General features: G+C 44.2%; 2 protein-coding genes across 2 annotated transcripts; both read left to right on the top strand.

Moving 5' to 3' along the window:
• The first annotated feature begins 29,982 nt into the window (after nt 1–29,982).
• LOC120666148 (putative E3 ubiquitin-protein ligase SINA-like 6) lies at nt 29,983–33,335 on the top strand. The gene is made up of 2 exons (XM_039945935.1): nt 29,983–30,485; nt 32,360–33,335. The coding sequence occupies exons 1-2, from the start codon at nt 30,165–30,167 to the stop codon at nt 33,017–33,019; spliced, it is 981 nt and encodes a 326-aa protein (XP_039801869.1). The 5' UTR covers nt 29,983–30,164; the 3' UTR covers nt 33,020–33,335.
• Nucleotides 33,336–43,596: 10,261 nt separating this feature from the next.
• On the top strand, nt 43,597–48,437 carry LOC120667883. Its single transcript, XM_039947873.1, has 4 exons — nt 43,597–44,152; nt 44,270–44,411; nt 47,652–47,712; nt 47,808–48,437. Exons 1-4 carry the CDS (start codon nt 43,597–43,599, stop codon nt 48,435–48,437), a joined length of 1,389 nt encoding a protein of 462 aa, XP_039803807.1.
• The last annotated feature ends 23,652 nt before the right edge of the window (nt 48,438–72,089 follow it).

Below are 72,089 nucleotides of genomic sequence, written 5' to 3'. Positions count from 1 at the left end.
TCACCCCGCGATCCTCGTCGTGACACTCGCCCGCGTGTCCAACGGCCCGCACGCCGAGATCCCGGCGCCCTCCTTTAAACACCCCCGACCCCCTCCTGCACTACATCCTCCCCTTTCTCGCCGCCCGAACCCTAGCCACACCTCCCGCTCTTCCTCGCCGGCGCAGAAGCCCTGCGCCACCACGGAACCGCCACTCCGCCGCACCCCGAGCCTCCACGACCCCCGCAATAGATCCGCCTAAGCCCTAGGGGACTCCTCGAGCCCTCCTTCCCCGGCCTAGGCCCCTGCCGCGCCGGAATTTCGCCTTGCTCCGCCGCGGGTGAGTTACGTCCGCCACCTCGTTTTCTCGCCGCCGTTGAGCACCGGATCCCGTTGACCCCTCTACCGGCCTCGCAGACCCGCCAGGAGTCGACTTGTGGGTTCCAGACGCCTGGAGTAGCCCTGCATCGACCTCGCCTCCGAGCTTCGTCGTACGCCACAACCGGACCAACGCCGTCGACCCCTCTGCGCCGCATCTCCGCCCGTTTCCAAACCCGGTGAGTATCGCCCTAACCTCCTGATCCTCTTACGCTAGATTGGTCGGGCCGTAGACCACTGGAACCCCTCGAGCACCTTGCGCCGGTGAGCGTCGTCGCCCAGAGCCGCCGCTGTCACTGTTCGCGCCACCACAGACCCGCTCGTGCCCAGATCTTGTCCCAGGTGGACTACGCATGTTGCGGAGTACCCTCTATACCCAAACGCGAGTTGATTTAGCCCCCGGAGCACCAGAAACGCGGACTCCGGCAAGTCGGAGTTGAGCGCCACCGCGGGAAAGGACGCCGGCGTTTCAGCGCCGCCGACCCGTGCGCCCGAGCAATCTTGTCCATTAGATCCGGAATCAGCGGCCACGATTAGATCTAACTTACCCCTTCGCGCTGAGCCACCGGATCTTGATCCAACAGCCGAGAGTCACCCATACTGGTTCGGTCGGGTGTTTTTTCTAAAGAGTCCCTGTCTTTCATCGAAATCAACCCGCGGTCCAGAAGCTTTCAAAAATAATTCCAAACCGCCCCTGTTTTTTCTGTTTAGGCCCCTAAGCTTTTTAGATATAGAACCCGCCGTCCACCTCTGGCTTTTTCACGCGTTAGCCCCTGGATCTTTTCGGTTTTTGCACAAAGGTCTCTGGTTTCTTGCGCAGAAGCCCCTAGAACTTAGTTTTTCTTACAGTTAAGCCCCTAAATCCTGTTTTAGGCCTAGTTTTCGCGTTCTAGCTCCGTTTTAGGCGTTCTTTATGTCCACGCGATCATTGTAACGCATAGAACAGTTCTAGCTTAGTTTTGTTCGTTGTTTTTATGTACTGTTGTAATGTTTCTTAGTATATGCCATTGTTTGCATGTATATTTATGTTGTGTATTGTTTTTGGCCATGTGTTCGTGAGTAGACGTTGATCCATCTGAGGAGCCCCAGTACCAGTACTCGGAGCAGCCATCTTCAGATCAGTTTGAGCAGCAGCAGGAGCAGTTTGAGGAAGGCAAGTATAACATGAACAACATCTATCACCTTTAAATACAATTTCATACTGCATTTTAATACTTTGGGTTGCATTTTGGTTAGTTGTGCTAGGTGCTGCGCTATAACACACTTGGTCTTTTTTAATTAATTTGATTAATGGTATATGCAACTTAATTCTGGGAGTGGCCCATTTGAGTGGCTCACGTCTCGTTATAAAATGGTTTTGTTAGAAACATGGTTTAGGGGGCCAGCACGGTGCTTAGTGCTTGGTTGGCCACTCTCCATAAGGACCAGTTCATAGAGCGACAACCTGGGACAACAGCGCTACCACAAGACTGGAATGGGACGGTCTTGGCTTACTAATTAGGTCTTTTTGGTTTGGAGTAACTTACCTGCGGGGCAAAGGGTGGTAAGCTTCAATGGTCTCTGCTCCTTCGGCTTGGTCTGTGTTTGGTCAGTGCACCTGTGCTTGTACCCTAGTGAGGTGGGCCCCATTGTCGCCGATCCAACTCTTCGCGGTTACGCCTTACCAACGAGATTCTTTGTAACGGCCTCATAGTGTGCTTGCTAGCCATCTCACCTAAGGAAGTGTGATGAACAACTAGCGTAGCTCACAACTTGTGGGTAAAGATGTGCAACCTCTGCAGAGTGTAAAACTGGTATACTAGCCGTGCTCACGGTCATGAGCGGCCCAGATCCTCCTTTTGATTAGTGGGGTTATCTTCCTTTGGTTAGGAGGGTTTCCCCGGGTGCCTTGGTTGGTTTGGTTCTCAGTAGTATCATAATTAATTCTGATTAATTACTATGTAATTGGGTTATGGTAATTCATCAACTTGTAGTAAATAGCTGTAATAAAACTTTGCCAAGACTTAAAAGATAATGCAGTTATGTCAGCCAACCTTAGAACCTCATAGTTTGTGTTATACTTGTTGAGTACAAGTTGTGTACTCACTCTTGCCTACTCTACTCTTTTTCCTCTTGGGGATACTCTACTGCTGCTCAGTTCCTGCCGACACGAGGGAGTTCACTCAAAGCTACCAGGAGTACAAGGACTTCTAGGCGTTCGTCTCCCAGTCGACGTCCCTGTGGCGCCCTGCTCAGCTTCCGAAGAGAGTTATCGTATATGTTTTACGCTTCCGCATGCTCTGTATCAGACATGTTGTCATTAATGTAATAAATAACATTCGTACTCGCTTTAATATAACTTTTTATGTGATATGTGCTGTGATATATTATTCATTCTGTTGTATATACGTGTGACTTGATCCTAGCACGTATATGATTGCTCGGTTTATGTCCTTTTATAAACCGGGTGTTACAGAGTGGTATCAGAGCTATATCGACTGTAGGACGAAAGCCTAGATAGAACTGGACGAGTTTTAGGTCTTCTTTTCTCTAGCCTTGTCTGCTGAAACTATTTTGCTATTATACCCCTTGAATTCTAAGATTTTTTACTCGTCTTGCCTTGATTTCTCTCTATAGAATAGTTTTCGTCGATTCTAGCCTGAAGTAAGTCGACTGACCATCATAAGTGTAAGCTAAATGACCCCTTTATAATAGCACAATAGAACGTTCTGCGACGCGTTGTGTGTAAACTCGACTAAAGTATGAACTTTTGAATGCTTGTTATTATGCTACATGTTTGATTTGGATCTTTGGTTTATTGCATAGCTTAGTAGTTAAAATTTGTCTAATGAAAATCAGTTTTAAGTTAAAGATTAATTAATTAATAAAATGAGTTAGAACGTTGGGGTTAAAACTGTCCACTCCATGCTGTCTACTTTATCATGCCTAAGTCTTCCTTGCTGAAAGATATCATATCCGTCTGAAATTATTTCTGCAATATCTTTGCTCATACATCTTTTGTTCAAATCAGATGGTGAACACAAGGAGCACCGGTTCTGGTTCTGGCCAGTAGCAGGGGCAGAACAACCAGGGAACCGGGATGCCGATGCCTCCACCCTTGACTCCGGAGCAGTTCTTCCAGCTCCAGATGCAGATGCAGCAGGTCCACGCTCAGCCGCTGTCTCTGCCTCCACCACAACAGCCCCGCGACAGGCGTGCGGAGTTTTTGAGGGGTCACCCGCCGACATTCTCCCACACGTCGGACCCACTTCAGGCAGACGACTGGCTCCGTGCAGTGGAGCGACAGCTGGACATCGCCCAGTGCGATGATCGGGAGCGTGTCTTGTATGCAGCAGGACAGCTGCGAGGTGCAGCTTTGGACTGGTGGGAGTCCCACCGAGTTTAGGACCGCGACGCTTTCACCTGGATCCAGTTCCGGGAGCAGTTTTGCTACCACAACGTCCCCGCGGGCGTTATGAAGACGAAGAAGAAGGAGTTCCTTGCACTTAAGCAGGTAAACTCAGATATAATCTTTCAGCATTTCCTTTTGAGCTAGTATTCCCCTTGTTCTATCTTTCTGAAGCATGAGCTAATCATTCGTCATACATCTGTCCTTTTCACTTCAGGGAACTATGACGGTCACGGAGTATCGTGATCGCTTCCTTCAGCTCGCTCGCTATGCCCCTGCCGAGGTCGCGGATGACCGCGACAAGCAGGAGCACTTCATGGAGGGACTGGAGGACTACATCCAGTACACGCTGCTCAACCTCCGCTTTGACGACTTCAACCATCTAGTTGACAGCGCGCTCAACATGGAGCGCAAGCACTGGGAGATGGAGGACAAGAAGAGGAAGATCGTTCCTGTTGCTTCCGGCAGCAACACTCGTCCTCGCCTCCAGCCACCCCAGCAGTACCAGCAGTAGCAGTACCGGCCGCCTCAGCAGTACCAGCAGCAGCCGCAGCAGTACCCACCTCGACAGCAGTCGCAGGCAGGTCAGGGTCAGAGGTTACCGGCACCTCCGGCTTGTGCTGCTCCACCAGCTCCGCCAGCACCTCATGCTCCACGGCAGGCAGCTCCTCCTGCCGGACAGCAGGCTCAAGGACCCCTTCGCACCTGCTATCACTGCGGCCAGTCGGGGCACTACGCCAACACTTGCCCCCGGAAGGCGCAGGCCGGACAGCAGGGGCGCCCAGCTCAGCCTAGGGCGCCACTTCAGGGGAGAGTGAACCACGTTACGGCCGAGTCAGTGGTCGAGGCTCCTATCGTGGTTATTGGTACATTCATGGTCAACTCTCATCCAGCTACAGTGCTTTTCTATACCGGTGCTACTCATTCTTTCATTTCCAAGTCATTTGCCTAGCAGCATCGTATACCAATTTCTTGTATGAGGACAGCTATGGTAGTTACCTCACCTGGGGGCCAGATACACACATGTTCTATATGCTCTAGAGTTAGTATGGTCATAAGGGGGTAGAATTCCGCACTGGTTTGATCGTCATTGATTCCTCGGGGATAGATGTGATTTTGGGCATGGAGACCCTTACCAGATGGGGAGTCCGTATTGATTGTGCTCAGCGGACAGTTCACTTGTCAGCATCTGATGGCCAAGAGGTGACAATCAGTGCTTCAGAGCCCTCGGGATTTCTTCATCAGATGGAGGCTAGACCCACGGATGGTATTCGCGTGGTGTCTGAATTCCCGGATGTCTTTCCGGATGATTTGCTAGGTATGCCGCCTGAACGCGACATTGAGTTTTCTATTGATCTCTTGCCTGGCACAGCTCCTATTGCAAAGTGGCCCTACCGCATGGCACCTATAGAGCATGAGGAAGTCAAGAAGACTATTGATGAGTTGCTAGCCAAGGGCTATATCCGTCGCAGCTTCTCTCCTTGGGCTTTTCCATTGTTGCTAGTAGATAAGAAGGATGGCTCAAAGAGAATGTGTGTCGATTATCGGGAGCTGAATGCAGTTACCATCAAGAACAAGCATCCACTGCCCCGTATTAAGGATCTCTTTGATCTGCTTCGAGGTGCTCGTGTATTCTCGAAGATTGATCTGTGTTCGGGTTATTTTTAGCTGAGGATCCGTCCTGAGGATATTCCGAAGACGGCATTCACCTGCAAGTACGGGCTGTATGAGTACACAGTCATTTCTTTCGGCTTGACTAATGCCCCGGCTTTCTTCATGTACTTGATGAACATGGTTTTCATGGATTATCTGGATGTCTTTCTTCATGCACTCAATCCATTTAAGTGAAAATCCTTTCAACCGAAGTGTCTGACTAGGAAACTCCATCTCACCTTGTCATAAGGTCTCTCAAAATCTGTTTTAACTATGACCACACTAAGATTTTTCTAATGTAATTTGTGTATTATTTCATGAAGGATAACTACTTCCTCTAAAATCACTACTGGAATCGACGTGTTTCCCTAGGGCCAAAACCCTAGGGAAATGGTCGAAAAACCCTAAGGAAAAGATTTCCCTGCGAAAATTGGTAAGGAAAGACTTCTAGGGATATTTTCGACGGGAAATAGGAAGTGCCCTATGGTTTGGACAAAAACCCTAGGGAATGTTTCCCTAGGAAACTTTAAACTCTAGGAAAACTGTCTTGAAAAGATAAAAAAAATGGTGCCCCCCCCCGGCCCGAGCACTGCTGCTTCCGGGCCATGGTGCCGCCCTGTCGACGCGCACGCCGCTGTCGCTGCCCGGCCACCGCATGCCCTTGCTTTGACATCACCTCCGGCCACCGAGTGCGGCCGCAGCCCGGTCGCTGCGCCCGGACATCGTGTGATACTGCTTCGCCCGTCACAGCCCCGACATCACCTCCGCCCGCCAAGCCCCGCCGCAGCCCGGCCGCTGCGTGCGGCTGCTCCGCCCGCTGCAGCCCCGATGCCGCGCGCCCTAGCTCCGCCCGCCGCAGCATGGCCGTCGCGCGCACCCCCGGCAACCGAGCACCGCCACAACCCGGCCGCGGCGCACGGCTACTCCGCCCGCCGCCGCCCAGATGCCGCCCGCCGCAGCATGGCCATCGCGCGCACCACCAGCCACCGAGCGCCGCCACAGCCCGGTCGCTGCGCGCGGCTGCTCCGCCAACCGCAGCCCAGATGCTACCCGTCGCAGCTTGGCCGTCGCTCACCGCCGCGCGCCCCGGCTCCACCCGCCGCAGCATGGCCGTCGCACGCACCACCGGCCGTCGAGCGCCGCCACAGCCCGGCCGCTGCACGCGGCTGCTTCACCCGCCGCAGCCCGGATGCCGCCAGCCGCAGTTTGGCCGTCGCGCGCCCCAGCTCCGCCCGCCGCAACATGGCTGTCGCGCGCACCACCGACCGCCGAGAGCCGCCGCAGCCTGGCCACTGCGCGCGGCTGCTCCGCCCGCCACAGATTGGCCGTCGCGCGCCACCGTAGCCCGGCCGCCGCGAGCCCCGGCTCCGCCGGCCGCGCATTGCTGCACCGTCCGGAGCATGCCGCCACAGCCCGGCCGCTGCGAGCGCCGACTCCGCTGGCCGCGCGCCGTCATGCACTGCTGCATCGCCCACCGCAGGCCCCGGCTTCGCCCGTCGCGCTCCCCTTGCTCGCCGGTTCCAAGCTCTGGTGTCGTGCTCCCTCAGCTCTGCCGGCCGCCGCGCGTCGGAGCTACGCCGAGCTCCGCCAGGCCGTCGAACTCCGCCAGGCCGCCAAACTCCCCCTGCTCTCAGGCCTCAAAGGAGTAGTGAGTGGACAGAGATGATGATAAGGGAGGAGTGAGGTGAGAGGATAAAAGAGAGATAGGATGATGGGGACGAGATTGAACTGAAATAGCACGGGGTGGATTTGTTTCCCTACGATATGGGTTGATTCCTTGGGAAAAATTCCATGTTTCCCTAGGAAACAAGTTAAATTCCTAGGGAAACCGATAGTTCCCTAGGATTGTTGAAGAAACTCTAGGGAAACACTCTTTCCCTAGGAAGCCGTCAATAACCCTAGGGAACACGGGATTTCCAGTAGTGAATATTTCGACCTTGAATAAAAGTTGTTTGTGTAGGGCTGATTAAATGGTCTGCGACTGAATTTAAATGACTTATCGCTACTTTTGTTATGATTTTGAAACTCACGTTAAGCAGGCAAATCGGTCTGTATTTTTGAATTTTATTAGCTTCTTTTGTCTTTGGCAATAGGGTTATGACGCCAAAACTTAGGCCGAATAGGAGAAGGTCGCCATTATGTAGATCATGAAACATGAGCATCAGGTCACCGTTAATGACATCCAAAAAATGCTGATAAAATTCGCCAGGAAGCCATCTGGGCCCGAGGCTTTGTTATGTTCCATATCGAAAATTACATCCCGAATCCCCTTTTCAGTTAATGGAGCCGTAAAGAATTCATTTTCAGAATTGCTAACTTGAGGGATATCATCCGTCCTATTGCATAAGGTGAAATGATTATCCTCAGGAGGGCAAAATAATTCTTTTATAGAATTGTGTGATATAGCCTTTTAGATTATGTTGTCCTTCAATCTCGGTCCCTTCGTGTTCTAGGGAAAAAATACGCATTCTTTCGATGTTTACCATTGGCTATCATCTGAAAGTGTCTTGTATTATTATCCCCCATGAGAACATCAGTAGTTTTTGCACTCTGATAGAACTTGAGTTCCTCTTCTCGTAAGAGCTTAATCAAGTCATCTCGTGCCTTTTCTAGTTTCTCCCTTTCCCCATCTGTGAGTAATCTTGTTTCAGCCAAGGTATCTAGGTTTGTCACCACTGTTTGGAGTGTCTCCTTTTGTGCTTTATAAACCCCGTGATGGTGACGAGCCCATCCCCGCATGTGTTTTCTTAATGCCCCCAACTCTTTGTTCCAGCGTTGCACTAAGTTTTGTCCAGATACTGGTTTATTCCAAATCTTTGTGACTCATTCCCTGAACTCCTCGTGGGATAGCCAACTAAGTTCCATTTTGAAGTGTTTTGTAATCCCCGTACAGGATGGGAGGCCTGTGTCCAATAAAAGTGGGGTATGATCTGAGATGTCTCTATCTAGTGCATGCACTGTTATCGAGTTTTCTGTATGTCGGATCCGTTAGAGAATTTGCCAAGGTAAATTGTCTCCCTGTCAAATCAATCTCCCGAAGATCAAAACTATCGATGACAGCATTGAACAGGAAAGGAAATCAAGGATTGAAATTATTTCTGTTCTTTGTTCGAAATTTGTGATCTCAGGATAACAACCTAGATCTGCATGGCAATAATTTCCACAAATTAGATATAACATACCAAATAAATCATGTACCGTGATTGGCAGGTACACCTAATATTTCCATCTATAAGTCGGCCCCGGTCCCACAATGCTATCTATAAATATGAGACAAAGGGGTACCCTCTGTAACCCTAATTTCAGTCTAATCGCGAGATTAACAAAACACCAATCAATTAGAGCACTGGAGGGGCTAGAAGCGCGATTTCCCCATCTACTTCGTGACAGGCACAAGGAAGAGGGACAAGGAGTTGCTGCTCGTCATCAACTTCATCAACAGAGGGAGATCTAAGTCTCTCTAATTAGTGAAGATCAAATCTACATCAGCTACTGCTACGACTATGGAGGCAATAATGGGATCTAAAGGCTATGGTCAGTTTAATCTAAGATTTCCGCATTAAGTTGATGATTAGTGATCATTATTAGACTAAGCTAAGATTCTGGTCATGGATAATTAAATCTAACAATTAGTATCAGAGCCTCTTAGTTCTGTCATGATCCTAATCCAGAGCCAAATAAGTTTTATCCTCTGATTAGTGTCAATCTAGATCTGTTCGTGCTTAATCATGGATAAATAGTTCTAAAACATATCTAATCTTGCATGCGTTATGTGCAAATCAGTACAATGCAATTTGTAGATTGGATCTACTAAAACTTGTTCACGTGCAAATGAATTGTTGGACCTGTTAAGCTTAACTCATGTGCTATGATGCTAAAACAGATCATTGTTTATGTGAATTAATGTGCCTCTGCAGTGAACGTTTCATGCAAGTTCATGTGCAATTAGCCCCAACCTAATTCAATTTAAGACTAATTGTTAATCTATTCATGTAATTAAGGCCAAATTAGATCTAATTTTGGCTTATTAATGCATCAGTTAGCAAATCAGAGCCAAAATTAGATGAAGTTCATGATTAAGTTAAGTAATTATGCAATTAGGGTTTCGGTTACTAAGTTTTCCCTAAAGAAATTAAGTCTATGTTCATGCAATTAGTCACTTGAAGCAATTAGAAGAAGGGGAAAAGCAAATTAGAAGAAGGGGAAAAGCAAATCTCAGATTGCATAATGAAAACCCCAAATCTTAAGAACCCTAACCCTAAAATTGAAGAAATCCTCACCGTGGCCATGAGTTGCGGCTTGTTGCCATGATTTAGCACCACAGCAGGACCTGCCGACGGTGCCGCGCGCGACTTGGTCGCACGCGACGCTGGCGGGATGACCCATAGTGGTGCAAGAAAAGGCAGCGGGCTAGAGCATTACAAGGCGGGTTCTCGGGACTCGAAAGCGGCACGGTGGCAGACGCAGCGTGGGGCGCCTGCGGCAGCCGCGGCGCACGCCGGGCCGGCGCAACCCACCGCGCATGACGCGGGGAGCGGCAGCGCGTGGTGCCCAGGCGGCGCGCGCACCTGCTGTTGTCGGTCAAAACCCACCGGCGAGTAGCGACATGCAACACGAAGAGCCGGGAGGTCATCGGGGCGCTGGCAGGCACTGCTCCCTCATCAACGGCCCGCAATTCCAGCACACGCCGCGGCTTCTAAAGACGCAGGGCGTGCCACCTGACCTATACCCGATCAGGAATGTGCGAACGTGCTTGCGACGATTTGCCTGCATACACAAACACGTGGAAACATAAGTCCGAGCCATGGCCGGCTCCCTGGGACGACTCTTGCATCGGCTTTAAAGAGCCGATCAAGTCCTGGTGTCAGATCAGATCTATATTTATCCGGATATTGATAAATAAAGCAAATGACTATAAAGCTGCTTCAATTAAATCTAGCTAATGAGTGTAAAAGCTTCACTGCTAGATCGGAACATCATACACGTAATTGGGCCTAATGAGTGTAATAAATAACTAAACCTTAACTAGAATAGAGGCCTAAGAACAAGCTAAAGCCGATTCCCGGATCAATTACCTATTAAGACTAAGGCAAAGCATCTAATACATCACCGGATCATCCAACCCGTTTGCAAGGCCTAACCTAGCAGATGTTACGCCAATTCTTAAGGATAAGAACAAACCATAACAGATTAGATCTACTAGGTAGAAAAGAAGCAGGATGCCAACTCTATGTGACTAATTCCATGCAACAAGAATTAGTATAAGATTAAAACATGATTGCGCAGAGATGACATGATATTCGTAGATGATAAGCAATGAAAGCACGATGAATCTACTAAATTCATGCTACGAACATCAGGATAAATAGCATTACTCGCCATAAAAAACGCTTCAGTACGAGTAATACCAAGGTAAAAGCAAGAACAACACTGCCCTGATCGCAAGAAGCGATCAGGGCAGCATGGCGCTTACTTGGATGAAAACCCTAGGATTAGGGGTGGCGGTGCGCCGAGAGTTGTTGTTTGCGAAACGTGATGCCATAAGGTACGTATTTATAGTCCGGAGACTTGGAAAACAATCTAAACTAATGTGTCCATATCGGACTCTATCTCTAACTCAATCTGAATTAAATCTAAGGATACATGGCCCACATGGCCCAAATGCTCACGCAGGAGCCGATTCATAAGCTTCCTTCAATTTCTTCATTAAGCCCAACTCACTTGCGGCCCATTAATTAACCTATTAATTTATGGCGATAACACCTGCGGCGGCGCCTAGGGCCCACGACTCTGTGGCCCGGCTGCGCAGCTGGAGCGCGCGTGGCTTCCGCCCGCAAGGTACGTTGCGACGGCGGGCCAAACCTGCGGCGCCCCGGGTGCACCTGGCTGGTGGCGCGGTGTTGCGGCCGGCGTGCCAACACGGCAGGCGGCAGTGCCTGTGGGCCGCACACGTGTGGCGGCCGCGGGACCCTGCATGAGGCAGGTGCCCTGCGCACCGACGAGCGGCACCGGCGGCCGACCCCGAGGCTGCACATGGCCTGCGCGCATGAGAAGCATCAGGCGGTGCTGGACTAGAGCGGCCACCCGGCTCGCTGCATGAGGGGCGGCACTCCTGCGCATGGGCCACGTGAGTTGCGGCGGCAGCTGTAGGAGGAAAAGAGAAGGGTAAACAGTGAAGCATTTAGGGTTTCCAACAAGCCTCCTCCCTTATATATGAAGTCAGATGAATTTTCAGCCGCCGGATTTGATAGACAGCCCAGATCGCTTCACATTAGGGTTTGTGGGCAGATAGGCCAAATGGGCTGAGCCCAAATGCGCTGAGCGCGCGTTTGGGCCGTTTTTTGCGAGTTTTAGCCCATTTTTATATTTTAAAGCCTTTTACTTTACTGTTTTAAGTTTGATCATCTTGCTGATTATGTTTAAAGGCTTTATTATTTTTCTATTACACTTATGATTACCAGCCTTATGTTTATTTAATGCCCATGAGTATTTATTTCATATTTGAGATATCTATTATTTATAATTTTGCAAATAATTTTATTGCTTAATTTATCTATGATAGATATTTCTCAATTATGAATAGTGTTATTTCCCATAAGTTTGATTTTATTAGATTATTTTAAGAATAATAGTGGGAAATTATCACTAATAATGAGTTCAATTTTGGCTACTAATGAGTCTTGTTTTTCAGCACAATTAATTCATAATGTTAGATGTGCTTGTTAAATGAGAAAGAATCTTAAGATTAATGAGCCTTATCCTTCTAAGTGCAATAAAGTTTAAATTTCAGTGCAATTAAGTTTAATAATATTTTATGCACCGATTATATATTGTAAAGTTTAAGGTTTTATGAGGCTTATATTTACAGTGAAATTTGATCTCTTCATGATTTATGTGTTATTTCACTATTTAAGTTTGAGTTTAAAATTCCAGAATAAGTGTATTTGCCTTAATGTTTCCATTATGCTTTATTGATGAACATTGCATTAGTTCGCATTGTTTAAGCTGAAATATTATATGTTTTCCACCATGTACAATTAAGATGCTCTTTAATCAAATGGAACCATCGAGAAGTTTGATTAGAGTACACTTGTAATTAATTCTGACCATTGTTGTTTTAATTATGAGTTAATGATAAGTTTCGTTTGTTTTCCCCATCGGTGATGCAAATTAAAACTTATGGCATGATTTTAATCAGACCATCGTAGGGTTAATCTTGTGCCTTTTATGTGCATCTTATTGTATAAGATTACTGAGACATCATTCTATAATTTTTCAGTGAGTTATAAGGACTTACTAAGTTCCATTGAGCTCTTTAATGGCACCAACTTTCCTAAGTGAAATAAAGAGGTGTGTGCCGTTCTCAAAGTTCTGGACTTTGATTACGCACTTTATGAGGATAAACCTGTTAATCCTTAGTACTGAGAATCATAATGGGCAATTAAGGGAGTACAACTCCAAGTTGGAGAAATGGCAAAAATCCAACGAATTTGCAAAATTAGTTATAAAACATTCGATCTCAGATACCATAAGGGGAGCATTTCCTTATATGAAGGATGATAGGGAACTAAGTGTGAAGGAGTTTATGAACTCCATTGTGGAAAGTTCTAAAGTTAATTATTCCAATTTTCTCATAATTAAGTTGTCTACCTCACGTTATGATGGGCACAATGGACTAATTATACACATTAAGAGCATGTACAATATGGCTGCTAAGTTGAAAGCACTTGGCAGGTTCACCTCTGATGATCTGCTAGTGCAATATCTTATGGATTCTCGATTACAGAATTATAATAAGCGTGCTTGAAATATGGATACTCCAGTAAGATATAAGTTCTGTGAGTCACTTCATAAGTGCAAAACAAGGGTAATAAAGTTGTCTCATAAGCTCTTTTAAGTTAAAATTTCCCCTAAATTTTGGTGGATTGAGTAAGATGCATTCCCAGCAGGTCATTAAGTCTGACCCATAAGATCAGGGGAGTTCAAGGGGAGCAAAGTCTAATGATGATGATGAAGACGAAGATGTTAATTGCTTCGCATTAGTTTTATATATTTAGCCATATTTGTTTTGAGTAATAAGTAGTTCTGAACATTTGCTAAGTTTTGAGATAATAAGTATATTATCATTGTTGATTTTGCTATCTTGTCAAAGAATTATTTTATATATTACTTGCATATTGTGTAATGCTTCAATAAAGTTGTTGATGAGACCTTGTCGAAATTGTGATATTATTAGTTAAATCACATTTCGAAGGGGAGAATTGGAATTTCTCATCAAGTATAAGAGATACTCCAGTTGTAATGTCTCATAAGAATGAGAGATACTCCAGTCATTAGATGTAAGACAATAAAGAGCTATAACTTATCATCATATTTTATTTGCCCATAAAGATTGATATTCAAGTGGCTGAATTAGAAAATCAACTCATATAAAGGGTGAATATGATGGAGAATGCTCTAAAAAAAGCCATTGTGACAGGAGAATTACTCCATAATTGCCAATCATCTCAAATAAAGTTAAGTGTGACCTTATTCGTTATTCTGGCCATCGCTGATTAATGGATACATGTTCACAAAGTTTTGTTTCTCTAGTTCATTTTAGCCATCGCTATTTGACTAGTTCAATGAAGCTCGAGACTTTTGAAGTATGGCTTATATTTATCATTTCTGGCCATCGCTGTTTGGTAAATATTTGACCATAAGCTTTGCTGCTCCTGTTCATTTCTAGCCATCGCTGGTGTGGGCTTGATCAGTAAAGGAAAGTTGTACAGTGGTATACTAAAGATTAAGAATTTAAGTCATAAGTTATGAAGAGCCACCATTTATGGATATCCTAATAAGTCTGAGGGATACCCTTACTACCCCTATAGTTGTCTCAACTGTTGTGTTCCTAAAAGAATGCAAATATTAGTAGTTTTAATTATTGTGTTCTTAAAAGAATGCAAAGATTAGTGGGATTCAGTGGGAGCTCGCAAAGGAGGAAGAGATGATTTGAAGAGATGTGGGCGTAGTTTTCCGCATCAATGATTCAAGTAAGAGATTCTCGTAATGTTTAATTCATGCCATCAGTTAAGTAAACCTCCATCTCAAACTACCATATATTTTGTTGAGGATTCTTGTAAGTTGATTAACCACAACATCAAGATATGGTGTATAATAACGGTTGATGTTGACATAAAAGAAAGAACCTCTGTCGTTTTGAAGGTCACTATAAAGGAGGCCATAAATTGAATCTATGAGCTTTAGTATAAATTTGTGATGGAGTCAAATTAGTATCTTGCCATGATCATGATTCCAAAAGAGAATTAAAATACTAAGCTTATAGCTTACCATGATTAAATGTTCATGGATAAAGGTATGTACTGAGACTAAGGTGGAAAAGTTACTATCCTAATACTTAAGGGGATGATGCTCTACTAAGTAAAGTGGCGATTAGAATATACTACTAAAGTTGAGAGCTTTTCTATCATCATTAAATTAAATTTAAAGTAATCTTGGTGAAAGCCTCTTATGTTTTGGGCACTAATGTACACTAAGATTGGACCAAAGAAGTATTAGGATTACCACTAGAGACGTAAGTTGTCTAAAGTGGTAAATGTGAATAATGTTAAGATACGCTGTTCTATTTTGCATAATGAAGCAAATTATGTCTAATATCCTAAGAATAAAGTTAAGATAAAGTAAAGGAAGACGTTCCTTATGCTTCAGCTATCTAAAGCTTATGCATGAGTCTTTAAGTGATTGACTTCGCATTTGTGAGCCGGAAAACTTTATGTCTTTACTATTATCCAAGAGAGGTCCACTAGATATGTACAAGACACTTAAACATGCTTGTTTATTATAAACTATTCAGTTAAGAGTTCTGTATGTATGAATGTATGGATGTAAAAGTGCACATTAGATTATGTCCTTCATTCTTGCAGAAAAGAGCAATAAAATTGAGAGCTCTAAGAAAACTTGGCATAATAAAACCTGAGATTGTATAAGGCATGTTTTAACTTATCAAGCTTAAGAATTATATTCCAGTGTTAAGTTTAAGGACAGCAAATTTGTACTGCTATGTTTGCAGTATTTATTTGAGTAACAACATAATTATTGATGATGTCTAGACTATTGATGATTAAGTATTATGTTGTGCAAGAAATGTCCCAGGATCAAGTTATTAAAGTTAAAGAAATAAGTTTGAGTTTATGCTAGCAAATATTATTCAAGACTTGTCACTCATCCCATTTAAATTTTCGCGAAATTAAGTATGGGATTTGTGAACGGTCTTGGACCTGATTTTGGATACATGATCATTCCCAAATAAGGATACATGATCATTCCCAAATAAGTTATAAGCGTTCTATCGAGGTATTGTAGTGAACTGTGGGTAATGGAGTCTCGGTAGTGAATTAAATACTACTGACGACGCATTGGTCCAGTCTTACTGTTGTACTGAGTGTGAACATAAGTTTAAAGCGAACATAAGTTGTTAATCGTTTGATCAAGTGGGAGAATGTTGGAAATTTGTGATCTCAGGATAACAACCTAGATCTGCATGGCAATAATTTCCACAAATTAGATATAACATACCAAATAAATCATGTACCGTGATTGGCAGGTACACATAATGTTTACATCTATAAGTCGGCCCCAGTCCCACAGTGCTATCTATAAATATGAGACAAAGGGGTACCCTCTGTAACCCTAATTTCAGTCTAATCGCGAGATTAACAAAACACCAATCAATTAGAGCACTGGAGGGGCTGGAAGCACGATTTCCCTATCTACTTCGTGGCAGGCACAAGGAAGAGGGACAAGGAGTTGCTGCTCGTCATCAACTTCATCAACAGAGGGAGATCTAAGTCTCTCTAATTAATAAAGATCAAATCTACATCAGCTACTGCTACGACTACGGAGGCAATAATGGGATCTAAAGGCTATGGTCAGTTTAATCTAAGATTTCCACATTAAGTTGATGATTAGTGATCATGATTAGACTAAGCTAAGATTCTGGTCATGGATAATTAAATCTAATATTCTTTTCTCCACTATGTCGTAAAATGTTAAAATCACCCCCAATTAAAGTTGGCCATGGATTCTGTTGGCATGTACAAACGAGTTCCGACAGAAAGGAAGACTTAAAGTCATCTTGTGCCAGACCATAGACTGCCATTAGGATCCATTTGAAGTCATCATCTTTTTTGCAGAGATGGAATTTAATAAAAAATTCTCCTTCCACAATTAGTGATAGATCAAGAGCTGTTGAGTTGATTCTCAACAATATCCCACCTGAACGCCCTCTAGGAGGGAGACAGTGCCAGATGAAGTCCGCACCCCTGGATAGGCGATTAAGATTCAATCTAGACATGTCTTGTTTGCCAGGTTCCATGACAGCAACAAAATCTAGTTTGTGATCCCTGATAGATTCTGAAATGTATTTGTATTTAGCCAAATCTGAAAGACCTCTGCTATTCCAAAATATACCTTTCATGAGGGAACACGTTTATTAAGTTTCTGTTGTCGTTTACGATTTTTATCTTTTTTCGATGATGATTTGAATTTACAACCAGACTCCTTGTGGTCACAAATTTTTGTGAGTCCAAATCATCCAGATCCGCATCCATGGCATCCTTGACTAATCGAGATAAAAGGCCACAGTCATTAATTACACCCAACGGTGATCATGCATTTTGTTTTGAAATGATCATGAATAGTTTTCTTTTCATTTTAGAATAATTTCTCATCAAAAGTTATGATGGAGGCAACGGCGGAGCCAGATGGGTGCTGGGGGTGCTCCAGACCCCCCCCCCCCCCCGACTCCTATACAATCCATGGAGCCCCTCAAAGCACACCCCCCCCCCACACACACACATTTTAACCATGAATCAAGAGGATGATGAGAAAAATGAGGAAGAAGAATAAGAAAAAAAAAAGAGGGGAAGAAGAAGAGGAGGAAGATGAGCCCCCCCTCCCCCCAAATTCAAATTCTAGATTCGCCATTGGATGGAGGCTCATTAAATTCTAAGGGTTGGACTTCACATACTTGATTCGATGTACGAACTAGCTCACACAAGGTCATAGACCCTAACACACTTGACAAGTTGCATGCAAGCAGACCTGATTCATGCAATTAATAGGCTCGGATGCATTTTCCACCAACTTTCTTTGATATATCAGTGCATTTTCCACTTGAACCTAATATCGACCTACCTGTGTTTGAAGAGTGCAAAGAACTATCTTACGTGCGACTACGATGCCATTGAAGCTATCTTTTCTATATTTACGTGCCATTTAAACTATGTAATATTTAGAGTGATATGAAGTATTTTTATTAATTATATGCCTCCACTTCGACTTATTGATTGTATGTGCTAGTAGAACTATATATATATATATATATATATATATATATATATATATATATATATATATATATATATATATATACATAACTCCACTAAAGTACTATTTTTGTATTTACTTAGATCCATTGGATGGACACTTATCTAATTGCATCAGGGTATAATTATATTTATCCATTAAAGTATTATTAGATAGATTTTATATTAATTATATCAATATCTAATTGCAGCTTAAAACTGCATCATTATTTATTTTAAAAAAATCTACATCATCACACGATCAACTGCACCCGGCGGTAAAGATCCCGAACACCGCTCGGTGTGGGCTGGGCCCGGCGGTGAAGAGCCTCGTCCCCGCCGGGTCGGAGCTGGAAGCCTCGTCCCCCCCCCCCAAAATAAGCCCGCGCACGCCCTGCTGCCTCTCCCAAAATTCTGTTCGCCCGCCAGCGCCTCCGAGGAGGTCTCGCTCCGGCCGCCGGCCCTGCTTGCGGTGGCCACCGTCCCGTGCAGAGGTGTCGCCCCCGCCCCGAGCACCTGACGCACCGCCATCCCTGAGCCCCCGCGCCGACCCCTGCCGCACGCGCCGCCGTGCCCGAGTCCCGACGCCTCCCTCGACGCCAGCGCCGCCCCCGCGAGGCTCTGCTGCGCCGCCTTTGCGAGGAGCTATCCTGCCGCCGTGGCGAGGAGGTCCGGCCTCCTACTCGCTCCTCCGCTCCTTGACGTGCCTGCATCTATCAAGGTAATCCTTAGGTACCCCCCCTCCCCCACCCCCACAATCTCGGTGGCCTGGACATCGATTTGTGCTAGGGTCCTTTAATTGATCTAGGATTGCACCATCTTTCTTCAATCAAATTGGTTCAGGATCAGGAGACGGTTCCCTAATTCATCAGTTTTGGCTATTTCGATGCTCTTCCTATACATATAATTTTTACTGAAGAAATAGAATGAGGACCACTGAAATAGTTTGTCTATAAATTGTTTATGCATAATCCATTCGGTCCTTGACTCGTGGTCGTCGCCCCGGCCATCGCCCCGGCCATAGATGTAGCTCCTGTGTTGTCTCCCAATAACCTTGAATAGAGCTTCGGCAGCAGCTCTTGCAATCCTTTTCTCATGTGCAGATTCCTGACGAGAGTCTTGAGTAAAAGAGTATACCTGTATAGTCTTTTTGTGCAGATAATAAATGCACAGGGAGCCACTGCTATCCCAAGAGTCCGCCGCGCTGCTCCCTCTGCTACCTTCCCTCCCCTATCTAACTCTCACAAGTCACAACAGCTGCTGTTTCTCTGAGTTAGTACATGCACTGGGAAAATCAGTGGCGGTGAATGACTTGCTACCTGCTATTGCTGCTTATGATTCTCAATTATGAATGAATTGTTACAGTCAAGAACTTAATGTTGAGTCATGAGCAGCTACTTCAAGTTATCTGCATGGAGCTCTTGTGGTACCGTTTTGCTTTACAGGCATCTCTGAATTGTTGAGGGCCTGAGAAGATAGGCTGTTTCTCCATGCATGATCTGGTCGCTAGCTCGAGGATGTTGGTGGATAAGTGTGTTATAGGATACTCTGCAAGAAAATGCAATTCTTTTGTTTTTCTTGACTTGCATACACCCAGTCCTCTAGTAATGAGCACCTTAAGCCTTCATCTCCTAATTGTAATATGATGAAAAAATGGTTTGGTTGAGCAAAGCTATCCGTGGCACCAAATGTATCAAATGGACTCTTTGGAACCCCATAAATGTTTAAGAAAGAGTTCGTGCTTCCAGGCCAACATGTGTTAATCTAGTTTGTTACTGTGATAGTGATGCTGCTTCCAGGCCAAATGTATCAAATAGTTTGCTGCTGCTGAAATGATAGTGATGCTGATTTTACTTCTTTCCTGTGAGATCTGTTTGTTACTGTTTGTTAGAAGAGATCACTGTTTCTTGAGACTAAGAAACCACACAAATTGATAGTATGTGCAAGTTTGTCCTAAACTGATGGATGGGAACCTGCCACAAATGCATGGGACAGGGAGGGCAGCAAGGCCAACAACAGCTCTGAAATATCACAGTATTAGGTTTAGACACGAAGCACAATATTAATTTCTCTATTTCTGTGGTACTAATTAGAACAGAAATACATTATGGACAATTTTTTGGAACCCTGTGTTGCCTTCTTTTTTTGTTCGTGGGGTGTCATTGTTTTTTTTTGGGGGGACGAACATGTTGACTTGGTGCTGTGCCATTGTGTTGATCTTTGAAAGGATATTATGATATGTTTTTAACAGAAACTTGGTAATGTTTTTGGTGAGGTCAACACAATCACGCTCAAATTATTTCTACTTATCCTTTCTATGATTTGCCATACAAAAATGGAATTTATGGAATTTGAGCAAACCAAGCTTCTTTACTCATATGCATGCATAATAGGGTGATTTTCATGATTCAAGTCTCATCGTGGGAAACAAAGCAGAGATTAATGCGGAGAAGGATGGAGGGGCCTGTGGTAATGGTGAGGGTGAAGAAGGGGATGGAAGCCCTTCTGCATACTTAAACCTCAGTGGCAATGATGAGGTAATTCATTATCGCATATATGTGAGCTCTTCTAATTGGATCAATTGTAGGAAATAACTGTTTAATATATATGCAGGTGGCAGCTCAGAATGAGGAAGAGACCACTGTGTTAGTTGCATGTAGGCCCAAACGAGGTCGGAACAAGATGCCCAAGGGTCGATCTCTTATTACCAAGCTCGATGAATCAGGTGAGCTCGTTGCTCCTGTCAAGGTAATGGAGCTAAGTACACATAATCTAGGTGTAATGCATAGATCGTATCGTTCTTATCAAAGATTACAATATATTTGGTGTATGGACTTCGTTCTTATCAAACATTACAATATATTTGGTGTGTGGACTCTTGGTTTTAATCTCGATGTATTGACTCTTCATTTTAATTTTGATGTATGGACTCTTTTGTTTAATCATGATGTATGGACTTCCGTTTAATCTTGATGTACAAGCTGTTTAGTTGAATTCTACTGCTTTAATTATATATGCTGTAAAGGTTGTGCAATATTAATATATAAATATTTTTTTATGGGAAAAAGGTCTTCATCGCTGATTCAAGAAACAAACCGGTGGTGATGAGCACCCATCACCAACGGTTGACGGACTCATCACCAACGGTTTTTGAACCGGCAGTGATGTGTCTCCCATCACCGCTGGTTCCAGAACCCGCGGTGATGGCCTCTCCCATCACCATCGACTTAAATCCAACGCCCCCCAAACCGGCGGTGATAGCCATTTTGAACCGGCGGAGATGGGGGGTGCTGGAGTAGTGATAAAACAAGTCGATGCCGACTGTCCCGACTCCTTTTGTGAAGGTGAAGGCGAGGTAGGTTTAGTTTGTTGTTCGATCTCACCCACTGTCCGACCACCCACACAGCGAGTATATAGGTTATTTAGCTGGGCTCAGCCCGTTACATGCCTGCGGCTCACAGGCCGGCTTACGGCTCGATGCGAGGTAAGGTCCAGTAGGACGATAAGCCCCAACAGGGCGGCTGTGGCATCCCTCCCTGCTTGAGTTGCAGCGTGTCCTCAAGCTGCAATATCATCAGTGTCCACGAACAGAGATGCTGAAGTAGTACTCAGAGGTAACGTGTGCATATTCTCCCAAGACGACCATGACGTTGGAGAAGTACCCCACTGCACACAAGCATAAGGAATGGTAGAGCTTCCTACTTTACGAAAACCAATATGTGATACCTGATGTGTTGTAGATGTAGAAGTTCCCTCAAGAACAGCCAATTCAGAATCTGGCAGGGGTTGGATATCAGGAGGTAGGGCCTTCTTAAGTTGGGAGACGTGGAAGACAGGGTGGATCTTACTAGACGATGGTAGCTGTAGTTTATATGCCACAGGTCCAATGCGTTGCAGCACTTCATACGGCCCAAAGTGCTTGAAACTGAGTTTATGAACCAAGCGGCGCTGAACCGACTGTTGCACATAGGGCTGAAGTTTAACAAAGACCCAATCACCAACCTGAAACTCACGTTCTTGCCTGTGTTTATCCTCCTGGTGCTTCATGCGCTGTTGGGCACGCTGGAGATTCTGTTGAATCACTTGTTGCATGGCAGAACGTTCGTTCAGCCACTGTTGTAAGTCTGGGACAGTGCAAGCATCACTGGGCACAATGCCAAAATGAATTGGTGGGTAGCCATATAATACTTCAAATGGTGTTTTGCCCAGAGCCGAGTGGTAGGCTGTGTTGTACCAAAATTTGGCTACAGGTAGCCATGTGGCCCACTTAGAAGGACAGGACTGAACTAGGCACCTGAGATAAGTCTCCAAGCACTGGTTGAATTTCTCAGTCTGACCATCGGTTTGCGGATGATATGCTGAGCTCATATTGAGGGTTGTATCAGTCAACTTAAAGAGCTCCTGCCATAGGGCACTAGTGAATACACGATCCCTGTCAGAGATAATCATTTTTGGCATGCCATGTAACTTGTAAACATTGGCCATATAAACCTGAGCCACTGATAATGATGTGTAAGGGTGAGAGAGAGGGATAAAGTGACCATATTTACTGAATTTGTCAATGACCACCAATATAGTATCAAATGATTTGGATTTTGGTAGGCCTTCAATAAAATCCAAGCAAACAGTGTGCCAAGCCTGTGGTGGGACTGGCAGAGGTTGTAACAAACCAGGAAGCTTGCAGTGTTCAGGTTTGGCTTGGGAGCATATTTGACAAGAGCTGACATAATTCTTGATGTCTTGTTTCATACCTGGCCAAGCAAACAAGGCTTTAACTTTCTGGTAAGTGGCAGTTATACCAGAATGTCCTCCTAAACCACTGGAATGCAGAGCGAGCAAGATAGCTTGTTGAGCTTCTTTGTGGTTGCCTAGCCAGATTCATCCCTTGTGTTTGATGACTCCATCAACCAGTGTATATCCCCTATCATTAGCTCCTATCAGACTGAGTTCAGAGAGAAGATCTTTACTCTGCTGGTCCTGTTGGTATCCTTCAATTATAATTTCCAACCACTTAGGTGTGCTAACAGATATAGCATGGAGGTCATCTGGTGGGGGTTGCCTAGACAAGGCATCAGCAGCTTTATTCTCAAGGCCTTTCTTATAATGAATTTTATATTGCAAACCCAGCAACTTGATGAAGGCTTTCTGTTGCATCCCCTCATGAATTCTCTACTCTGTGAGGTGTATCAAGCTTCTCTGATCAGTCAGAATTGTGAACTCTTTGTGTTGGAGATAAGGCTTCCACCTAGACACAGCCATAATAAGAGCAAGACACTCTTTTTCATATGTGGACAATTGTTGGGCTTTAGTTCCCAAGGCTTTGCTCAGATAAGCAATAGGGTGATGATCCTGCATAAGAACAGCACCTATTCCAGTAGCACAAGCATCAGTTTCCACCTGAAATTCCTTGCTGAAATCTGGGAGGGCTAACACTGGTGCTGTCATTAGGGCTGTCTTCAAGGTTTGAAAACACAACTGATGTTGAGAGGTCCACACAAAAGGCACTTGTTTCTTCAATAAGTCTGTCAATGGTCTGCTGTACACAGCATAGTTCTTGATGAATTTTCTATAATATCCAGAGAGACCCAGAAATCCCCTTAATTGCTTGATGTCTGATGGTGTTGGCCAGGACTTGATGGCTTGCAATTTTTCTGGATCAGTGGAGACACCTTGGCTGCTGATAATGTGGCCTAAGTATTCCAAACTCTGTTTGGCAAATGTGCATTTGGATTGCTTGAGAAGAAGACCATGCTCTTTTAATCTCTCGAGTACCAGAGTGAGGTGATGAACATGTTCTTCCAATGTAGGGCTATATACCAATATGTCATCGACAAACACCAACACAAATTTCCTTAACATATCACCAAAGATATTGTTCATGACAGTTTGGAAGGTGGCGGGCGCATTGGTTAAGCCAAATGGCATCACCTTAAACTCCCAATGTCCATGGTGTGTTTTAAAAGCTGTTTTAGCTTCATCAGCTGGGGATACTCTGATTTGATGGTAACCAGAGCGCATGTCTAACTTGGAAAACCATGCAGATCCTTGCAACTCATCCAACAGCTCATCTACTATAGGTAGGGGGTACTTGTTTTTGACAGTCAAAGCATTGAGCTGACGGTAATCCACACAAAACCGCCATGTACCATCTTTCTTTTTGACAAGCAGCACCGGGGAAGAGAAGGGACTAGTGCTGGGTTGAATGATGCCATTAAATAGCATTTCCTTGACCTGCCTTTCTATTTCATCCTTCTGTGCTGGAGAGTATCTATAAGGCTTGATGTTAACTGGCTTAGCTCCTAGCAGCAATTCAATGTGATGATCAAATTCCCTACTTGGGGGCAATGTGGTTGGTGGTTGAAATAGCTCAGAGTGCTTATCCACAAGCTGTTGGACCACTGCTGGGGTGGTTTGAGAAGAAGCCTCATGCTGAACAGGAGATAGTTGGACCAGATGATGAATACCTCCTCTGCGCAGCAGCCCCTTGAGTTTGGTGGCCTTCAGTTTTGGACACACTGAAGTGCAATCTTTAATGCCAGTCAGTGTGATCCCTCTCCCTTGGTGTGTGAACCTCATTTTCTTACGCTTCCAATCTACCCACATAGGACTGAATTGTTCTAGCCAATCCATCCCTAAGATCATGTCATAGTGAGGTAGAGACAAAACTCTAGCTGATGTGGGGAAAGTATGTCCCTGAGTGTACCAGGTCACAGCAGGAACCAGAGAGTCACTAGACAGAGTGCCACCATTGGCTGTAGTCACTTGGACAAGGGGAGCATCATGGACTGAATACTGGAGTCTTTCTGCTACTGCAGTGCTCAAGAAAGTTTTGGAACTGCCTGAGTCCACCAAAATGAGAATTGTTTGATTGTTAACCAGGCCTTGTAGTTTTAGAGTTCTCTTGCCTTGAATACCCTCAGTAGCAGCAAAAGAAAGTGTCAGGAGTTCCTCATCACTAGAACCAATTTCCTTATCTTCTTCTGAATCCTCATTATCAGTTACAGCCTCCAGAAATTCCTCCAGAATGTGTAAGGGAACGTGGTCAGGGCAACGGTGTTGCTTACCCCATTTTTCATCACACTTCATGCATAAGCCCAATTTGCGTCGCTGAGCACGCAGAGCAGCCAATTTGTCATCTCTCTTGGGTTTATGTTCAGGTGATGATGCCTGTTTGACCTCAGCAGGGCTGGTACCCAAAATTCCAATTGTAGAGGTAGGTTGAGATTTGCCGGGATATTTACTGAATTCCCTTGATGGCTTGCTATAAAACCTTCTGTTGGAAGCATCCAGTACTTCAACCTGCAGGAGGGCAAGAGACATGGCCGCATCAACAGTTCTAGGTTTGTGCAACTGGATGGCAGATTTAATGTCAGGTTTCAAACCATCTATGAACCTTATAACAAAGAAAATATCATCGTATTTACCATTATGAACTAAGATTCTGTGCATAGCCTGATTAAACCTATCATAATAATCCTGCAGATCCCCTGTTTGTTTGAGGCTCATAAAGTCCCTCATGTAGTTCTGATAAAGATCTCTACTAAACTTAGTATCAACAGCTACTGTAAGTTCTACCCAGCTTTCTATATCATGTTGAGCCTCATATGTTTGTAACCAGAGTTCTGCATTTCCTTTAAAGTGTAAAGTGGCAAAACTGGCCCAAAGGTGTGAAGGAACATGATACATGGAAAAATAATTTTCACACTTCTCCTTCCAAACCCTAGGGTGACTACCATCAAACTTAGGAAAATCAAGTTTAGGCAGTTTGTAATCTCTGTTGTGAGAGAAATGATCACTGTCTCTCCTATGGCTAGATTCAGGAAAATCCAAAGTACGGGAAACATGGTGGGGTTGATGCTCACCCTTGAACAGGGCGTGATGGAGAGAAGAATTCCTCCCATCATTACCCTGGTACTGTGTAACGACGCGGTGGCCATGGGCCCGCCCCTCTTCCTCGCGCAGCGGGGCATGAGGCGAGGCAGGTGATGTAGCAGCCTCCAAAGCCTCGATGCACAACATAAGATCCTTCATGGTGGTACCCAGATCGGCGGTGATGGCGTCTGTTGTCATCCTTGTGGTGAGAGTTGGTGGTCGCTGCGTGCGTTGTTTAGGTTGGGGAGGTGGTGGCTGGCTAGATGAATTGGGCGCAGAGGTGGCGGCGGCGGTGGTGGTGGTCTGAGGGGCAGGCGCCAGGACCGATTCTAGTAGGTGGAGCGGCGGAAGTTGGGATGGCTCTGATGCCAGTTGCTACGGGCCTGATAATAGCGAGATGGGATTTGCCGGCGAAGCGCGCGGCGATGAGCACGGCGGTGCCGTCTCGGATAGGAAGAAGGCAGAGGAACAGTAGGGTTTAGTTTGTTGTTCGATCTCGCCCACCGCCCGACCACCCACACAGCGAGTATATAGGTTATTTAGCTGGGCTCAGCCCGTTACATGCCTGCGGCTCACAGGCCGGCTTACGGCTCGACGCGAGGTAAGGTCCAGTAGGACGATAAGGCCCAACAGGGCGGCTGTGGCACGGCCCCGGCGGGCCACGGCCACGGCAGGGTGCCCGGGCCGTCCTTCTCTCCTTCCAGATCCCGGCGGCGCTCGAACTCCGCGGCGGCGAGGCGATGGCGGCGCGGCGCGGCAGCGGCAGGGCTCCTCTCCCACGCGCGCTCGCCGACTCCTCCCTCCCGCGGCGGGGCTCCGGCGGGCGGCGCGGCCTCGACAGCAGGTGCGAACCAGAGGTCGCGCGGCGGTGGAGGTGAGCGGAGGCGCGACGGTGGGAGGCGGGCCCCGCGCCATGGTGGCCGGTAGCGCACGCCCACTATCGCGCTACATTTGGCAGGCACGGGACGGTAGCAGGAGTTTTCCCGTCCCCCGCTGCAGCGCCTTTTTCCTCTAAATGCTCCTCAAGGGAGCTATTCAGGATCCCGTTGTGGACAGCCTTAGGGCATTAAGGCCCAAAAGAGGGAATGAAGAGATCCGCGACCGGAGAGAGAACATATGTGCTCACTTCAGCTTTACCCACTAGTTGCAGCTGCGGCTACACCGCCCAAACCGATCGGCTGTTGCGGCCCAGTGAGCGCGGTGCTATTTTCCCACCCAGCAGTTTCAGTAGCTGCAGCTGCCAGACACCTACTATCTTCTGCCAGCTGTACCGAGCACCCCTGACGCTTTTGCATCCTCGCAATGGCCAAGCTAGGAGCTCGAGTCACCGGTGTAAGGATCACCGGGGTGTCCGACCCTAGAGGGGGAGGGGGTGAATAGGGTCGCTAATCGCTTTTTATCCTAGGGCTCAAACTACTTGCATAAGATAAACCTAACACGTCCTACATATGCTAGTTATGACTAAGATTTATCTATGCTACTCTCTACTTACCCCTAAAAGACTTGCAACCTAGCCAATCCTAATCAAACTAACTAGAAAAGTAAAGGTACGCAAGATAGAGTAAATGCGGAAACGTAATGCGGTAAGTAAAGAGGTAAGTGCAAGAGGGATGCAAACTCCCGAGTAGACATGGTCATGTAACGTGGTTCGGCACAAACGCCTACGTCCACGGGACACCGAGGCTCTTCCGATCACGTCTTGCACTACGCCACCAAGGCGATGCCGGCAAGCAAAGGCAAGTGCCCACAAGACACTAAGTCTCGTGCACCGCCACCGTCTCTCTCGGTCACCCGGCCGAAATCCACTACGGAGCTTCTCCACCAAGGAGGGGGCCTCCTCTTCCCCCGCACAAAGTGTCGTTGCCACTCCACACCAAGTCGGAGGGTCACACGACAGATCACAAGTTGCTTGCCGCAGCAAGGCTTTCTCTCAAGCTAGTTCTCTCAAGAACTAAGCCTAAACAAGAACTAAGCACTCTCACAAGTGTGCTTAAGCCTATATGATGTACAATTAAGCTCTATGGTGGTTGGAGGTGTTCTTCAACACTTGTATGCTTCAATGGTCTCCAGCAACCTCAAATGACCAGGCCTTGGGGGTATATATAGGCAGCCCAAGCAAATATAGCCGTTGGAGAAAAGCTGCCAGAAAAACACTTAACGCCGGTTAATCCGACGTACCTCCAAAGCCATCACCGGTTCAACCGGTGTATGTAAACTGCCCACTTGAAAACAAGCCGTTGGCAATCAACCGGTGTATCGTCGGTTTAACCGATACAATGTATCGTCAGTTTAACCGGTGAGTGTAACTCCTTAACGTTCCATGAAAAATCACCTCTCGGGACAACTGAACCGATGAGATTGACCGGTGTATCATCGGTTCAACCGGTGTATGTATTTTCCTCGGTCTTCATCTGTCAATGCACCGACGTATGCAATTTCTTTAGCGTCGGTTAATCCGGTGTAAAACCCTAGCCCGCAGACCTTCTCTGTGATTGCACCGGTGAGTTCATTTTGCCCTACGTCGGTTTAACCGATGATAGCAAAATGCCTCAATCCTTGTCCCTTGGATCGAAGAGCTTTCAGGGCGCTACCCTGAGACCCGAGAGGGCCGGCCCTTCGGGCCTTGCTACGCCTATCTTCTCTTTGTCATCACTTGAACCTAAAAGCCTGAGAATGGTTATCTTAACACATATATTAGTCTAAGTGTTGTGTTGTCTATATCAATCACCAAAATATTATATTGAAATATGGTATGAGAGGCCATTTTCGCTACAGCCGGCGAGGTGTGAGGCGAGAGTCGGCTGAGAACTGGGTAAATCGGTCGCTTATGTTAAGGAGTTGCCATTTGTGATGAATTTTTGTAGGGTAAGCTACTGACACGGCGGCGGCTGCAGCTAGAGGTGGTAATAGATCATAAAATTTGATTTACATAATCTAAAAGTCGGATTCTAAACATGTCAGATTCAATTTTATTTAGTTTAAAGTAAAAATTTATAAGGATCCAGTTGGATTGTGAAAAAGATCACTAGGATTATAATTTGTTACCACCCCTAGCTGCAACGCATGAACTCGAGGCGGCGGTTGCGTGGCGTTGCACGAACTGTTCCGACCTATTTCCCTCGGTGCTAAGCTGTTCCTCAAATTTGTGGATTTCGCTCATCATCGCACTAGAGCAAACAACAGACTTGTAGGCAGGCCAACAAAATCTTAATAGTCGAATAATTTTTTATCTATTTCTAAAGCATGTAACGGTTCAACCAAAGGTTTTAGTTTGGTCGAACATGTATCACCGACGGTAGACTTGAAGTATATAAAATGAGAACCAAATAACAATACTATATTTACCTAAACGGACTCAAATACAATAATAATAAGAAGAATATGAAAACACAATGAAATCCAGATCGAACAATAATATTTGCAATATGAAAACACAATGAAATCCTATTATTAGTATAGAAAAAACAGCTCAAACAATAATCATCAGTTACTTATATCCCAAAACGGTCAAGCGAATCTAAAAACAGATCATGGTCACACAAAAAACTAACAGAGAAAGGAACCGAAAAACAACCAATGATGTATATGTATAGAAATTGGAATCTGAAATGAACCAACTGCATCAATTGTAAAAATATAAAAAAAATAAAAAAGCTTGGGCAGCTGTGGGCTGACCGATCACTTCAGGCACTGGTTGCGTGTATCTCCGTTGCCGAGCCTCAGCAGATGCATGTTCGAGTTGTTTGATTTTCCGGACAACAGCTCAGATCAGGTTCTGCTCATGCAACCGTAGGTCTGGAGTCTCGAGCCAGGCCCGCTGGTAATGTAGGAATTGAACATCTCTGATGTAGCACAAGGCAATGTGTATCTCTGATTTAACATCTCATATGTGGAAAATTAAAATCGGGCAACCAAATAACTGCTCGGATGGAACGGGATGCATGCACGTCTCTATTCCATTCTCTCATGGGCTCACAGATCACTCAGAAATAATTTTTTTTGTGCAGTGTTCCGAAAACATTTTCCTTTTTTGAAATAAAGAATATTTAAAGCATTGTTTAGTTCGCGAAATTTTTTGATTTCGGCACTGTAGCACTTTTGTTGTTATTTGACAATTAATATTTAATTATAAACTAATTAGATTTAAAATATTTGTCTTCTCGTTTACCGTTAAATTGTGTAATTAGTTATTTTTTAACTACATTTAATATTCCATGCATGTGTTCGAATATTCAATGTAATGCCTAAGGAAAATTTTTTGAACTAAACATGACCTTACTTTCGGAACGACTTCTGTCAAATTGAATCATTATCATTTTGTTAAGACTTTTGAGTGAAAACGGCAGAGTACTTTGGAGGGACAACCAAACCAAAGGTAATTCCCCGGATTTCAGCCCACCTCCGCCCAGGCCAACCGCGGTCGCCGGCTCGCCGCCCCACCCGCCGTCCCACCGTCTGCCGCCGTCTGCTCCCACCTGTAGTTCACGACCCCCCTCCCCCCTTCTACCACAGCAGTTCCTTAGAAATCCATGGCCAAGTTCTCCTTCGACGACGCCGACGACGAGCCTCCCGCCGCCGCCGCCGCTTCCGGGAGCTTGAAGAGGAAGCGCGAGGACGGCCCAGACGAGGCCGGCGGCGGCGGGGGACCCCCGAAGGCCCGAATTTTTGCCGACCGGGGCGGAGGGCCGGAGGGAGGCGCGGTGGTGAGGGCGGAGAGGGCCGAAGGGAGCGGCCGGAAGGCGGTGGAAACTGTCGTTGACGGGGAGGCCGATGGGATTAGTGTGCGGATCGACCCTGATGTGCTTGATTGCTCCATCTGCTTCGAGCCCCTCCGACCGCCCCTCTACCAGGTAGTTAACTCCCCTTCGAGAATCGCCCATGCTGCTTGATTTTCCTTGTGATAATTGGATTGACCTGCTGTTGTAGTGACACGCGGTTTTGCCTAGGCTTGAATGCATCAGTCACTTATTCCTCTTTCTTGGTTTCATCGACTTAATTGATATAAGAGACCATTTTCTAGATGTAGCAGAGGTCTGATGGTAAATGTGAATCAATAAAGTTATTTATTACGTTCAGCTGTCAAAGCTTTTGATAAGCCATTAAGCCATCAATTTTAAGGACACGTTTTTTGTGTACTGCACATGTTGCAGTGTTTGTAACTAACCATACTCTTTGACCTATTCTCTATAGATTATTTTGTTGTCAGAATGGAACTCATTGTCACAATCCAAATAAAGATCTTATTCTACCAGGTGTCTTAAATTCCTAATTTTCTTAAGTAAAACATCTGGACATCTTTTTTGAGCTTCATAGAGAAAAGAATTGACTGTATAATGAATCAATGGCTGTGAATTATGTTTCCAAGCATGTCTATCCTTTACTGATATGCTAATTATCAGAGCACAGTAATAGGCTGTAAAACTGTAATATGGTAATCATACTTGTTTTCTGAAAGAAGTTTGGTTCAAACTGTAAGAACAAAGAAGCAACACTTTGTTACAAAACTGAGGATATTGAATGGGGGCAACGACATATGAATGCAGTGAAGATGACCTACCAGGGTGCATGCAGCACTCTTCAATAAAATTTTCATTCATATCCTCCATGTACTTTCTAGTATCAACCGTGACATAAAGTCAAGTAAACAGAGTACTTAATTCTGGCTATGATTTTTCAAAATTTCTGAAAAGCTGATACTTATCAGTTTCAGACAGTTTGACTTGACACTTTTAATACAAAAAAGGGGCAAGCCACTGCACCTCTCACCATGTGGATGATTAAAATCCCTATGTCCTTCCATATATATTATCATTAATATTACTCAAGAAAACTATGGCACACGAAGGTGTACTGATTTGAATAGTATGTCTTCCATAAATAGACAAACATTTTTTATCCACATATCTTAATACTAAGATATTGAACTGACCACTGCTTAGTAACAGAACTGGATACAGATAAATGCCCACAAACTTTTGAGCTTCTAATTAATCATGGTCAGTGCTGACAAGGGAAATAAACTTAACAATATGCTACAACTATGAGCTATACAGTTAACAATTGACCCTTTTGCTACACAAGATTGAAGGTTATCAAGATCTAATATCTTCTGTGCCTGGGCTAAAGTTTCCTTGCTGTTCTCATCTAGCAGGGAGGGATACTTTGTGTGCTTCAGATTTGTGTCCAACCATGCTGCACTTGCCACCAATCAACGCATACTAGTTCTGTTGCAAATTATCTGTTGTTTTTCTTGGGACATGCATTACAAGTGTCTCATTACAAAGAGAATGCAAATTATCTGTTGTTAAAACCCAGTTAGTGTTGCAGTGGATATGCCCCTTAAGAAATGGTTCATAAATATGTCAGAATCTTTTCCTTTCTATTAATTCATAATAAAGAACTGAAGTTAAATCGATTCATATATAATAATATATTCCCAGTTGTATTTTTCTCAGACACAAACTCCTGGACAATCTGCAATTGTATTTTTCTTTCCACTCTTCCATTTCCCATTTTGGTTTCACCAAACGCTGTTAAATTGACTCATATATAATATATTCAAATGAGCAATATGATCTGATTGTCTACATCTACAAGTGTCTATTTGTAACTATAAGTTGGTCCATGCTGTATGTATTCTCATAATAAAGTAGACCATTTATATAACAAGAGTCGTACTCTCAAGATACCATTAAATGATAGCAGCTTGTTCTGTATTTTCCAGTGCCAAAATGGCCATGTAGCATGCTTTTCCTGCTGGTCGAGGCTCACCAACAAGTGTCACATTTGTTCTAATGAAGCTAACTTCACACGAAACATTGCACTGGAGAAGGTTGTTGAGTCAGTCAAGTCCGCCTGCTCATATGCCAAATGGGGCTGTAGCAAGTTGGTCAGTTATTCACTTAGAAATGCTCATGAAGAATCTTGCCTCTTTGCTCCTTCAAAGTGTCCCATTCCTGGTTGTGGGTATAGAGGATTCACCGGATGGTGGTCAGGACATTTCCATACAAACCATAATAATGATAGCCTACGGTTCTCATATGGCCAGTGCTTGGAAGTGAGTTTGGAAATATCAGTTCCTTTTCTAGTTCTTCTATCCGAGGATGATCACCTATTCCTTCTCAACAAGAACGTGATGCCCTACGGACATGCGCTTTCAGTTGGTTGCCTTCGGTCTGGCAGTCTGAACTGGAATTTCTTCTATGAAATGAAAGCAACTTGTGAGGGAAACACTGAAAACAGCCTGCAATTGAAGGCTTCTGTCACGAACACAAGGGATTGGTGTGGCCTCCACCCTACAGAAGCTTTCCTTTTGGTTCCTTATGCCTTCTGCAAATCTGGCAAACTAACACTATTCATCTCTATTGAGAGAGGGGGTTGCTGAGGTGAATTTGTGAAAGTTTCATTTGTTGTACAATGTAAAAAAGGGGGCTAGCAGTGTAAATTTGTCTTAGAAACTAATTTTCAGTGAGGCATCCCTTGCCTATATGGTTTGCTAAACCCCTACTGTGCACATGTAATTCAGAAGCTGCAGTTGACATCTGCAAATATACGTGTATACTTCCATGTACTAAGGCCTGTAATGAAGATACCTGATGTAGGAACTGAATTATATTGCAAGTTGCATTCTTGTGTAAATCCTGAATTCCTGATGTAGATGCAACGATGCCGTCCCTTCTTTTGCTAGGCCTGGCAATCGGATGTGGATGTGTGTGTATTGACGTGCTTAGATGCAAAGAATGAACGGTGCCATCTAGACATGCATGATGCTGAGTTTATTTGGTTATTATGTTTTGGTATGCTCCTCTTGTTTCAGCTCGTTTAATCAATCAATTTTCAAATTTTTATGTAGCACCTTATGTTGGTGCTCATTTTGGACAGTACAATTCTGCCTTACGAGACTAGTGACTGCGTATCATATATTAGTGGTCTGAATGTTCTGAACGGACTGATTTTAGTACCCCCCCCCCCTTCCCCTTCAATATCATGTCCTGAATGTTCTGATATTTCCTACACCCCTGCTACTATGGATGCAAAATTGCAATAGAATCTTGCTGGATGGAAACGAATGGTCTTTGATTCTTGAATGATCATATCGTGTTTCATTGTTGGTACTCGAATGATTCATCATTGTATAACAACTAACAAGCTAGAAGTTGCTGTTTTCTGGTCACCATGTCACGGAAGAAAGCAAAAGATGTTCCTAACATTTCAGCGAGTCATAATGTATTTATTTGCAGGTTTTGATACAATGGATTTGCACACATCTTAAGGGTAAGGTATATGTAAGCATGTTCCTAGAAAAGATGAACAGCTGCTTTGCAGTTACTCCCCCCCTAATCAAAATAGATGACACCGTTGACTTTTGATCCTGAGATTGACCGTTCGTCTTATTCAAAAAATTAATAATTTTCAAAAATATTATTTATGACTCAGTCCATCATCTAAAGAATTTTAAGCATGATTCATATTTTTTCTTTTTGCATAAATTTTTTAAATAAAATGAGTGGTCAAACTTGTAATCAAAAGTCAACAGTGTTATCTATTTTGATACGGAGGGAGTATTTCGTATTGCCTTAGTCCAAACTCCACCCACAAATGCAAGGATTTATGAATTTCAAAATTTATCCACAAATATAAGAATTCCTGCCCTAATCCACCTATAGGCAGGATTTAATACTCGATTAGGGGGTACATACGTCTTTTTCGCTCTGCTCAATTCAAAAATCCAGAAGTACTAACATTTGATTTGTGGATGAAGGGAGTACCATTTGATGTCATTATTGATGCTAAGATGTGAGCTTAATTAGAACAAATCGGCAATCAATCTCAATGAGTAACACGAGCTTTGCTAATAATCAATTTTGAGCTATTTGGAAACGCATTAATCTGGTAACATGAACTTGCTAATCAACAGAATTTGACTTGTACCATACCACATGACAGTGCCATCAATATGTTAAGGAGATCATCACTTCCGAAAGAATTTGAGAAGACGTTTGACACTACAGAGCACAATGTCAGAAATGGTTTTCCTTGTCAGATGGATCTATTGGATCATGGAAATTCTTTTGTGTGGAACCTCAGCGGTCGTCAATAGTCCTTTCTTCAGTATTTCAAAGGGACTACGCTATTAACGTGTATGCTATAAAGGAACTTCTCATCTACAAGGCGTGTGTCTCAAGAGGGGACTTTTGTCTCCCTTTTGTTAGGCTAGCAGGGGTCCTTCTACTACGTGTCGTCAATAAAGACTATCGACAAGATCTTTGAAGCTAAAAAAAGCTATACTTCTGCTTTAAGTTCTTCAGAAAGATTTCCGTATCATGGAATATCTTGACGATTCGTTACTTCTTATGTAAGCAAATTCTCCTCAGCTCGTGTAGATATTGAGCTTTCTCCATCTGGTGCTGTCACGACAAGCATACACTTAATTGACAGCTGGACTCAACTTTGGGGATCATCTGAATATGCGCCAATGCTAGGAGATTCCACGAAGCAAGTTTTAGTGCGGTTATGTATACCACTCAAGCGCCCTGCAATGGATCTGAAAAGGTAAGGTGGAGACACTCAAATCATCTTTTTTTTTTTTTGAGTGCAGCACAAGTGTCTCACGTCGGTTTGCTATTGGAATTCACAAACATGCTTCATATGCTGCAAAAGGCAAAAAGCATCTTCAACACTACTTCTTTATGAAAACATTATACATCTGCTGGAAGCTAATGGATGGCTTCAACTTTTTACGACAAAATCGGAAGCATTGCTTCTTGGAATGTGCCTTTCATAAACAAAATTATCGTGACATTTGCACAAGATAAAGGAAGATCATCAACTGCCCCCCCCCCCCCCTAACACCCACACACACGACCCAGCACCAATTTCAGCATGCCTTAACAGATGTATAGTTCTAATTTATGTCCATCCTTTGTTAGTTCTTCTATGCGTGTGTTTGTCGATGCCATGCAAATTGTAATATATGCGTTCGCTGATGTAGATGCATTGCTATTGTACATGATGATTGTGTGGAGGACATGGCTGTCAAATCCTGAATCATATCTGCTCTAGGATGTACCCAGGAATAATCAGGATGGACTCGTTGACCTACTAGAGGAAAATTTCATCAATGATGTGTAAATAAAGAAATCCATCACTGTTGACTCTAACAAAGGTGATGATTGTGGAAGACAGATGGCAGAACATGTTAAACTAATAACTCAGTCAAAAGAGATCAATGATAACTGCCCACATCACAGATCATAGTCACTAGGGATCGCTAGTGACTCCCAATAGTGATGGCTTGCATTGGTCGTCTCATATCATGAGACATGAGTCATTAGTGATCGAAATGGCTCATCATTTTTACATGTCATTAGTATGAGTGATGCCCCTCATCATTCATCTAGGTGATACTCTGCGCGTTGCTGCAGAATTTCTTAAACAAAATTTTAAGGTGTGATGGCTTGCATTGGTCGCCTCATATCATGAGACATGAGTCATTAGTGATTGAAATGGCTCATCATTTTTACATGTCATTAGTATGAGTGGGATGCCCCTCATCATTCATCATTACTAGGTGAAACTCCGTGCGTTGCTGCGGAATTTCTTAAACAAAATTTTAAGGTGAAATTTGAAAGTAGTTACTAAGGTGATTGCATGTCAACATTCTTTTGCATGGATGCTATTAGTCAGAAAATCGGTGGAAAATACAACTAGATGATCCTAGTGGGTGGTGATGTAGCATCTAATATAATGGGTTCATTGGCGGATGCTGCCTAGAAAATTAGGGGGGGGGGCTTATCCACCTCATCATCACAGAAAATCGGTGGAAGGCATAAATAGATAATCCTAGTGGATGGTGATGTAGCGTCTAATAAATGGGTTCATTGGCGGATGCAACCTATAAAATTAGGGAGTGAGGGGGGGGGGGGGGGCTTATCCACCTCATCTCTAAAGTCATTTGCTGGATGTACAGATACACATGTTATACATCACAAATTCATTGTAACTTTTTTTTAGTAATTTGCAAGAACAAATCCAAAAAGTCTAGTAATGCATTGTGCAAGACAATGTGAAACCATCATGTGGGGAGCTCTCTTCTATATAGCAGCAACCATCCTTTGATCTGAAGTTTCAACTAGTGTGAATCCCTCATCCCAAAACAAGTTTTGCAACATATGGTCCTCCTAACTTGGAACTACTCTAAGAAAGTAAAGCAACACAAGAGCAAGAGCAAGTATGAAATGCGGAATTGTAAAGATTGTAAAGGAAGTGATGAAGGAGAAGCAAACTCTCGACATGAGGATCTACCCCATGGTATCGGTAGGCACTAAGGCACCATTAATCCATGTTGTTGAAGCACTCACTAAGAGTATTGCTTCTTGGTCACTAGGTATCTTTTGGGACACCTCATGACTTGGCACAAAGGCTCACACCAAGTTTTCGGTCACCTTGGTGCCGACTCCACTAAGGAGCTTCTCCACCAAGGGAGGGGGTCTCCACCACTACTACAGAAAAACATAACAGTGACCTTCAAAAAGGCCCTCGGAGATGGGCAGGAGAAATACGGTCATTTTTATTAACCGAGGCGGTTACAACAACCGTCTCGCCACTACAAGAAATGTGGTGATCTATGACGAAAATTTTATGATATTTTTAAACAGCGTCACAATTGCACACAATCCATGACAATTTTCAGATTTTCATCATGAATTTCAAGGTATGGGCCCTAGGCCCAAAATTTAGTGACGATTTATTGAATTCATCATAATTGAGCCCACAAAACATGACATTTTAACATTAATGTCATAGAAATAGTCATAGTTATTTTGACTATATTTTGACATTCATCATCTTTTTCAAGTTATTGCTTCTCTTATTTGATGCTTATTCAAGCTATGCTCTCATTCATGGTATGCTAGGCGTTATTTTTTTAGTTAAATTATCAGTATGGCTTAAAAATAAAATAAATGAGCTATGCTCTCATTCATGGGATGCTAGGCGTTATTTTTTTTAAGTTAGTATGGCTTAAAAAGGAGTTAAATTATCAGTATGGCTTAAAAAGAAAATAAATGAGCTATGCTCTCATTCATGGGATGCTAGGCGTTATTTTTTGGGAAGCTTATGAACCAAAAACATGTTGCCACACCAATTTGTACATTTTTTGGATCACATTTAGATATTATGGTGAGTATTATATAGTACTTTGGAAAAAGAATTTTGAATTGTCCCTAGAAGGCAATGAAATTTTTTCACCTATCTCTTGGACATGGTCTGCAATGAAACATAGAAGCCCAAATATAGTTTTTGTACAATTTTTCATATCCTATTAGATGTACATGTAGTCAATTTAGAACTAATTTTGATAACTGTAAAGAAATTCATTTAACACATAGAAAATAATAAATCAGTTCCAAAATTTTTGAAACTTCTATAAAATACCCTATATGTAGTCTATTACATATAAAAAATATATTGATGTATATAAAATAATTATTTTTATATATTACTTCACAACAGTGCAATAAAGCAAAAAAGAAAAATAAAGACATTAAATGGGCCAAAAAGTTAGCTTGGGCCGTTTTCCATCAGAGTCCAGCTTCTTCCGTCCGTTCATCTCAAATCCAACGATTCAGATTGATGTGTAGATGCTTAAATAGGCTGGCAAACCCTAGCTCCGTGCCTCCACCGCACCAGTCTCCACCTCCTCCTTTGCCTCCACCTCCCCTTCTCGCATCTCCGCCGCCATGGAGGCGTCGGCGGCCAGTGGTGCCAGCCCGCGACGGTCGCCTGCCGGCGGTTCCGTCTACGCCGGTGAAGCCCGGATCTGTGGAGAGCACACCACTGGAGGCCGCGCGCTCCTCCTGTCCCCTTCCTCCACTCCCTTCTTCCCCACTTCCCCTGCTCATCGGCACCAAGGTCGTGAGGTCGCACATGCCGGCTGCCGCATTCGCCGGCTTCCGGTGGCCAGTCACCAGATCCGACGCCCCTTGTCCCGGATCCATCGTCTATGGGCCCGGGGTGTCCTCCCTGTCATCGGCGCTCCCCGTGGGTGGGTCTCGTGGATCTAGCGACGGCAGAACGCGGCGGTGCGTAGCTCCCGAGGGCGGGTGTGCGGAGCTCCGCAGCCCCCCCCGACTCGCGGAGCTCCGACACAGGCGGCTTCAATCCTGGGCGGAGGCCCCCTTCCATGGCTGCGGCGCACGGGGCCCTCTCTTGCGCGACGACGATGCTGGTGCGCGTCCCCCCTCCGATCCAGTCAGAGGGGCTGTGGTGCTGGGAGCTGCATTGGCTCCAATCTATGCAGGTAATTCCAAGAGACCAAGGGCGATAGGCAGTTGTTCCTCCGTTACATCTGTATAGCTGCATACTGCTAGTTGTTCTAGACTGCACTTTTCTTGTTGGCCAGATCTTCAGTACGTGATTAGCCCTGGATGTGGGGTGTTGCTTCATTTTTCCTGTTGTTCAGATCTGCATTAGGCTAGTGCAAGACTGTTAGTAGCATTGTTTTTTTATTGTTTTTTTATTGGATAGCATGTTGCCTTGAATCTAATAACCTGTCTTCCCCTCATCTGTCGGCTTTGTCACTGATTTCAAGTCAAGTGCTCAACCATGTTCTGCATTGTCTGAATGTGCTGCTCATTTTTGCTGGACAGTTAACTACCAGCATGTTGAGCCCCATTTTATGTTCTCCTACGACATGCTGTTAAGTATCTTTTACCTCCAGGCACCACTATAACTCACTATATCTAGTGCCCAATACAGATAGGTTGGGACTCAGTTGTGAGAATGAGTGCTCATTCACCACTGTACTGAATCCTTTTTTTTCTCTTCAATAATACATTTGCCAATACATGCTGTAAGAAGTTTCTGAATATTTGAACCTTTCTTGTCCTTACACATATGTGCTGACCATCTGGGAGGGCAGCTTCTTCATGGCCTTCGGTGCCGCACTGCTCACCCTTGCCCTTGCCTGGCTCCTTGTCGACTCTTCCCTCGGGAGCATCAATGCTCACGTCGAGGTATAATGCTTCCAGACTACTGCATTTTCTTTCTCCAAACATTGATTGATGAAAATTCTGTGTACTAGTGCTGAAATCATGGATTGTGATAACTGGATGTCAATTAGCACATCAAATATCTTGTTGCCTTTTCTGTATACGAGCATTTGCTTTGAATGAATTTGTAAGCACTATTTTGCATTCTATGGTTTAGTGAATAGTTTGGGCACGTTCAATTTGGCTTCTGAACCATTAGCAGGTTTAGTGAGGAATTGTCTATTCGGTAGTCTCTTGCAGCTCGTATTTATTGTTTATTCCGATAACCAATTTGATGCAAGTAAACTGATTGTTTTTTTTTCTTCTGATACACATTCAGTAGAGTGAAAAACCTAAAAATGAAAATATGTTAAGCATGACAACCATTAACAGTTTGGAAAGATCTAATAGTGCCTTTGCTTTTTTTCCAATAGTTCTGTATGCCCAGTGTACTATTATTGGAAGTCCTAGAACTGAACCATTCGTCTAAATAATTTATACTGTTACTGCTGCTATATTTCCTATCGAGCCGTACTTAGTTTCTAACATAGAAAAAAAGTATACTGTTACAGCTTATTGTCTATTTGCTTGTTGAACATGTTCAGATATATCACATCTAGTTAGAACTAATATGATAGTTTGGTGTGATTTTTTCTGCTTGAGCTCCGGTGCTTTATAATCGACTAGTGCATACCTTTCATACAAAACACTCTATACATATGATTTGTCTGAATTCATTCCATCTTTGCGCAGATGGTACAAATATTTTTTTCTTCAAGTGCTTCTATAGTTAGAGTTATCTATGCCCAGCAAAGTCCCCATATTTTCTTATCTTGCAGAATACTTAAAACAATTCAGCTAGTTTCAGTATTTTCCATCACAAATATTGCCCTTTGATTAATTATTTGGCAATGTGCTCTTTCCATGATAGGATGAAATGGAACAAGGAACAAGCCCTGTGAAGAGATTGGAAAATTTGAGGCAAATGCTGGACCTTTTCTATTTTTGTTTTTGATGTGTTGCTTTTGATACTAGATGACAACATGTAACTTGCTATTTTGACGTGCTTTTCTCAATGTAAATGAGATATATTTGATTTTATGCTGTGGTAAATGGGCTGAATATTTTAGTATGTTTTCTGGTCTGAAATGACAATTCTAATAAAAGGGTTGAAAGCTAGGCCAAATTGATGTGCGGAAGCTTGTATGGGCCGAAAAAAATGGCCCAAGTTTTAAAATGGGCCTATTAATAAATGGACTGCGAATGCAATGTCATTGTGCATATCAGCCGCCACGTTGGCACCACTCATTGCCATGTCACTGGCCATGTCATTGACCAAGTCAATTTACACGTCATCATTGTTATCCATGTCATCGCCAAGTCAACAGTCATGTCATCCTTCATGTCATCAATGTGTGACATGGCAATTGAATTCATGACAAAATTATACTGTTTGTGACTTTTTTTTGTCATAGAAAACGGGCTTGGGTTGGGCTTTAGGGGCCCTGGGACATTTTATGACGGTTTCAAAATGTCATAGATCAATCAATTTGTGATGAAATTTTAAGGAACGTCACGAGGTGTAATTTGTGACGCTCAATACATGACGCAATTTGAGATCGTCATAGATACTGTTTTGTGACGGTTTTTTAGTAATCTGTGACGAAATTTAATCGTCATGGATCAACAGATTTTTTGGAGTGCGCAAAATATATCAACCGAGGCGGGCACTCCTAAAATGCCCGCCACAATTAATATATATTGACCGAGGTGGTCATTTTAACGTAACCGTCTTAATTAAACTGAGCCGGGCATTGTAACTCAACTGTCTCGATAACTCAGGCTCAGCCGCTAGCCTGAAAGGCTCAATTGCGAGCACACATATAATACAAAACTTTAGGGTTTCTCACACTCATTCCTCTCCTCCCCAAGTTCTGCCTGCTGCCCCTAACCTCGCCTCCCCTCTCTTCCCTCACAGGCATGAATGCCTTGACACCATAGGGTAGTAGATCAAGGGGAGCGGCGGTGGCGGCTCACGGGGAAGCCGGCGCACACAAGCAGACGTGGGGAGCTACGGTGGTGGCACACGAGCAGGCACAGGGAGCAGATCCAGAGGCAGTAGGCACGGGTGGCTACGGTGGCGCGTGAGCTCGTCGACGCGCTCAGCGGGCTCATTGACGGGCTTTTTCTTTTGTTTTAATTTTTTATTTGATTAACCGAGGCGGGCAGCAATACGCCTCGGAAAATAGGTAATTTACCATGACCTTTAATCTGAGGAGGTTGCAAAAAACGTCCCGATTAATCATTTTTGCCTTCCTTAAGATTATTGTAGTAGTGCACGTCTCCCACACAAAGTTGTCGTTGCCGCTCCACACTAAGCCAGAGGGTCGAAGACTTGCCGGCGAGCCACTAAAGCTCCAAGGGGCTGGCACACCAAGAATACAGATTTGGTTCACCCTAGAACCAAATACAAAGGCAGAAACACCTTTTTATCTCACTCACTCTAGGTGTAACCTAGTACTAACACTCTCAAAGCATGTACTAAAGCCTCCGGATGTGATCAATTAACACTAGGGGTGGCTTGAAGGTCTTGTTCAGTATCTATTATTTTCATCTGAACTACAGCAACCTCAAATGGCCTGGAGGATGGCTTATATAGGCTAGGAACTCGGACATAGCCGATACCTAGCTACCATCTCCTGAAAAAGCTTAAAGCGTTGGTTAAACTGGTAGACACCATAGATTTAACCGATTACTCTAGGCATGCATGCTAGCCTTTGGATCCCCTTCTGCTAGGCTAACTTTTGCTTGCATCATTTGCACCAACGCAAAGAACTGACACCCGTTGGTTCAACCGGTGCTGAAAAAATTTCTCCCAAAACCGCTTCTGTCGCCACACGTGCATTCTGAGTAATCAACCGATGTTTTGTCGGTTCAACCGACGCCTTCCGTCGGTTCATCCGGCACTGAAGTTTTTCCTTCACTTGATCGTAGTTGCAATTCTTCCATGCACCAACCCTAGTTGCAATACTTATTTGAGTTCTTTCTTCGTTTCTTGCTTTACTAGGACTTGTGTTTCATCCATGGGACCTAAGATAATTCACTTGACAAACTTACTTACTCCCAAAGATCATGTTGTCAGACAATCACCAAAAAGTCACAGTTATGGCCTAAATGGGGCTATGTTTCTTACAACAGCTTCTCCTCCGCATAGGGGGGAAATGGTAGCAGTGTGGTACCAGCCGCTGGGTAGCTGATGCATGCCTCTGAGTGCTGTAGCAGTGGATGTATCACAATAATAGAAAGCGATGTTTGTTTCAGCTGCAGATTGTGAAAAGCAACTAGTAGCCAGGTTAATTAATCTGACTAGCTATTGTATACGGTATATTGGTATTACAATCTGGGTGTCTATTTAAGTTTTGGATTGTGAATCTAGCAACTGCAAGCTGAACTAAAATACGTCCTAAGGCAGGTAAAGCTCCAATTCTGTGTGCTGCATTACTCTATAATATGGATCCACTATCTGCATGTCTGCATGCGTTTTCTCCCATACTCACTCCCAGTGGAGGCAAAAGGTGAAGGCCACTAAAATTTCCGCACACATTTGTTATGTGCTGTGATTTCTTAATTGCTTCAGTATCAATTCACATTGTTACTTTCGTATCCAACAATGATTGCCTTTTTACTTACTTACTATACATAGTAGTAAAACTATTTGTTTTTCCATGCTAGATCGTCCTTCATTTGACCGGCCAATGCAAAGAAAGTTTGTACCATGTGCAAAGCATTCATGCATTCCTGCTAGGAAATTTCGGAAACGGATAGCTGGAAGAACACCATAAGTAGAACAACATCTTGTCACTTCCATACGACACTACACTAAATTTTTTTGCCAAACTCTACGGAGGAGAGCTAGAAAACTGTTGTGGGGATGGAGGGGGTGATGGTGAGCACTGCAACGGGAGCAATGAATTCATTGCTCTCCAAGCTTTTCAAGCAGCTCAGCTATGAATTCAATTTGTTCAGTGGGATCCGTAAGGAGATAGAATTTCTCAAACATGAGTTGAGCTACATGAATGCTCTGTTGCACAAGCTCGCAAACATGGATGATCTTGATATTCAAACACATGTGTGGAGGAACAAGGTGCGTGAGCTATCTTATGATATTGAAGATTGCATTGACATCTTCATGCATCATCTCGGTAATAATGATGAGAAGGCTGGCTTGGTCCATGAAGCAACTACAATGTTTAAGAAACTTTGGGTGTGCCACCGAGTCTCGAAACAAATTCAACAACTTAAGGACCGTGTTGTGCAGGAGAGTGAATGGCGTAAAAGGTATAAACTAGATGAGGGGCCATCTAACCCTAGAACAATGGAAATTGATCCCCGGCTACCTTCATTATATGCACATGATGAACAACTTGTGGGAGTGGATGGTCCAAGGGACACTATCATTCACTGGTTAATTGGAGATGAATTTGAAGGTAGAGGATCATTACAACAACTCAAAATATTGTCCATTGTGGGGTTTGGGGGTCTTGGGAAGACAACACTTGCTAACTCGGTTTTCTGTAAAATTAAGGACAAATTTCACTGCACAGCATTTGTTTCTGTGTCACAGAAGCCTAATCTAGCAAAGATTTTGAAGGACATACTTTCAGCAATTGGAGCATTCATGGGTGATCCAGATGATAGTTTACAAACATTGATTGACAACATCAGAGGACACATTATGTATAAAAGGTATTGTGCATTAGTTTTTTCTGTACTACTTTGCACTGCATGTAGCTGTGATTTTTCTTTGTATAGCCAGCAAAGCTTTTTAATCAAATTATCTTAGTATTTCTGCTCAGTTGATTGATTATTTATCTGTCACACCTCGTGGGCATAAAACTTAATTCTATGAAAACATAATAATATGCCACTTTAGTTGTATAAACACTATCAGTTCCTATTCCTTGTTTGATGCAAAATTCCACACCTGTGTAATACCTCAGGCTCTAGCTAATATATATGTTAGTGTAGAACGGATGTTCATGCAGAGCAATGGTTTGGACCAACCGGGGTGCTGTCAATAGTGAGAGTTTGTTGTTTGTGTTGTTATGTAATCTTTGTGTTAGTAAACTAGTTGAAGCTCCAATAGGAACTTTTTTTAATATGTGAAAGGAATGGATGCTCGTATGGACTAAGAGGAGACGGAAGTAAATTACGACAACAAAAAACTTTAACATATTGATTCAACTAATTCACAAAAATACTAACTAGAACATGACTACATATACAACTATTGTTCAACTACACTACTAGTCTACTACATAAAAAAATTGTAGGGACAATGAAAACCGTATTTGTAAGGGCAGCTCCATGGTCCGCTTCTACTTTCCAGAGCTAAAAGTTGGATAGGGCAGTTCCGCTACCGCCCTTGGAAATAAATTATTAGGAGCGGATTGCAACATGATCCCCACCTAGAAATCAATTGTTGGGGAGGGACCATAACATGAACTTCTCCTAAAAATTAACTTCAATAAATCAGAAAAATATCAGAATAACTAGAAAATAAAAAATATTGTACACAAGTAACCACCAATGTTGCACAACATGGTCACAGGTCATTAGATTTCCATATGCAATAATATGCATGTGTGTTAAGGTGAGTTCTAACATTTGACATGTAACCTCATGTGAACATTCCTCGCCACTACAACAGACAACATGCCATATGCTATTCTTATGTATTAACTTTGCATAAATTTATTTTGAATATTTGGAATCCTAAACGTATCAAATAAAAAAATCAACTAAGTTTTAGATCTCTATTAGTACTAAAAATTTGATATAATGCTTGTCTGCATCCGTGATCATTTTAAAATTTTTAAAAATTTGAAATCTAAAAATATAAGAACCTATAATAGTTTTTGAACAATTAAACAATCTCAAATGAAATAGCTATCAACTATGAAGTTTTAGATATCACCAAGATCTATAATTTTGACATAAAAGTGTGTATTCATCCGAGATCATATGAAAAAGTTACGAATTTATTTCTTGGGGTGGGCCTACTTATGAACAACCCCTAGAAGTCCATTTCTAGAGGTCCATAAGGAGAGGCCCACCCCCTAGAAAATCGGTCCGTTGATAGGGTAGGTCCGTGTTTTGGTCCACCCTTGAAAATATCAATGATATATGAGGAGTGGACCACAACATGAATCGAAGCTATAAATCAAATTTTAAGAGCGAATCTGCTACTACCACAGGGCACCAAGAAGATAATAAGGGCACATAAACTCTTCATTCCACTCCTAAAATAAATCATGGTGCTTCTACAAATTGTTTTTGTAGTAGTGCTAGAATGGTTTCACCCATCCAAATGGAGTATTAAAACATAAAGCCAATACTAACAAGAACTACTCTAAAGTGATGTTTGGATATAGGAAAATGAGGGGTGGGATATGGGATATGATTGTTTACATAAATCTCTTCCAAATTTTGGACTCTAGTTTTGGGAAATAAGGGGAACTAGGATAGTGATATGATGGTGCTTTAGTCAATTTTTCAATCTTTTCCCCAAATCCAATTCCAGACAACCAAACATGGGAATGGGATAAATTCTTTAATTCCGAATCCACAACCTTCATAATCATATCCCAGTATTATACCCCTATTGATCAATATTGCTTGCATAGCAGCCACAATTTTAAAGAGTATCGGTGAAGAATCTATGTTGTGCTAATGAAGTCGTAAATTATTTTGCAGATATCTTATTATAATTGATGACTTGTGGAGCATCCCGGCATGGGACACTATTAAATGTGCTTTTGTAGAAAATAATAATGGTAGCAGAGTTCTTACCACTACGCGTATTCAAGATGTTGCTATAGCCTGTTGCTTTCCTTATCATCGCCACACATACCAGATGCAATGCCTTGATGAGCTACACTCAAGGAGGCTTTTCTTCAATAGGATATTTGGTACCGGGGATGGTTGTCCTGAGCAATTTAGAGAAATTTCAGACGACATGTTAAAGAAATGTAAAGGTGTACCATTGGCAATTACTAGTATTGCAAGCCTTTTGGCTAACCAGAGCCTGCATGTTGCGACTTGGGAGAAGATATGTAATTCACTGGGCTATGCGCTGGACACAAACCCTACACTGGAATGGATGAGACATGTGCTAAATCTCAGCTACAATGATCTATCACATGAACTCAAAACATGCTTACTATACCTTGGTGCATACCCAGAAGATCATGCAATTGGAAAGTTTGATTTGGTGAGAAAATGGATAGCTGAAGGATTTATTCGGGAAAAGCATGGTTTAGATCTTGAGGAAGTTGCTGAGAACTGTTTTAATGAACTTGTCAACAGAAGTATGATCCAACCTTTCTTTGATGATTCCGATGAGGAGTGGTCATGTCGAGTTCATGATCTAATGCTTGTTCTAATCATATTGAAGTGTAGTGAGGAAAACTTCACCACCATAATTGATAGGCAATTTAAAATGAATAATGGAGCATCACAAGTTCGTCAGATAAGTCATCAGTCCAATAACAGTAACATAGCCCTGGTACTGGAGAAGATGAGTCTTTCACAAGTTCGGTCATATAATTCCTTCCCTGCAGTTGATTATACGCCTCTACTTTCGAAGTTTGAGCACTTGAGAGTTTTGGACATCGACCATGGCTCATATGCAGCGCCAGAATCTGTATGCTTTGCTTTATCTGCTATAAATCACCTATTTCTTCTGAGGTACCTGAAGGTCAGAGGCTTTCGTTTGGAGCTGCCAGAAAAATTTGGGAAACTGGAGCATCTGATGACCCTTGACATATCACGGGGAAAGTTGTATCCCAGTCACCAATCATCGGATTTTACTTCCCTGTCATCGTTGAGGCACCTTAGTCTCTCAATTTTTGGACATGGTGTAGTTCTAAGAAATGGGCTTAGCAAACTGTGCAACCTACGCACTCTGTTTCATTTTGATGTCAGGACAAATGCTGAAGACTGCATCAGAGACCTCGGCGAGTTGGCCAATCTAAGGGAGCTCAGTGTATCTTACTCCAGGCCATTTGGTGTGCAGGATAATCCTGACACAAGACTACTAAAGTAGTAAAGTTTGACATCCTGGCAACCTCTCTTGACAAGCTTGGGAGCAGCAACCTCCGCGACCTAGACATTGTCGGCTGTGACTCCAGTGCAACCCCAACACAGTTCTGGGACAAATGCTTCACACGCCCAGGGAATCTGCAGAGGCTTTGGCTGCCCAAGTTGCCACTGCCCAAGGTCCCAGATTGGATGGTGCATGCCGACAGACTGGAAAATTTGAAGAAACTAACAGTCCAGGAGCTCAGGCGCGATGACTTCCTGGTTCTTGCACAGCTGCCCTGCCTCATGCACCTGTTCCTAGAGGCTAAAACAATCCCAGAGAGAAACACCATTGTCCAGTCCAACACATTCCCCAGCCTGAAGAAATTTCATTTCTGGTGTGAGCTATCACGTGTGACCTTTGAGCCGGCCGCAATGCCGAGGCTACAGGCTCTGAGGATAGCACTCGATGGTTGTGGACAGGGTGCAGTGGAGCCGCAAGAGGGCAGTCCAGTTGCTGGGATCCAGCACCTTGGATGCCTTGAAGAGATCTCCCTGGTTATGCATGTCAAATGTGGTCACGGGCCCAGCATAGAGTCTGCGTGGCACCCAAGAAGTGAAGCCATACGGATTCATCTGGAGTGCAAAGAGTATGACCAAAATGGGCATCGGGTGAACACTGGAAGATGACTGCAGGCGTCTGATGAGGGTTGGCAATCAAGCGCGAAGAATTGCCACTGTGCCAGGCCTCTAAAGAAGGCGAGGAAATGTATTTCCGGTCTTGATTCGAGCCTTTCTGCTGCAATCTTTTACCCTTTTCTTTACCATGACATGCAAATGTTCACTCTGTACCTTGTCTTGATCCGGATTTGCTGCGTTGTCATCAAAATTGCGGGGCGAGATTTGAAGATGACATAGCTGTATTTGCATCGCAATCTATATGAGTAAATTTTCTAATTAACCTGCATCTTAGTAGCACTGATACATGCAAAATAAGCAATGTATCGTCAAAATGTATTTCTAAAATTGGGCGAGGTTCAAATCTATGTCTCCCAGAAATCGTCCAATATCTTCCAGAATTTCTGCCATTTTTCTTGGTGATCACAAATTTTTACTCAAGGGTATTTTTGTTGATCCACTCAAGATAGATGATTCAGCCTGATATTTGTGCAATTGTGCTTTGAAAAGGTAACCAATTAAACAGAAACAGAGGTTGCTAGTGACGATACTTCTCAAACGACCTCTCCATACGATGATCAATTATGTGGTCATATTGTCATCTAGGATTTAGAGGAGGGCTGTGTTCATTTATGTGATCTGCAAGCCATGCTAAGAAACAAAAATAAAACTCGTTCAAGGAAAATAATGAAAAAAAAGGAGAAGCCCGTAGTTTAAGTGCTGACACGCTTCTTTCTCTTTACATAATTGTCACATATATCACTCACTTCTTTTCGTCAATTATATAGGACTGATACATACAATTACGAAAAAAATAACTACATGAATGGTTAAAAGTTTAGTTATGGTGCGTGCCATATATGCGACATGATGGCTTGACCAATGCTAAATACCGCATAAATGATAATTAGTGAGTCATGCCTCATGTACAGTTTACACTTTCTTTAAGAAATACAGTACATACGCAGATGCTTACATGTACACGCACACTAACCCTTATAACTCCATGCACGGAATTTTACATTCACGAGCATCTCCAAGAAGCTGAGCTAGCAGATCCTCAAGATGAAGTCACCGCTGGCGACTCGCTACCGACCCGAACCAAATCTCAACCATACATATCGTTATTTTTTATAATTATAGTTATATTAATCCTATATAATCACTTCTTGATATTTTTACGGTGCAAGTGCTAACAATGTTTCAAGTCAAGTGTTTCGATTCAAAAGTTAACATAAGAGTTTCAAACAAAATTAAAAAAAACCTGATTAAGTGGTTTCGATGACTATGACTATATAAACACATAAAAGAGAGATTTGACGATGTGAAGGGACGAGAGATGAGTTTCAAAGTCAACGTTCACTACTACACAAAATATTTGCAGGGACAGGTAAAAATATATTTTTAGAGGTGGGTGCGGCTGCTTCTAATTTTCGCAGCTAAAAATACCATTTTTAGGGGCGGGTAAAACATCCGCCCTCTAAAATTAATTTCTATGGGCGGATCATGGGCTCACCCGCCCCTACAAATCGATTTGTAGGGGCGGGGGAGCCTATGACCCGCCCTTACAAATTATTTTTTGAGACATGAAAAAATTAGAAAAAAAATGAAAACAGCAAAATAAAAAAAATCCCTGCTAATCGGCCACCACCAGAAGCCCCTATCCTACCGAGATAGAATTTTTTTGACGAATATCAGCACAATCCTACCGAGATAGAATTTTTTGACGAATATAATCCTACCGAGATAGATAGAATTTTTATGGCAAATATATGCACACTTGCGTAAACCAGGATTTGAGCCGTCTACCTCAAGCCTCGCGCGAACCTTCCTTACCACCACACTACACAATCACTTCAATGGAGTATGTTATTCTTTTATATTAAATCTAAAATTAATTTGTAGGGTCGGGTGATGCCTCCATCCGCCCCTACAAATGAATTTTAGGGGCGGGTGATGCCCCCACCCATCCTTGCAAATGATTTTTAATTTTATTCTTGATGCTTTTTTAATTCAAAAAATAGCAAAACACATAAAAATGTGAAATTTTTAGCATAAGTCTATTGTGATCTATAAAACTAGGAAAAAATATCAAAACCATATTTTTAGCGTATGTAATAGCTAAAAGTGTGAAATCATAATGTATAACTCACTCACTCTACTATCTCAGACAATTCAAAGCTAATTTAATGGTTTTCACATCCCTAATCACTTTATACGCTGAAATATAATTTTAATATTTTTTCCTAGTTCTATAGATCATAATAGGTTTATGCTAAAATTTCTCTTTTTTATGTGTTTTTCTATTTTTTGAATTAAATAAATTTCTAGAATAAAATTGAAAATCATTCGTAGGGGCGGGTGAGGGGGCGACCCGACCCTACAAATGGTATTTTTAGGGGCGGTTCACCCCCTCACCCACTGCTAAAAAAGAGTTCATTTTTAGGGGCGGGTGAGGTTTATGGGCGGGTCGATTGGTACAATAACTTCGCTCTATTTGTAGCAATGAGTTAAATTTTGAGCCACCTCTAAAAATGTCAAGGCATTGCTACAAATTATTTTTTAATAGTGGTTAAAAAATGGAAACTGTAACTACGTAATTTTTGAATCCATTTTCAATCAAATCATTTTACTTTAAAATGGCGTTGTCACATAATCACATTGAACTCTTTTATGTTGGATTTCTGAGAGAACGAGAAGTGAGTACTGCCGCTGCCGCTGACCCTCCACTCCTCCAGTCGCCGCTTCCGTAGGAGAAAACGGAAAACGCGAAGAGGACGCACGCGTAGCGCGGGTGGTACGAGCGGCGGGTCGGGAGTTTGACTCCTGGGCCTCACCGGTGCCTAGTTTTTCCAGGTTTTCTTCGGCCTCAAGCACAAATGTCCCACAATGGTCAGTTTGGCGTGCCCGTCAAGCCCATGGCCTACATGACCATGGGTATCTCTCAGCCGCGTGTGTGTTCTCGAGTATAGGTTGTACTTCTAGCTAGCGCACTAGAGGGGGTGTGTGTGTGAGTGTGGTGTGAGTTGGTGCGTGAAGTTCAGATACTACAACTTGTACTTAAAGTATTGAGATGTAAAAAAAACGGAAAACGCGAAGAGGGCCCATCCGAGGCTGCGGCTGGTGAAGGACCCCCTGAAGGCTCGATCAGTGGCGATCCAGGGCTGAGAGTCGTAGGGAAGCGTGGTGGCGGGGGCGGTGAGGGCTGAAGGGAGTGGCTGGAGCCTGGAGGGGGATTGGTGTGCAGATCTACCCGAATAGGCTCTATTGCTCCATCTGCATCGGGCCTTCGAGCCCCTCCGACCGCCCTTCTACCAGGTAATCACGCCTTGGGAAAAAAATGCCTTCGTTTTCTGGATTTTCTGTGTTAATTAATTGGATTAGATAGGGGGATTCTTTCGGTGTAGCTAGCGTCATGCGGTTTTGCCTTGGTTTGAATGCATTATTGAGTCATTTGCCTTCCTTCGTTCTGTTAAGCTAATTATTGGACAATTCTGGAGAAAAAAGGAGAGACCTGAATGGCGAATGTGAATACAGTTATGCATTATATTAACTAAGCTTCTGGTACGCCATTATAAATTTGAAGTTAAAATATTCCCTTGGAAATTTGCTGTAAGGGCATTGAAGTAGAAAGAAAACCTACAATTTCTGGTGCATTACACATGATAGCAGTATCTTACTATTATTAATTGAAGGCTCCTTTGAAGTCTTCACGTAAAACCACCTAGGATCCTAAATGGATACTCTGTAAAAATAGAGAAATCCTACAAATTCTCACAAAAATCAGAAACACCCAGCAATCAATCCAACAACTCTAATTATAATAACCATCGGATCAGTTATCTTTCCAAATAAATTACCCACCTCTGTCATTATGAAAATAGACTAAAGTAACCCTCTAAACATGTATCTAAATTACCCACCTCTGCCATTATAAAAATCTAAAGTAACCCCTAATCTTTGTGTAAATTACCCACCTATGCCATTATAAAAATAATACAAATACCCCCCTAAATTTGCATATAAATTATCCAATTTTGTCATTATTATTACAAGTTAAATTACTCATCTTAATCTAAATTATATAATTATAACAATATATTAAAGTGCACTAATATAAAATTCTAAAACTAATTGGAGGCTCTTTGGAGTCTTCACATGAAGCCACCTAGGATTCTAGGTGGATACTCTGGAAAAATAGAGAAATCCTACAAATTCTCACAAAAATCAGAAACATCCAGCCATCATTCCAACAACTCTAATTATAATAACCATCGGATCTGTTATATTTTTTAATAAGTTACCCATCTCTGTCATTATGAAAATAGACTAAAGTAACCCCCTAAATATATATCTAAATTACCCAACTCAGCCATTATAAAAATCTAAAGTACCCCTCTAATCTTTGTGTAAATTACCCACCTATGTCATTATAAAAATAATACAAATACCCCCTAAATTTGCATATAAATTATCCAATTATGTCATTATTATTACAAGTTAAATTACTCATCTGAATCAAAATTATATAATTATAATAATATATTAAAGTGCACCAATATAAAATTCTAAAATTATTATTTCTATTATTTCTATTATTATTATTATTATATTATTTATATTATTATTTATATAAAAATAATACCCACGATATATGTCACCATATATTCATGTATGATGGAAGAGATAAGAATATCAATTCACAAACAAATAGTTTAACTAGATATATAGTGAATATATATGGAGGTGCACAAAATAAAATCTATTGTAACTAAATAATGAAAATATATATTTTAGAGTATGTGTTAGAATATTTAATAGATGAAAATGATATGAGATAGCTAATTATAATTATTAACCTTATTCTTATATTAATTCTAATTAGCCCGTGCGGGAGCACGAGTTGATAGACTAGTCTGTATCTAATTATTCATCATAGGGGACAATTGTTGTCAGAAAGGAACTCTTACAGAAAAGCCAAAGGAAGATCTTATTCATCATAGGGGACTATAATTCCCAATGTTTCTTTATTATACACATTAGTATCTTATACAAAAGAATTGAATATAAGTGAAGCAATGACCCTGAGAATTATGATGCCAACCATGTGTATCCTCATCCAGAGTTCAAGGTATGCAATAATCACATAATATGCTGGTCCTCCGAGCTCTGTAATATAATATGCTGTAAAAGCATAATATGGTAACAATCCTAGTTTTCCCCCAAAAAAGATGATACGTATAAACTTTAAGAACTAAAAGGCAATACTTTGATACAAAAACGATGATAGGATGGGACTTAATCACATATTAACACAGACCAGGTGACTTACTAGTGTACATGTAACATGTGGCACTCTTAAGAAAAAAAAACTCATCCGTATCTTTCATAGTACATTTTTGTATCAGCAGTGACATAATGGCAAGAAAAATGCTTAAGCACTTAATCGTCGCTATGCTTTTCAAAATGTCTGCAAGTGAAATGATACTTGTTAGGCTGAGACAGTTTGACTTGAAATTTTCAGAGAACAAGGTAAGCCAATGCTCCTTCTCTGACCATATGGAATTATATATCACTCTCTTCAGCCATAAACTGTAGCATTTGCATTACTCAAGAAAATAACAGCATACATAAGGGCACTGACTTCTTAGTATGTCGTTCATTAATAACAAAAAAAATTAATAGTAATATGAACTACGTGATCTTTGTGTCTTTGGGTTTCATCTCTAACCTACCCCAACTCGCTTGGATAAAAATCTATGTTGTTGTTGTTGATGATGAACTACATGATCTCCTAATGCTAAGATAGTGAGTTGACTAGTAATACAAATACTAAATCTGCCTAGTCATAGGAAACGTGGTCAAAGGCAGCGTTCCTTGGAATGTGGTCCCTGTCACTGGAACGTAGGCACTGATAGACCTATGTAGAGGCGACAGACGTGGGGTATTGGAACCCCATGGTCATGGGAAATTTCTTTAAGATGTGTAGCACAGTTGTCCATCGGTAGTTTAAGTCAATGAGCAGTAATTGATTGCACCCCCCTCACTCAATACGGATTTCTGCCACTGAACGTAGGGACATTTTCTGCTTGTAAAAAATGTCTTGCAAGTAGGTTTAACCAGCGTTTCTCAACCCCATTCTTGACTGCATTGGCCCAGGAACATTGAGTTGTGACTATCCTCTGAATAAGTGCCCCAAAACTTTTGAGAATCTAACCAATTGTGCTCAGTGTTAACGGTGGAAATTAATATAGCAACCTGCTACTACCATGAGCTGTATGGTAATGCTATGACCGGCATTACGTATGCCAAGCGCCATAAAAGTGGCTAGATGAGCCATGTTGAGTAGCAGGCTTGAAGGCTTAATAGTTTTCTGTTTTTGACCTTTTCATTGGTAAAATCCTTGAGGGTTATAAATGGTGGGGAGCCCTAGCCACCTCCCTTACCCCCCTCATTGCTCCATGCAACGCGCGACGGCGTCTCGCCGACGCCATGTTCCCCTAACTCTCGCCCTCCACCCACACACTCGTACAATCTACGTAGCTGATCTGGAGTTCTTACTATTCTGGTATTAGCGATGTCAGGTGCTCCTCCCACCCTACTTCAGCCCCCTTCATCTGTCGTGGCGACATTCACCGCGCCGCCGCCGCCATAGATGCAGTTCACCGCGCCTGCTGCTGCTTCAGGAGCAGCGCCCGATCCACTCCTCCAGGCGATCAAGGATCTCTCCCTAGCTGTCCGCAACATCTACGGCCGCCTGGCGGCCATGCAGGCAACACCATCACCCCAACCCTCCATGCCACCAGGGTTTCCTTATGGGATGCCAGGCTTTGGATCTACTACGTGGCCACCACAGCCGACGCCGTCAACAGGACCTGTTCCGATCCATCTGATGAGCATACCGCCATCTCCATCCTCAATACCGGACTCCGTCTTGAAGTCGACAGGGCCGGTATTCACCATGTTGAGCGTCCAACCGACCCTCACGTCCGCGCCAAATTCCGGAGGACCAATGGCGCCACATGGTGCTGCATTCGGCGGCGTTCCAAACGGACTTCCACTCCACAGCGGCAGCCCTGCTGGCTGAGATTGGCCGGACGAGGCGACCCTCCTGGACTGCGCACCGGGGTACTCCATGCACAACAGCGTAGGGTCCCACCCGCCGCACTACTGCAAGCTGGATTTGCCAAGTACGATGACGCCGTGGGTCCCTTGAACTGGCTCAACCACTGCGAGCAGTTCTTCCGCGACCAGCGCACCCCGGCGTCCGATCGTACTTGGCTCGCATTGTACCATCTGATTGGCGCAGCTCAGATGTGGTACTATGCTTTCGAGCAGGACGAGGGACGGTTGGAGCGGCGTAGTCAAGGACTCTGGTACAACTGTGATGAACCATATGAGGGCCATCAATGTCAAAGGCTGTTTTATTTGGAGTCCGCCAACTATATCGACTATGGCAGCCAATCCGACATCATGGACACTGCTGCCCCACCCAAGGATACGATCGCGTAGAACGATGAATCCATGGCAGCCGCTCAGCCCACCGTCTCCCTGCATGCCCTCACAGGGATTCGGATGGACAACACCATGCGCCTTCCGGTGTCCATCCATGAGTGCTGCTTGGTGGCCTTACTCGACTGCGGCTCCACCCATAACCACTGTAGCACCGACACGACAGCAAACCGGCGTGTCGGTGTTTGATACCGTGTCCGACAGCGACACGCCACCGACACGTCGCCGATACGTATCGGCAGAGTATTGGCAAATTCAACTATAAAAATAAACATATTTAATCGTCAATACTCCATGGACACAGCGTCGATGCATCTCAGATGGCAGCTGGCGACAGTGTCGATGACCTCCGTAAGCAAAGCGCCCAGGAAGGTGGGCCCCGTGAGGGACATGACCTCGTAGAGCACGGCGAGCGAGGTAGAGGTGGCGGCGGCACCGGCGTCCTCGGAGTGGACAGCGTCTAGGAGGGGCCGTAGTGCAGTGGCGGGGATCCACTCTTCAGATTGATGTGCTGCTGGTGCCGGCTTGCTGCTCGCCCGCTCAGATCGATGCACCGCCGGCACTGGCCTGCGACTGCGAGCAGGGGGGCGGGAAGCGGGCAAACAGCGAGCGGGAGTCGGAGCGTCCTGCTCGGAGCTGGCCTACGGGAGAGAAGGAGGGGATGACGGTAGCCCACAGAGCATGGGAGATATGGAGGAAGCAGCGGTGAGTTGTGCGAGTGGGACAAATCGAGAGATTAGGAGGTGGCGGCGCCCTTGTGAGTGTGCGGGGGGGGGGGGGGGTGGGGACGAGCTGAGGGAGGGCCTTGGCATTGTGGGTTGTTGGGCCAAATTTTAGAACTTCCATGTTGTTTAATTGCTGGCTGAAGAAATCATATATGCCGTGTCGCCGTGTCGCCATTTTTTGGAAAATGGTGAATCACTGTGTCCGACATGTATCGTGTCCGACACACGTGTCGAAATCGGTGCAACATAGCCCATAACTTCATCGACGCAGAGCTCATGCGCCGCCTACAGTTGGTGACAGTGCCACACCTGACCATTCGGGTTCTAGTCGCCAATTGTGACTGAGTACCCTGCCATGGGGTAGCTCGAGGCGTCACCGTCACCATTGGAATGGAGGAGTGCACCATCACCTGTTTCGGCATCGACCTCGTCAGGTTCGAAGTCATCCTCGGTGTCGAGTTCTTGCGCACACTGGGACCCATCCTATGGGACTTTGAATACCTTTTTATGGCCTTCAACCGTGGCGGCCGGCGCTTGCTATGGAAAGGGCTGGGCTCGGACAAGGATGACATCTCAGAGCCGTCCACCAAGGCTATCTCCACAACCCCCTCATGGCCCTTTGTAAGCATCTAGGCCCTCTAGGTATGTTTCGGTGATTAATGACAACTGTTATTGTGACTAATGAGTTTATGCAGCTTAATGAACCATTATTGCTCATTTGGTCATATGTTAAAGAGGCCCCTCAATTTCATTATTCAAAAAGGCGATCTCGGTATTCAACTCAATATATATCAAGACTAAGGATCTTTCTAGTCCTAAGTGTCGTAAGGTTGAGAAGGACACTTAGGTTAGTATAGGTTTTATAGTTTTGTAGTGATCGCACTATTAAGAGGGGTTAAGGCCAAGTAACTTGAGCATGGACATGGTCAATTAAAAATGGATGCACACTATGGTCACTCAGGTTCTAAGAAGTTCAAATAAGTGGTTTTCAACTTATATCTCAAAAATATTTGGATTTCATTCAAGACTCAAATCAGAAAAAGCAAAATCAGAAAAAGTCTATACACTGGTTTAACCGACGACTCCATTTTTCTATACGTCGGTTAAACGCAGTTAGCAGAGTCTGGACAAGTACTTACACCGGTTAAACCGATGATATTTGAATTTAACATCGGTGTAGTTGTCCAGAAGGTTGGTTTTCCAGTGTGTTTCAAGGTTATATACACCGGTTAAATCGACGATATTTGAAATCAACGTCGGTGCATTTGTCCAGTGAGTTTGTTTTTTCAGGGATTTCAGAAGTTATACTCACCGGTTAAACCGACTATGGATTTGAGTTAACGTCGGTGCCATTGTCCAGAGAGTTGGTTTTCAGTTGATCAGTGGACAACTACACTCACCGGTTAAACCGATGATACGTCGGTTAATCTGCCCGAGTTGTAACGGCTAGTTTCCAAAAGGGGCAGTTTGCATTCATCGGTTAAACCAACGCTGACAATTGGAGGATTGTCGGATTAACCGGCGTTACGTACTTTTCTGGCAGCTTTTCTCCAACGGCTCTATTCGTGTGAGCTGCCTATATATACCCCTCCAATGGGTCATTTTGCTCTCTCTTGACACCAGGCAACATTCATACATTATACTATTGTTGAGAGCCACCTTGAGCTTCATCTTCCACACATTTGTTCATTCAATCATTCAAGAAGCAAGACTAAGGACTTGAGTAGAGAGAAGCTTGTGTGCATCCGTTCTTGGTGATCGGTTCTTGCTCAAGTGAAGGCCCTAGCTTTTTACTCTTGGTAATTGGCAGCACCTAGGCGATCTTGGTGATTGAAGGTATTTCTTCCGGAGCTTGCCAAGGATTGTGGGAGCCTGAAGAAGTTTGTACGTGGCTTGAGCTCCACCACGCCGGGATGGTGAACGGAGACTCTTAGTGAGCGCCCAAGTCTCGGTGACATGGGAGGTGACAAGACTCTTAGTGAGTGTCACAACGTGGATTAGGGGTGTGTGCCAACACATTGACACCACGGGAAAAAATCCGGTTGTCTCTTGCCCACTCTTTCATTTCAAGCACTTACTTTCATGCAATTATTCATGTGCTTGACCTTAGAGATCATAACTTAGCTCTACCTTGCTTAGTTTCATTTCTTGTTGTATCTTTGTTAGCTTGTGTTGTTTGCTTAGTTAGCCGGTTGTTGAATTGAGCCTTACTAGCATTGCATAGGTTAAGGTTGTTTTAATTGTTTTAGAAATTTGAAAAGGGCCCAATTCACCCCCCCTCTTGGTCCATCGATCCTTATAATTGGTATCAGAGCCTCGTTGCTCACTTGGATCATTAGGCTTCACCGCCTAGAGCTATGGCCAAGATGGGTGGTTCGCCGCCTCACTTCGAAGGCAAGAACTTTGCCTATTGGAAAGTTCGCATGGCCGCATACCTTGATGCGATTGCCCCCGAAGTGTGGTTAGAAACTAAGACCGGGTTCACTGGAACTCCCACTTCGGAACAATTAAAGTGGAATGCTAAGGCTAGAAATGCAATTTTCGAAGCCATTAGTGAGGAAGTCTTTGCTAGAGTAAATGGCATGGACTTAGCAAGTGATATTTGGAAAGAACTAATTGAAATTCATGAAGGGTCCACAAAAGTTCGTGAACAAAAATATCACTTGTTTAGAGCTAAGTATGATTCCTTTAAGATGCTAGCTCATGAAAATTGCAATGATATGTATTCTCGCTTGAATGTTATTGTCAAGGACATTAATGCTCTTGAAGTTTCTAAAATTGACAGCGGCTCCATCAACCGCAAGATTCTAATGCTCCTTCCGAAGCCCAAGTATAACATTATCAATGCTATGCTTCAAAAGGAGAATCTTGATATGATGGAAGTGGGAAAGCTTGTGGGCGAAATTCGCGCTCATGAAATGGGTATCCTTGGTATGTCTGAAGAGCCAACTACAAGCAAGTCAATCGCTCTCAAAACCAAGGCCAACAAGCCCCGCAAGCTCAAGATGATCAAGCAAGAATCAAGCTCAGGCAATGAAGAAGAAGACCATCGTGAAAGCTCATCCGATGATGAAGATGGAGAACTTGCTCTCATGATGAGAAAGTTCACACGCTTGAGTGACAAGATAAACAAGAAGGGTTACAACTTTGACCCTAAAAGAAGAATGTTCCGGTCAAGGGAAGATGTCAAGTTCAAAACATGCTACAATTGTGGAGAAAAAGGCCACATCTTTCCCGATTGCCCCAAGCCGGACAAGAGAAAGAAGGACAACAAGAGCAAGCATCGCCATGATTCAAGCGATGGTGATGAAGATGAAAAGAAGAACAAGAATAAGAAACTTGGGAAGAAGAAGGGCCATGACAAGAAGACCAAGCTCTTCCCAAAGAAGAAAGGCCACACCAAGAGAAGTTTCTTGGTGGAAAAACAAGAATGGGTGACCGATGTCTCATCAAGTGAAGATTCAAGTGATGAAGAAGACATCGTCATTATCGCCCTCACCAATGAAGAACCACCGCTACCTCCGCCTCCCATGTGCCTCATGGCAAAAGGTAACACAAAGGTATGTGAGGTGGATAGTGATAGTGATAGTGATGAGGAGCTTGACCCTTATGAGTTTACTAACCTCATTAATGAGTATACATCCGTTATCAAGAGGGAAAAGGGCAAAGTCAAGATTCTTGAGAGCACTCATGCCAAGTTAGAGCTTGCCCACTCTGATTTGCTTGGCAAGTACAATGACTTGCTCAAAAAGCACAATGAATAACTTGTACTTGCTAAGCAAGTTGAAGAGAGCCACAAAAAGCTTAAACAAGAGCATAGGGAGTTGGCTCACAAATATCAAGAACTTGAATTTGACTATAAAGCAATTGACCCAAGTCTTGAGAACTTTGTCAATGAAACTATTGAAAAGGTCAATGCTTCTACTTCATGTGATGACCTACTCATTAATGCAAGTGCTACTAATATTGTGCCCGAGCTTGCTCCTTCTAGGGAAAAGGAATTGATGGATCAAGTGGCAAGCCTCAAGAGTAGTGTGGAGAAGCTCTCAAGAGGAGAATACATCCATAAGGAAATTCTCTTCAACAATGCTCGTGACTATGGCAAGAGAGGTATTGGTTCATTTCCGGAGCCAAATCAAGGCACTACTCCTTCTCCGGAGATCAAGACTAGCTTCGTCAAGGAAGTTGGTTCATATTGCCAACATTGCCAAGTCACCGGGCACCACACTAGGGAGTGCACCTTACCATCACGCTCTCTTCCCACTTTACCAAAGAATTACTCATCAATGTTTCAAAATAACCATTTTCTTTTGAGTAAAGTGAAGGGCAAGGTGAAGGCCAAATTCATTGGCAAAATCACTAAGGAGTCAAAGAAGAAGCTCCCCAAGCAACTTTGGGTCCCAAAAGCTCTTGTCACACATGTGCAAGGCCCAAAGCTTGTTTGGGTTCCAAAAACTCAAAAGTGAATTCTCATGTGTGTAGGTGAACTACAAATCCGGTGGAAAACATTGGGTACTTGATAGCGGTTGCTCTCAACACAAGACCGGTAATGATAGCATGTTTACCTCTCTTGAAGACCCCGGCGATCATGAACATGTCACCTATGGTGACAACTCAAGGGGGGAAGTCTTGGGTTTGGGTAGAATAGCTATTTCTAAAGATTTATCCATTTCTAATGTCTTGTTTGTAGAAGCACTTAGTTTTAATCTTATATCAATTGCTCAATTATGTGATCTTGGACTAACGTGTACCTTTGACAAGAATGGTGTTGTAGTAACTCTTGAAGAAGACAAGTCATTGGTATTCACGGGGTTTAGGCATGGCAACATTTACTTGGTGGATTTCTCTTAAAAGCAAACAAGTTCCATGACATGCCTCTTCACCAAGTCCTCTCTTGGGTGGCTTTGGCATATAAGAATTGCTCATATTGGCATGAGCAACCTCAAGAAAGCCCACAAGAGAGGGATGATCACCGGCTTTAAGGACGTCACATTTGACAAGAACAAATTATGTAAAGCATGTCAAGCCGGAAAGGAAGTTGCAGCACATCATCCCATCAAGACGATGTTGTCTACCTCCAAGCCGCTCGAGCTACTACACATGGATCTCTTTGGTCCAACTACATACAAAGCATTGGTGGTAACCTCTATTGCCTAGTAATCGTTGATGATTTTTCACGCTACACTTGGGTCATGTTTCTAGGCAATAAGGGTGAAACTCCGGAAGTCTTCAAGACATTTGCAAGAAGAGCTCAAAGGGAGTACAACTCCCCAATTGTGAAGATCCGGAGTGACAACGGCACCGAGTTCAAGAATATGAAGATTGAAGAATGGTGCGATGAAGAAGGCATCAAGCATGAGCTCTCCGCCACCTACACACCTCAACAAAATGGAGTGGTGGAAATAAAGAACAAGACACTCATCACTCTAGCAATAGCAAAGTTGGATGATTATGGCATGTCCGAGAAGTTTTGGGCAGAAGCAATCAATACGGCTTGCCATACATCCAACCGAGTGTATCCCCACTGACTCCTCAAGAAAACTCCATATGAGCTCATCACCGGGAAGAAACCAAATATATCCTACTTTCGAGTCTTTGGTTGCAAATGCTTCATTTATAAGAAGAAAAGGCTCGGTAAGTTTGAAAGTAGATGTGATGAAGGATTCTTTCTTGGTTATACATCAAACTCCAAAGCATATAGAGTATTCAATCAAACCTCCGGGTTAGTTGAAGAAACATGTGATGTGGAGTTTGATGAATCTAATGGCTCCCAAAAGGAGGTTGTTGGCTATGACAATGTAGGTGATGAGTTGATTGATGAAGCCTTGAAGAAGATGTCTATTGGGGATATCAAGTCGGAAGAGGTGCATGAAGGCAATGATCAAGGGGAAGGACTTTCCTCGTCTACACCAAGCACCTCCATGGCACCCCAAGTGGATGAAGATCAAGAAAAAGATAATCCACAATCTCAAGGAAATGTGCCAACGCCAACACCCCTAGTCCAAGAACAAGAAGAGCAAAATGTTCCACCACAAGCACAAGTCACCCATGATCCACCCCAACAAACATCCATGCATGAACCGCTAGTGAAGCATGGTCGTATCTCCAAGGATCATCCAATTGATCAAATCATTGGTAGTCCTTCCAAGGGAGTAAGAACACGCTCTAAGCATGCTTCATTTTGCGAACATTACTCGTTTGTTTCTTGTATTGAACCCACTAGCATAGAGGAAGCACTTGAGGACTCGCATTGGGTGATGGCCATGCAAGAAGAATTGAACAACTTCACCCGCAATGAAGTTTGGGTCCTCGAAGCTCCTCCGAAAAACAAGAACATCATCGGCACCAAGTGGGTCTTCCGAAACAAGCAAGACAAACATGGGCTGGTGATACGCAATAAAGCAAGACTTGTGGCAAAAGGGTTTTCTCAAGTCGAAGGTTTGGATTTTGGTGAAACTTTTGCTCCGTTCGCAAGACTTGAAGCTATCCGCATCCTTCTTGCTTACTCTTCACATCATAATATCAAGTTATATCAAATGGATGTGAAAAGTGCATTCTTAAATGGCGTTATTAATGAACTTGTTTATGTTGAGCAACCTCCCGGGTTTGAAGATCCGAGGAATCCTAACCATGTTTATAGGTTGCACAAGGCATTCTATGGGCTCAAACAAGCTCCAAGGGCTTGGTATGAGAGGCCTCGTGACTTCCTAATCATGCAAGGCTTCAAGATCGGGAGGGTGGACACCACATTGTTCACAAAAGACGTCAACGGGGATCTTTTCATTTGTCAAATTTATGTTGACGATATTATCTTTGGCTCAACTAATGATTTACTAAGCCATGAGTTTGCTACCATGATGTCTAGGGAATTCGAGATGTCCATGATCGGCGAATTGACCTTCTTCCTTGGTTTTCAAGTCAAACAATTGAAGGAAGGGACATTCATTCATCAAGAAAAGTACACTAAAGATATCTTGAAGAAGTTCAAGATGGATGAATGCAAACCGATCAAGACACCCATGGCAACCAATGGGCATCTCGACTTGGATGTGGATGGTAAACCGGGTGATCAATCCCTCTATCGTTCTATGATAGGATCTTTGCTTTACCTTACCGCATCTAGGCCCGATATAATATTTAGTGTGTGCTTGTGTGCCCGCTTTCAAGCAAACCCAAAGGAATCACACCTCTCGGTTGTGAATAGGATCCTTCGGTATCTCAAGCACACCCCAAGTATAGGCTTGTGGTACCCCAAAGACGCTAGCTTAGATCTCTTGGGATACTCGGATTCGGATTTTGCCGGAAGCCGTGTGGATTGCAAGAGTACCTCCGGGGGTTGCCACTTGCTTGGGCGTTCTCTAGTTTCTTGGTCGAGTAAGAAGCAAAATTCCGTGGCTTTGTCCACCGTGGATGCGGAATATATAGCGGGCGGTGCATGTTGTGCCCAAATCCTATATATGAAGCAAACCCTTTTGGACTTTGGTGTGAAACTAGATAGGATACCACTCTTTTGTGACAATGAAAGTGCCATAAAAATTGCCAAAAATCCAGTTCAACACTCTCGCACAAAGCACATTGATATTCGCCATCACTTCTTGCGTGATCACGAAGCCAAAGGAGACATATCTCTTCAAGATGTGAGATCCAAGGAGCAATTGGCAGATATTTTCACAAAACCATTAGACGAGAGTACTTTTGTTAGGCTAAGGAATGAGTTTAATGTATTAGATGTGGCAAACATCATGTAAGTTGCTTTGTCATATAGAAAAATGCATACATATAGGACACTTGTCTAACCATGGTAAGATAGAGATGAGCAAGGGTTTAGCTAGAGGTGGTGGTCCACTTGTTTTCCTCTAGGCTTGAAGAAAGGCTCATCATGAAGAAGCTTCCCGTGGGTTCAAACTTGACAAGTAGAACTTAAATTCTTGTTATGCATTTCTTGTCATATAGATGTGCACTTCATGTTTATCTTTCTCTCGCATGTGGTTTTAGCTTGCACCATCATTGCATGCGTAAGGGTCACAAAGGAGATCACTTGATGAAAATAAGACTTGTTTCATATACAAGATCTTAATTCATGAAAAGTGAAAAGAGCAAAGTGTTAGGCGCGTTATTGCCTAGTGAGTCATGTCATGATGAGTTTGAAGTTCTCTATCTTCAATATTCCTATGACAAGGCTCATACATTTTATTTGGCGCTTTGTCTCGCTTTGCGGTTTTTCCTTGTGTTGAAAAGAAAATCTTTAAGCTAGTGTGCTATCCTAATTATTTTGAGTGGTAAATTCGCTTATGCAAGTCCATTAACTTGAGTTTAGCTGATTTTTATAAGTTTATTGGACTTAGCATAGAAGAGTGAGCTGAGTGAAGGTTTTTCGGGTTCACCGGTTAAACCGACGCTTAAAGGATTTAACCCATCGGTTTAACCAGCGTTACTAAGTTTCTGTCTCAGCTCAGACAAACCAGGCGTTCAACCGGCGTATGCAAAAGTCACAACATCGGATCAACCGGTGAACGTAACACTGATCTGACCTAACAATCAACCGGTGATAGCAGTGTTCAACCGGCGAGTTCAAAATGCATATCGTCGGATCAACCGGCGTTCAGATGAATTTCTGCTGGAGTCTCGAGTGAACTGAACCGATGCAATCAACCGGCATTCTAAACCTAAGCATCGGTTTAACCGGCATTAAGGAAAATCGCAGGGTCCACTTGTCATATATGTGTCTTGCTCGTGCCGCTGTCCTCTCTTTCCTCTCTGTTTCACCCGTTTCCTCCCGACTCAAGCCGCCGCCGCTCGCCCACGCACTCGCCGTTGCTCCGCCGCAGCCGCTCATGATGTCTTCCATATATCTCAGCTGAAGAGATGTTTGCGAGTACCCGAGGAGCAGGCACCCCTGGATGGAGTCGATGTCCAGGAGGATCTGACTTATACTGAGCATCCGGTGAAGATTCTGGAGACATCAGAGAGGGTTACTCGGAACAAGCGCATCAAGATGTGCAGAGTTCAGTGGAGTCATCACAGTGAAGCTGAGGCTACTTGGGAGCGAGAAGATGAGTTGAAGAAGACATATCCAGATCTCTTTGCTAGCCAGCCCAGCTAAATCTCGGGACGAGATTTCTTTAAGGGGGTAGGGTATGTAACACCCTGATTTTAAATTTCAGTATTTATTAATAAATTAATTGGCTTTATTTAATTTTCTAAGGTTTATTGTGTTTACTTGGCATTTAATCTAATTTTTGTTCCTTAATTAATTAAAATTTACCATAGGTTTAAATTTTTTTGTGGCATTCATGCTGGTGCATATGTTGTTTATTTTGGTTGAGTGCTAGGGAGTTTGAATTCAAATTTGTTTGAATTCAAACTTTGTTTGTTTTGGTTTAGAAATAGAAAAGAAATAGAAAGAGAAAATAGAAAACCCAGCCCAACCCGAAACCCAAAACCCAACCCACTCCCCTCCTTCTCCCGCTCGGCCCAGTCCGGCCCGGGCCCAAGCCAGCGCCTCAGCCAGCCCGCTCTCCGGCCCGCTACGCCACTCTCCCTTCCCGCGGCCCAATCCCGCGAGGCCCAGCGCGCCCGGCCGTTTCCACGGCCCAGCTCGCGACCCGGTCCGCCCCGCGGCCTGCCTCCGCCTCGCGCCCGGCCCGCACGCGCCCCCGCCTCCCTCTCGCTGACTCCCCGGCCCCAGCTGTCGGATCCTCCTGCTACCTCGCGCAACGGCCGGCTCAGTCACCGCCGTGATCCCCGCGCCGCGTCAGCACCCTGGGCACGCACGCCTAGGCCTCAGCCGCCCTATAAATGGGATTCCCGGCCTCCCCTGCACCTCATCCCCATCGCGGCGCCGCCCCACGAACCCTAGCCGCCGTGCAGAGCTTCCCGCCGCCGCCGGTAAGCGCCATAGCCGCCCCAATTCATCTTCTTTGGTGACCTCTGGACCTCTCTGACCCTTCACCGGCTTCACAGGGCGACCCCGAGGATCTCCGTGGAGTCCGGAGGGCCGGAACACCGCCGCATCGACCACGCCCACGAACGCCGCCCGACTCCACCACCGGATCTCGCCGCCGGCCGACCCACACTGCAGCAATCCCCGCTACAAGCCCTCGGTGAGCCTCTCAACGACCCGCCCCTTCGTTTGCGCTAGCTGTTTTAGCCCCTAGCCCGCTCCCGAGGTCAGCGCATCGCACGCCGGCGAGGTGCGCCGTCCGAGCCGCCCTGCACCGGCGACGACCCCTCTACCAGCCCCGCAACGCCCCGCCTTACACCTCAGTGGTTTGCGCATACCGCGAGCATGCTCCCTGGCCCAACCTGGGCTCAAACCCACCCCTGGGGCGCCGGAAGGGCGAACTCCGGCGGCTCCGCGGCCGCGCGCCGCCGCGCTCCGTGAGCCGCGCCGCCGCCCCGCGCGCCCAAGCCACCAGATCGAGATCCAACGGCCTGGATCCAAACGTACCGGTTCGGCCCGGATGTTTTTCTAAAGAGCCCCTCCCTTTACTGCAAATTAACCCGCAGTCCACCTCCGTTGGAAACTAATTACAGTCAGGCCCATAATTTAACACTTTAGCCCCTGAGCTTTGTAGATTTCGAACCCGCCGTCCAGCCCTGTCCTTTTTGCGAGTTAGACCCTGGAGTTTTCTTTAATAAACCCGCGGTCCTGATCCATTCAAAAGTATTTACGCAGAGGTCCTGTTTTATTCACTTAAGCCCCTGATCTTTCTAAATATCGAACCCGCGGTCCAAGAGTGGTAGTTTTTGCACGTTGGACCCTAGATCTTTAGTTTAATTATGTTTTAGCCCTCGGTTTTAGCAGAAAAGTCCCTGGAACTTCAGTTTTCTTACAAATAAGCCCCAAGAACTTGTTTTAGGCCTAGTTTATGCGTTTTAGCTCCGTTTTTAGCGTTCTTTATGTCCACGCGATCGTTGTAACGTGTAGAATAGTTCTAGAATAGTTTTGTGCACTATTTTCATGTGTTGTTGTACTGTTTCTTAGTTTTTGTCAGTGTTTGCTTGTATGCTTATTATTGTGCATTGTTTTGGCCATGTGTTCGTGAGTAGACGCTGAGCTACCTGAGGAGCCCCAGTACCAGTACCCGGAGCAGCCGTCTTCCGAGCACTTTGAGCAGCAGCCAGAGCAGTACGAGGAAGGCAAGTATAACATGAACAACCCATCACTTTTAAATACATTTTCATACTGCATCTTAATACTGTATGCCAATAAGGACTTTCCTAGCCACTTTATATCCCTTATATATACCTTTGGGTTGCATTTTGGTTAGTTGTGCTAGGTTGCTGCGCTACAACACACTCTGGTCCTTTTTAATTAATTTGATTAATGGTTTACTTGAATCTAATCCTGAGAGTGGCACTCTGTGTGGCTTGAGTGGCTCACGTCTCGTTAAAAATTGGCTTTTGTTAGAAACATGGTTTAGGGGGCCAGCACGGTGCTTAGTGCTTGGTTGGCCACTCTCCATAAGGACCGGTTCATAGAGCGACAACCTGGGACAACAGCGCTACCACAAGGCTAGAATGGGATAGACTTGGCGTAATAATTAGATCTTTTTGGTTTGGAGTAACTTACCTGCGGGGCAAGAGTAGTAAGCTTCAATGGTCCCTGCTCCTCCGGCTGGTCTGTGCTTGGTTTGCGTACCTGTGCTTGTACCCCCGTGAGGTGGGCCCCATCGTCGCCGACCTAACTCTCGCGGTTACGCCTTACCAACGAGATTCTTTTTAAAGGCCTCGTAGTGAGTCGCTGGCCATCTCACCTAAGGAAGTGTGATGAACAACTGGCGTAGCTCACGACTTGTGGGTAAAGATGTGCAACCTCTGCAGAGTGTAAAACTGGTATACTAGCCGTGCTCACGGTTATGAGCGGCCCAGATCCTCCTTTTGATTAGTGAAGTTATCTCCTTCCGACGAGGGAGGTGCTTCTTGGGGTTTACCTTGGTGGCTTGGTTTTGGTTTGGTTCTCAGTAGTAGTATAATTAATTCTGATTAATAACTATGTAACTGGGTTAATGGTAAATCATCAACTCGTAGTAAATAGCTTAAATAAAATCTTGCCAACACTTAAAAGCTAATGCAGTTGAGTCAGCCAGCCTAGAGCCTCATAGTTTGTGTTATACTTGTTGAGTACAAGTTGTGTACTCACCCTTGCCTCTTCTCTACTTTTTCCTCTTGGCTACGCTACTGCTGCTCAGTTCCTGCCGACACGAGGGAGTTCGTCCAGCGCTACCAGGACTACGAGGACTTCTAGGTGCTTCGTCTCCCAGTCGACGTCCCTGTGGCGCCCTGCTTCAGCTTTGGAGAGCTTTTACCGTATTTTGTACTTCGCTTCCGCTGTATCAGACATTTTTGTCATTATTGTAATAAATAACATTCGTATTTCGATTTATTATGTCTTATTCGTGATATGTGCTATGATATACTGTTCATTCTGTTGTATATACGTGTGACTTGATCCTGGCACGTATATGATTGCTCGGTTTATGTTCTTTTATAAACCGGGTGTTACAAGTAAGAAGCAAAATTCCGTGGCTTTGTCCACCGTGGAAGCGGAATATATAGCGGGCGGTGCATGTTGTGCCCAAATCCTATATATGAAGCAAACCCTTTTGGACTTTGGTGTGAAACTAGATAGGATACCACTCTTTTGTGACAATGAAAGTGCCATAAAAATTGCCAAAAATCCAGTTCAACACTCTCGCACAAAGCACATTGATATTCGCCATCACTTCTTGCGTGATCACGAAGCCAAAGGAGACATATCTCTTCAAGATGTGAGATCCGAGGAGCAATTGGCAGATATTTTCACAAAACCATTAGACGAGAGTACTTTTGTTAGGCTAAGGAATGAGTTTAATGTATTAGATGTGGCAAACATCATGTAAGTTGCTTTGTCATATAGAAAAATGCATACATATAGGACACTTGTCTAACCATGGTAAGATAGAGATGAGCAAGGGTTTAGCTAGAGGTGGTGGTCCACTTGTTTTCCTCTAGGCTTGAAGAAAGGCTCATCATGAAGAAGCTTCCCGTGGGTTCAAACTTGACAAGTAGAACTTAAATTCTTGTTATGCATTTCTTGTCATATAGATGTGCACTTCATGTTTATCTTTCTCTCGCATGTGGTTTTAGCTTGCACCATCATTGCATGCGTAAGGGTCACAAAGGAGATCACTTGATGAAAATAAGACTTGTTTCATATACAAGATCTTAATTCATGAAAAGTGAAAAGAGCAAAGTGTTAGGCGCGTTATTGCCTAGTGAGTCATGTTATGATGAGTTTGAAGTTCTCTATCTTCAATATTCCTATGACAAGGCTCATACATTTTATTTGGCGCTTTGTCTCGCTTTGCGGTTTTTCCTTGTGTTGAAAAGAAAATCTTTAAGCTAGTGTGCTATCCTAATTATTTTGAGTGGTAAATTCGCCTATGCAAGTCCATTAACTTGAGTTTAGCTGATTTTTATAAGTTTATTGGACTTAGCATAGAAGAGTGAGCTGAGTGAAGGTTTTTCGGGTTCACCGGATAAACCGATGCTTAAAGGATTTAACCCATCGGTTTAACCAGCGTTACTAAGTTTCTGTCTCAGCTCAGACAAACCAGGCGTTCAACCGGCGTATGCAAAAGTCACAACATCGGATCAACCGGTGAACGTAACACTGATCTGACCTAACAATCAACCGGTGATAGCAGTGTTCAACCGGCGAGTTCAAAATGCATATCGTCGGATCAACCGGCGTTCAGATGAATTTCTGCTGGAGTCTCGAGTGAACTGAACCGATGCAATCAACCGGCATTCTAAACCTAAGCATCGGTTTAACCGGCATTAAGGAAAATCGCAGGGTCCACTTGTCATATATGTGTCTTGCTCGTGCCGCTGTCCTCTCTTTCCTCTCTGTTTCACCCGTTTCCTCCCGACTCAAGCCGCCGCCGCTCGCCCACGCACTCGCCGTTGCTCCGCTGCAGCCGCTCACACCGCCGCTCGCTGCACACCACGCCGCCGGCCCGAGCTGCCGACACCACGCACCATCCTTGCCGCCGCGCGCCCACACCGCAGCGCATCAGGCGCCGCCCACGCGCGCCACCGCCGTCACGCGCCGCCGTTTGACTCCGTGCCGCCACCACGCTCTCTGAGTCGCTGCTCCCGCACGTTGGGCCACCCACGCAGCCGCGCCTCCATGCCTTTCATGCCGCAGCTGCAATCGCTCAGTGCTCGCGAAGTGTTCGATCTTTTGCCTGATCGAGATGGGTCGCGAGAAGAGGAAGGGGAAGGAGGTCGTGGTCGAGAAGCCGGTTCAAAAGCGGACTCGCGCAGAGAGAGGCCGAGAGGGCTGAGATGGTGGCCAAGGCCGCCGAGGAGCAGGGATTAGGACATGCTCATCCATTCAGTATCAGGGAGCAGCCAGCCAGGGGCAGAGGCAGAGGTATGGGCAGGGTCCGATGTGCCAGGGCCACCAGAGCCACGACTGAGGCAGAGCAGAGTCAGATCGCTCAAATACTACTGGGGATTCAGATGCAGATTCAGAGGTAGCACAGTCAGAGCAGTCTCAGGGGCAGAGCACTCAAGGGTCACCGACTCTACGACGTTCTGGCCGCACTCGGCAGACGTCCCTAGCAGGAGAGTCTTCGCCTGCGACCGAGCATCGTACTGGACCGAGGACGCGAGGAGGTCACCAGCCACAGGAGCCTCGCGGGTCCACAGCTACAGCAGTAGCAGCTCGCAGAGCCGAGGCCCTAGAGGCTGAGCGCGCAGTGTTCCGTATGGACACTGTTGTGCGTCTGGAGCCAGGTGTGCTGCTCCAGAACTTGACAAAGGCCAATGCGGCGAAGGTCAAGAGGATCAGGTGGAGTGTAGCAGAGGAGGACTGGTTCCCCGTGACACGTGATAGTAGGGTCGACCGTAGGTTCTGGACACTCCTTCAGGCCAGTTTCTACGAGACCTATCAGAGGCGGGGCCACAGGATCTTCCCACACAGGGTGCTCGACTGGGTCTCACTGAGGACAGCTACAGGGGGAGCAGATATTAGAGAGCACTTTGCACACTTTAGAGGTCTGCCCAGGCTGCTTCAGATGGAGCAGAACAGATATATCGAGGACTAGGTCAGAGTGTTCTATGCCACAGCCTGGATCGCTCCCGAGCGCAGAGCCGTACACTTCATGTTTGGAGGCCAGGTCTTTGGTTTGTCCAGGGCGACGATTGCAGGGATTCTCGGAGTTGATTTGGTCGATGTCTCCCTGCACGAGATGGTATACGGAGATGCAGATCCACCGCGCAGAGCGATGATTGGCGGGATTGCACCTTCTCACGAGGCGATCTCTCAGTGCTTTCGCCAGCCGTTTCCAGCGTCATATGCCAGAGTCCCTAGCTTGCTGACCCCAGAGGCATACACAGTTCACATGGCCCTCCGGAGGACTCTGTTACCGAGGAG

The sequence above is a fragment of the Panicum virgatum genome, chromosome 3N, assembly GCF_016808335.1.
Source record: "Panicum virgatum strain AP13 chromosome 3N, P.virgatum_v5, whole genome shotgun sequence".
NCBI classification, from domain to species: domain Eukaryota; kingdom Viridiplantae; phylum Streptophyta; class Magnoliopsida; order Poales; family Poaceae; genus Panicum; species Panicum virgatum.
Note: the sequence above shows the minus strand (reverse complement) of the source record. Positions and strands in the feature narration are given on the sequence as shown.

Excerpts from the sequence above, each read along its gene's own strand:
- LOC120667883 (XM_039947873.1), top strand. The coding sequence starts at position 43,597 with ATGGAGGGGGTGATGGTGAGCACTGCAACGGGAGCAATGAATTCATTG. Across the intron at positions 44,412-47,651 it reads GGACACATTATGTATAAAAG|GACAAATGCTGAAGACTGCA; the intron begins GTATTGTGCATT and ends TTTTGATGTCAG. Across the intron at positions 47,713-47,807 it reads CCAATCTAAGGGAGCTCAGT|CTTGGGAGCAGCAACCTCCG; the intron begins GTATCTTACTCC and ends TCTCTTGACAAG.
- LOC120666148 (XM_039945935.1), top strand. The coding sequence starts at position 30,165 with ATGGCCAAGTTCTCCTTCGACGACGCCGACGACGAGCCTCCCGCCGCC. Across the intron at positions 30,486-32,359 it reads TCCGACCGCCCCTCTACCAG|TGCCAAAATGGCCATGTAGC; the intron begins GTAGTTAACTCC and ends TGTATTTTCCAG.